The following is a 70,368-nucleotide window of genomic DNA, read 5'->3' on the forward strand; positions in this document are numbered from 1 at the left end:
GCGGGGGGGGGGGGGAGGGGGAAGAAAAAAATGGAAACAGAAGAAATACGACTTTATTGCTATTTATTACTGAAATGTTCTCTGTTTGGCACTCCTGAGATCTCTCTGATCACCCAAACCAGACTTGAAGCCTTTAGGAGAATGATGCCCAGAGCCTTGGCTTGTAAGGGCATTTTGCATGTTAATGAGCCCTCTGGTGACAAGTTCCTGAATTGCAGATACTGCAAGACACAACAAACCTCTAATGAAGTGAAAGGCAGAAGCAAAGCCCAAGTTTTTGAGGGTGTTTGGGAGCCCACGAAGGACCATCACTGAGCAGCTGTGAAGGAACCAACCAGTTGAGGTGCCTGTCCCTGGAGGCTGGTGAAACACAAACTTGGAGACACTGGTTGCAGGTGGTAAAGGCAAGGTGGAGGTGGCTCTGATGCCATGTAAGCCCTTGGGGTTTGTTTACCAGCAGAATGGCCTAGCCCTCATCCCCAGGGCCTGGGAAAGAAGATTCGTTCTCTCAAATGGTTCTCGAGGCTTTTGGGCGGTGGCTTTGGCGCCAAGTGCTGATGCTTTAACCACAAGGCTATGGCTTTCTGAGGATGTGGCAATGTCTGTGAGGTCCCTACAACCCCTTCAGCTTCTTTCACAGATCTGATAATGGTCCTCAATCACCTAAGATGTCCCAGTCCCAAACTTGCTTGAATCCTCAATTTGGATCCATCCCCCAGCACTGAAATGCACATGCTCCTTCTTCTGCTGCCCTAAAATAAATAAATAAAAAACCCCTATTCTATTCCACATTAGCATGCTCAGCCCATGCTCTTCAGGTCTTCTTCTTGCCTTTACCACACTGCTATGCATACCCCACTCTCTCCCTGCGCTCCCATGAATTTCACAAACCCTTCACTCTTCTCCTGCAGGAATGGGCCATCACTCCGGGAGGTTCGTGCATCATTTTTGATGCATTTTAACATGATTATCCCCAGAAGGCCCACTGGCTTTATATCTCAAGAAATGGGATGCCAGACGCCAAGGGAAGGATGGTTTGGGCACTGTTGTGGGATCTGGGAAACTGAAGCGTGCTCCCACCTCCCCAGCACCCTGCCCTCCTCAGTGAGGGGTATTAGAAACTGCCAGTGAGGTCTGAACTCACGGTCGTGACGAGTATCTTATGTGTAACTGCAGGCAGTGTTGTCCTGCCAGCTCAGGATTTAAGCTTCCAGCCCTGGAGGTATTTAAAAGCCATGGGGACGTGGTGCTCAGGATATGGTTTAGTGGTGGACTTGGCAGTGTCAGATTTATGGTTGGACTTCATGATCTGAAAGGTCTTTTTCTAGCCTAAATGATTGTATGATTCTATGATTTGAGTCAAAACCATTTCAATTCACACTGCCTCCAGCTTCCCTCTGAGGCTGGCTGTTGTGTGGTCCCTCTCCAGGCAGGCTGGGCAATGGTTTGATGCCTGCATGGGAAGTTTTCCCCTTCCTGGGGTAAAAGACCTTCGATGAGAGAAGGCTGTAGAGATTTGGGTTGCAGAGGTTTGAAGTAGTCCTTTCAAAACCTGAGCAGGCTGACCTTGGGAGCCAAGGGAAAAGAGAAGCTTCAACGATGTTTTTGAATGAGTGGTACCATCACTACTTACAGTAACAGGGAACTCCCTATTCTCGGTGATGATGATGATGAACTAAAGCTCTTTAATTTCATTCCCAACAGTCATTCTTACTTCTCAAAACAGCTACTACATTTCAGGAGTTAGCCTCTTGCATGAAGTTCTTCGTGCTTTTTCTCTCACTTCTACCTTTTTTATCATTTCAAGAGTACACCGCTCAGACAGAATTGCCCCTAAATCATCCCTCTTCCATATCTTTCCTCCCTTTTTTCTGCTGTCAGAGGCAGCTGGAATAGAGGAGTTGTTTCTTTTTTAGCCCAAGGTGGCCAAGGAACAGATCCCCGCTCGGTGAAAAGGCACAAAGGCAGCCAGAAGTTTTATGTGCTGGACACTGACACAACACCGTTACCTGCATTTCCAGTCTCTGGAATCCTAACTGTGTCAAATGAAACTACATTCCCTGGAAACTACATTTTCCTGGGAAACAGCATCCAGTGCTTGACACTCCCCATGATTGAGAAGTTACTCCCTTTATTAAGCATCTTTCCAAGCCCAACAGTCCACCTTGGTTTTTACCCATCTACTTATATACTGATGCAGGCCATAAAATCCTATCCTGGACACAAGAATATTGTGGGGGATGATGCTGAAAGCCTTGATGACTTCCAGGTAAAAGGCCATCTCTGCTCTCCCTGGGTCCAGCAATCCTGTCCTTTCAGCACAGAAAGCAAAGAGGATGGCGAGAGACAAGCTCCCCTGGGTAAACCCAGTCCCCTTCTCGTTCAGACACTCAGAAATTGGATCTGGGGCACAGCCTTTCGTTCCCCCGCTCATCATTTGGGCATATTTGAAAAGCACATGCAAGGTGTGAGTGCTGCCAGTCATCAGGGAGTTCCCCCAGTCTCCATGGACTTTGAAAGATGATGGAGAGTGGCTTCACTGTGCCATTGGCCTGCTCACTCAGCTCCCTGCGATGCTGCCCCTCCTGTCCCATACACTGGGAAGCATTTGCTCAAGTGATCCCTGACTTGATCCCCATCCACTACTGGTTGATCTCCTCCAGAGTCCTGCCCTGAATCACAGAGGCCTGGGAGACCTTACTGGGGAAGTCTGAGGAAAGAGGACACAGAGATTCTCAGATCTATCTACACCTGCTCTTCCTAAATTCAGCAATGGCCACACAGTACCTGCGTTTTTCCTTTAACTGTTCCTGAAGCGGTAAACCCTCCTTATGGTGCCCTTCAATTGCCTTTCAAGTTTAGACTGAGTTTCCATCTGGACCCTTGCTGAGCTTGGAGGATGCCAGGAGGTGCCTGCAGGGTAGAGCTGAGCACACAGAGGGCAAGATCGGGTCTGTGAGCATGAAGTGGGAGGCGACGTGGGGACAGAGAAAGAGGTTGTGGCCAAGAAGAGCTCCAGGCAGCAGAGCCATGGGGGGGAAGGAAGAGAGAACTGCTCCCGGCAATGCTGTGGGAGGAGGGATTCAGGCATCTCCCTGCCATCCCCTGCAGTGCAGGTGCTTTCCCTGGAGTAACCCCCTGGTCTCCTCACTCACACAGCAGAGCCTCTGCCCTTAATGTCATAGGGGGACAGTCATGAGTTCCCTTCCAATCAGTCTGACCACCAGAGAGGACAGAAACTCAAGTGTCCGACTGTGTCTCCCTCTCCTGCCTCCCTTGGAAGGGCTCCTTTGGCACGTTCTCCTCTTCTCCCTGCGTCCCTTCTTACTGTTACACTCACTAGTGGGGGTGGGGGTGGGGTGAGGATTCAAGTGCAGCTCAGACACCAATGCTGCGTATGCTGTCATGCACATATGGCCATGGAGGAAAAGCACCCCACTCGCACCCTATTCACCTGTGGGGCTCTGGGTACTGCAGTGTGTGTGACTGGCAGGGATCTCACCCTCCCTTAAGAATATAACAAATTCAGGACAGTTGACTCACCTTGGGAGGTTCTGCTGGGCTGCAGGCTGCCCTCCTGTACGGCACAGCTCTCCCAGGGCATCTCTGAGTTTTGCAGGAGCCCCATGGAGAAGACACCTCGGTGCTAAGGCCATTGAAATGCTGCTGGGCGACTGCATGTGGGCAGCTGTAATGAGCCCTCTGTGTCCCTGGTTGGGAGGGCAGAGCTGAGATCCTCCTCAGGTGCGATGAGATGGGGTGAGGGGTTTGGAGATCTGCACTTGGAAACTGGATTCCTCTGCTCCCAGCACTGGCCTCTTTCTTTTGGGGCGAACACCCGAGTGCGATAGTCCTCCAGCTGGAAGAGCTGTCAGCACAGGGCAGCTGAGAGCAGGGCTGATGGACAGAGCGGTTGTCCTCACTCTGCACTAAGGGGCAGTCCCTGTGCCCAATCTCAGCACCCACAAGGTTTCTCTTGCAGTTCAGCAGAAATGCCAGGCATTGCTGCATTCAAACCACACCTCAGCTGTGCTGGGGAACTAGAGCAGAAGGCACAACCCAAACTCCCCACAGCTCTGCTCTGCAGTCAGGTGAATTGGGAGCCACAATGCTGAAAAGCTCTTTGATATCAGGATTGGATTTAATCTGAGATCACCCTGAGTTCCCATTTCCCTTTTTCTATAGGGCAGGACTGAGTCCATTGCAGCACGCCAGCTGTGGGAGGTGTCCCGCTGTGCCTCAGAAGTCACAGCTTGTGACAGACCTCGGGGCTCCAGCTCCTCCTGGCTGTTCCCAGTCAGAGGAGAGTGTTGCACATCTGGGCTGCAGCCCCTGAGTTGTGGCTCCAGGCCAAGCTCAGCCTTGTCATGGTGAACAGGGACACCAAGCACCCAAGAGCCCATGTGCACAAAAGCTTTGCTGCATGGCAGAGACATGCTGGAGTGGATGGCAGACGGCATTGTAAGAAAGACTTGAGGTGCCCCAAAAGAGAGCAATGCCTGCTGTCCCCAAGGTCCAAGAGAAACAGGGCTGGGCTGGTCAGCTGTCTGTGCTGTCTGTGGTGTCTCTGCAGCTCCGGAGGGCCTTTGGTGGAGAGAGACACTGATCTCCTGGAAGGACAAGGTGCTGCTGAAAGCGCCCTTGGGTGTGGACATCCTGTGATCTAGGCCCACTCGAAATTCACTGGGCTCTTTGAAGACTGTATCGTCAAGAGGGTGAGTAAAGGATGGGGCAGAGGAGAACTAGAAGAAGCTGAGAACAACATAGGCCCACAAGTGGAGAGCCCAGTGCAATGTGCTTCTTATCATGCGGTGCCCTGCATCTGCTGGAGAGAGATGGGACAGGGCTGGCCTCACTGCAGGGGTGGCAATCAGTCACTTGCACACAAGCACCGAAGGAATCTGAGATGCTGCCTGCGGTGTCTGTCACGCACCCGCTCGGAGGGGACATGGCTTTCCTGCAGGTCCTGTGCTGTCCCTGCCAGCCACACGCAGTTTTGGTGGAGAGCCTTGGCATCTCACAGAGCCCTACAGGCCTGTATTTGGCCATCCAATGAGCAGCTGCCCTGAATTAGGTTAGGCTCCATGGGGCTGTGTGAGACAAATCTTGTTACAGGCAATGGACAGCTAGTCAATCCAGCTAAAGGAGGGGAGAAAGGGAAAGACTTCCCTCTCCCTCTGGCACAGAACTCCATTTGGTCAGCTGGACACCTCTCTAGGCAGCCCTGAACAGCGTGAGTAGGGACAGGGGGTGATGTCCTAAATGTGGGCATCTGCCGTCATTTCAGCTGGCATCCTCACCAGGCTGCAGGATGGTGCCCCCAGATGTTTCCTAGTCTCTCAGTACTGCTCCATTATCGTGGACAACATCTGGCACCTCAGACGTCACCAGGTGTTTGTGTGTGAACTCCTGGTCTCCATCTCCATCAGTGACCATGGGACCACAGAAAAGGACTGCAGGTGCCTATTTTTAGCAGACACCATGACTGAAGCAAGAGGAATCTCACCTCCTGTGGGTTTGTGGCAGGCACGGGAGGGAGCTGAGGTCCCTTCCAGCCCCAGCACTACAAATCCAGCATGAGATGCCTCCATTGCCTCAGCTGATTGCCTTCTCTCAGCATGGGTAAAGGAGATGCCTCCCTGCCAGTGCCCAGGTGTCCTGTCTCATGATGGGCCAAGGAAGGGGGATTCTCAGACCTAACTGTGACTCTGAGAGGAGACCGGGCACTGCTGCAAAGAAACATCTCTGCAGAGGTGAGACAGGCAGCATCGGTGATTCCTTCAGTCTCTTCCCAAGGAGGTTCCTGGAGAGCCCCAGGACACCTGGAGGGAGCGCCAAGTGGGGTGGGGGGCAGAGAAAGTGACGTCTTGGGCAGGTCCCCTCCTCCTGGGCTGAGACAGGCTCCTGGGATGGAGGGAGCTCATGGTAAGCAGGCAGCAGTGCTCCTCTGCCAAGGAGCAACTCCTCTGCCAAGCACAGCAGGGCTCTGGGCAAAGGAGTAGGGCAGAGCGAGATTAAAGGCAGCCTGGAGTGGGAGGAGAGAGGAGAGCTGCAAGGGAAGAAATCTTTCCAGCCCTTGTCACAGTAAGTCTCTTGGGGGAGGGCAATGCAGCTCCCGTTCCTGGAAGGGTCTCCTAAAGCGTTCACAGCCTACAGCCTCCAGGGTCTGTCAGGAGGCCTCCCAGCCCAGGGCCTCATGGTAGACAAGGGTGAAGGGGTGAAGAAAGGGTGTGCATAGAGCTGCCCAGGGCATTTCAGAGGGGACTCTTCCAGAGGAACACCAAGGCAGGGGATCCCTTGAAGTTAAAGAGCTTTCCTGAGTCTGTGCTTTCCATTTCCTGCTGTTTCAGGAAAAAGGGAAAAGGCACTGCTACCTTTGGAGAGGGAGGCTGAGAGTCCTGAGCAGCTACACTGAGAGATCAGTAGGTCTGGTGGGAGGCAAGTCAACTGCTTCCATCCCCTCCTCTACCTCCAGAGAGCACCAGCATCACCTTTGTTGTCCTCATCAGGGTTTGTCTGACCTGCTCCTCACTGCCTGCAAACGGGGAGTACCTCTAGAGAGTGCCTGGAACGGGGAGGTTTCTTCAGGTGACAGCTGAGCAGACAGGAGTTGGTGATGGGGTCTGTGATCCCTGACAGGGAAAACGTGGAGGGAGAAAACAGCTCCCACCAAGGATAGCTCCAGGCTGCAAACACATGGGCAGGGTGTTGTAGGAAACTCCAACCAGCAGTGTCATGGGAGGGAGACTTTGGAAAGCTCCCTGTCATTCCCTCCAATGCAGACACGTTCCTCTGAGCAAGACCCCTGCTCTCATCTCCCACCCAGCACAGCCTCTGCCCTCAAGGCTGTGTGGTCCAGGGCAGGAGGTGCCTCCTCTGCAGCCAGAGCTCTGGCACAGCAGAGGGGCATCTCCCCTGACACGGGGCCGCTTCCCTCTGCAGGGCAAAGGGGCTGAGAGCGACTGCCCTGAGCTTTTGCTAACTGGGAGGTGCTGTGCTCTGCTGGGTGAGGAGAAGGCTTTCCTGAGTGCCCGCTGCCTCTCCTCTCCTTGCTTCCCTTAGGAGGAGAGTCACAGGGTTTTTCTTTGTTTCTCCACCTGCTTGTGCTGCTCTTCTTGCTGCTCTTGGGCTCCCTGGCAGTAACAGTGGTGGTGTGGGGCAAGGCGTGGGGGTGCTGTGTGCCTGCTCTGGCCCTGACCTGGAGGGCGCTGCCCTGGAGGTGTTTGCATGGGACCAAGGTGCCCAGGCCCTCTCTCAGTTTTCCAGGCTCCAGCCACTGCAGTGAGTGGTTGGGCAATGAGACACTGCTTCCCTTAGCAGACATCACCTTCAGACACCTGATCATGCTGGACAGGGAGTCCTGCGGGGCTGTGAGCATCACTCCAGAAGGGCACAGCTCTCCTGTAGGACCTTGGTGATGTCTGAGAGCACTCGATCTGCCCGTGCCAGTCAGCGTCCTTGTCCTGTGCTCTCCATCCTACTCTGCACAGCTGTGCTGGAAAGGAGAGGTGGTTTGAAATCTGCACCTGGAACAGGACCCCTCTGCTCCCAGTACAGTCCAGTTTTTTTTTTTTTTTGGAGTAACCTCTGTGTGCAGTCCTCCTTAAGCTGGGAGTGGTGCAAGCACAGAGCAGCTGGGCACCAGGCTGATGGACAGAGCAGCCCTCCTGGATGGGAGCACTGATGCACGTTTAAACTGAGAGCAATGAGGCAACGGTGGAATTTTACCCTTTCCAGAACATTTCCCAAGTGGGATGGGAGTGTCTGAATACTAAAACACAGTGTAACGAGACACATTTGCTGCACCTCATCTCCCACCTGCCTCTGTGGAAGAAAGCATCCTTCGGAGCTTTCACCCTCCGCTCTAGTGCAGCACAGGGAACTCCTCCCCAGGAACCCTCCCTCCAAACACACTGGGCTGTTGCTGCCTCCACGGGTCATTGCTGTAAAGCAGGGCTGACCCTCCAGGAGCCCCTGGGGAGAGGGCACGGCTCTGCACAGCACACTCAGCCAGCACAAAGCAGAGCTGAAGCCTCGGAGCTGCATAACAGTCCCCCAGGAAAGAAAAGCTGCCTTACGTATTTCACAATGAATGAATCAAATTTTGCTCAGAGAAGCTTCTCTGAATTTTTCTGGTTTGTCTCCTTTGGCAGCTTCCATGCCCAGAGACAGCAGATGTCCAGTGGCAGCTCCATGAACGAGTTCCTTCTCCTGGCGTTCACAGACAGGTGGGAGCTGCGTCTCTTGCACTTCTGGCTCTTCCTGGGCATCTACCTGGCTGCCCTCCCGGGCAACGGCCTCATCATCACTGCCATCGCCTGTGACCATCGCCTCCACACCCCCATGTACTTCTTCCTCCTCAACATCTCTGTTCTTGACCTAGGCTCCATCTCCACCATTCTCCCCAAATCCATGGCCAATTCCCTGTGGGACACCAGGGACATCTCCTACGCAGGATGTGCTGCCCAAACACATTTGTGTTTGTCTTTTTGATATCAGCAGAGTTTTGTCTCCTCACCATCATGGCCTATGACCGCTACGTTGCCATCTGCAAACCCCTGCACTACGGGACCCTCCTGGGCAGCAGAGCTTGTGTCCACATGGCAGCAGCTGCTTGGGGCAGTGCTTTTCTCCATGCTGTGCTGCACACGGCCTATACATTTTCCATACCCCTCTGCCAAGGCAATGCTGTGGGCCAGTTCTTCTGTGAAATCCCCCACATCCTCAAGCTCTCCTCCTCAGATGCCTACCTGAGGGAAGTTGGGCTTCTTATGGTTAGTCTCTTAGTAACATTCAGCTGTTTTGTTTTCATAGTGCTGTCCTATGTGGAGATCTTCAGGGCTGTGCTGAGGATCCCTTCTGAGCAGGGACGCCACAAAGCCTTTTCCACATGCCTCCCTCACCTGGCCGTGGTCTCCCTGTTAGTCAGCACTGCCATATTTACGTACCTGAAGCCCCCCTCCATCTCCTCCTCATCCCTGGATCTGGTGGTGGCAGTTCTGTACTCGGTGGTGCCTCCTGCAAGGAACCCCCTCATCTACAGCATGAGGAACCAGGCGCTGAAGGATGCAGTATGGAAACTGATAACAGGATGTTTTTCTGGAGCAATAAACTGCCCATCATCTTCTTCATAGCAGTTATAATGTAATTCATTACAGGCCCAGCCTGTCTTCTGTATTTTGTGGTGTTGCTCATGGTTTTTTACTTGGGATAAAGTTTTTGTCCCCTTTCTAAATCATTTTCTGCTTTTCTTTTCTGACTGAGTGGTAGTTTAAATGAGGAGCCATGCTCTCTGTGTGTTTCAACAAAATAAAGGGTCCTTCGGTGACTATTTTTTTTTTCCTGAGATCCTTCCTCCAAGGCCTTTTTGGAGCTACAGAGACAGTTCCTTTATGCATGGATGGAGGAGAAAAGAGTCCCAGCATGGCAGCACTGCCAGGCAGCTCCAGCGATTGGTCTTCCAGGGCTGTTCTCTTGCCACTTCCACACTCTCTTTCTGATCCCTTGTGTTGGTGCCAGCCCTGAGAGCTCTGGCAGCTTGGTCACAGTTGTGCTGCATGGTAGTGTTTTGACTGCAGGCAGGGACAGGCAATGGGCACTTTTGTGACAGAGCTGGCCTCCATAACAGCGTTCCTATAAAGAAACGTGATTTCCTCTGACAGTGTGTCCTGGTTTCAGCTGGGATCGAGTTAATTTTCTTCTTAGTAGCTGGTATAGTGCTGTGTTTTGGATTTAGTATGAGAATAATGTTGATAACACACTGATGTTTTAGTTGTTGCTAAGTAGTACTCACACCGGTCAAGGACTTTTCAGCTTCCCATGCTCTGCCCGGTGCACAAGAAGCTGGGTGGGGGCACAGCCAGGACAGCTGACCCAGACTGGCCAAAGGGCTATTCCATACCATATGACATCATGCTCAGTATATAAACTGGGGCGAGCTGGCCGGGGGGGAAGCGATCGCTGTTCAGGAACGGGCTGGGCATCAGTCAGTGGGTGGTGAGCAATTGTGTCGTGTATCACTTGCTTTGTATACTATTATTGTATTATATTATTATTATTATTACTACTATTCTATTTCATTTTACTTCAATTATTAAACTGTTCTTATCTCAACCCACGAGTTTTTCTGACTTTCACCCTACCAATTTTCTCCCCTACCCCACCGGGGCGGGGAGAGTGAGTGAGCGGCTGTGTGGTGCATAGTTGCTGGCTGGGGTTAAACCACGACGCTCGTTAGGGCTTGCTTTATTTTAATGAGCCCCATGGAGTATATTTGTGGTGAGTCCTTGAACTTCAGGTACTGAGACGAGATTGCACAAACCTCTGAAAGAGTCAACCTCAAAAGCAAAACCCGATGTGCCTTGAAGCATGAATGAGTCCCATTACTGACAAAGCCTCCCCAGGGACTCAGAGCAGATAATTGGAGGCCATGATTGCAGGGAGGCAAAGGGAATGTGCAGGCAGCTCAGATGCTGAGGAAATTTTTTTTTTCTTTTTCATTAAGCAGCAAGGCCAAACCCTCACCCCCAGGCAATGGGAGGGCAGATCCTGTCCGTCATGTGTGGGTCAGGACACTTCCTGGGGGGCAGTGGGATGTGAAGGTGAGCAATGCCAAGTCAGGACAACTGTACACCTCCTGGTTTCCCCAAGAAGGGGCAAGGAGCAAACCAAGTCCAGAGCCTCAAAATCAACTTCTGCCTAGTCCAGATGTGGCCGCACCAGTGCTGAGCCGAGGGGGATGATAGCCCCCTTGTCTGGGTGGCCACAGTCCTCCTACTGCAGCCCTGTATGCAGTTGGCCTTACTCACTCTGTCTGGGTAGTGTTTGCTCTAGGAAATGGCATTTGAGACGATACTTCACAGGGTCTGCGTGCCTTTCTTCAGGGGTCATAACAAAAAAGAACCTCCAGGTACAACGGAACACCCAAGTCAGGTGCCTGCTGCTGGCACCTCTCAGGTTCTCAGGCAGAAGTGATGTCATAGTCAACATCCGAGCCGTGTGCCTGCTGATGGGCAATCACCCAAAGAGACTGGAGACTAAAGTGACCGCACACTCACCTTTGTGGCCATGTGCCTCTTCATGGTCTATGAGCTTCTCAGACACAACTGATGTCATAATGACATCCCAACCCATCAGCCCTCTTGTGGCCTATCAACTGACCAGACAAAAGGAACCTCACCAGGTTTTGAGGTCACTTTTTCTGCAGCCTGACTGAATTGCAGCGGGCAGGCAGGTACTGTGACATCATCAAGCCTATCACAAACCCCAGCACGACACAAATGGCTGCTCAGGGAGGGCAGAGGTGGGTAAGACCAACGTGGTTGGGCTGTTGCTGGAAGGTCACCTCATGACAGCAATGTGATTGGCCAGGAGCAGGCAGGCATCATGAGGTCATCAAAAGCACCAGATGGGAAGGCTGCAGGCAGATGACTGAGCTGCTGGTCAGGCCCTGCCCTGGGGTGACGCCACCTGTACCTGAAATGGGAAACTATGGGACACGGCATGAGAAACTCCGGGATGTGACAGAGACCCGTGTAAGAAGGGACTAGCAGTACAGGCAGCACAATGTGTCCCAGCTGGGTCTCACGAGTGGTTGAAGAGCAGAGACGTGAGAAGAGGCCAAACTGCACAGGTCATTGGAGGGGAGCTTTGGGGAGCTTCTGGGCAGTCGAGTCTTGCAAGGCCAGCAGTGCCAGGGGAAGCCATCAGTGGTGCCATTGAAGGCCTGGATGTCCTAGGCAATGGTTTCCCAGCTACCAAATGATGGTAGAAATGGAACAAACCTGAGACCGTTGGGGAAAAAGTAATTGGTGACAGTTGTTACTTGGGGAGGGGACTGGGGCACAGAAAGGGAGGGATCCAGGAGGCCTGGGAGGAAGAAGCCTGTGGATGGGGCAAGGAGAGGGATGCAAGGGGCCAGCTGCAGTTTGGAAGGGGCTGCTCAGGGCTGATCCGTCCAAACCCTGTGCCTGATCTCCATGGTGTGTCCCATCTTCTCATTAAACTCTGCTCCTGGCTATTTGCTGTGTGAACATGCTCAATTGTGTGTGTGTGTGTGTGCGCACATGTGTGCGTGTGGACGTGTGTGTGAATGTGTCTGTTTGACAGAGAGAGAATGTACATACATGCTTTGCTGGCCAACTCCAAGTGGGGCTGGCTGGCAGACAGGGACACCAGAATGTCTAGATACCCAAGGCTGAAGTTGCCAAGTGGGTAATGGCTCCAAGACTGAGTAGGACACCTGGGCAGACCCACAACTCAGGCCCACACTGGCGGGGCCGTGGGGGGTGTGTGCCCGTGGGTAGGTGCTGCAGAGGACCACCAGACCACTCATGACCTTCACAGCAGAGCAGAGAAGGGACCAGGATGGGGACAGTTGTGTTGTCCATGGTTGTGTGTGTTCTGTTGCTGGTGTGGTGGCTGTAATGGTGCTGTTCCCTCTTGGAGTTGGTCTGTGGATGGTTGGGTATGGTCACCTTCCTTTACTTGCGGATATTGGCATTTAGCACTTTCCCTTTGGGTCACTGCTTACCCCAGGCACACGCTGACCCCGTAGAACTCGAAGGCTCTCCAGATCAGCTTTCTGGAGAATTTCCTCTGCACTGTCATATCTGAGAAAGCCCTGGGTATGTACCTCACTGACCAGTCACCATCCCCATGGTCACCACACACCAGTGGGTGAGTCCAAATTCCAACCCTTGCTCTCTAACAGCTACTAATGGGACCATGAGCTTTTCTCTTCCAATCCAAGGAGAAAAAAGGCCCTTTGGGGGTGAAATTCCTTGGGTCTGTTGTTGACATCAGCTTTGAAAGAAGAGTCCCCACCTCAGTCAGTGCACTGGGGTGATCCCATTTTATTGCAGAAATGCTATGAAAGTGTCAGCTCTGCCTGAGAGAAAGACACACTTTTCCAACCACTCCAGGTCAGACAGAGCAGGTTCATTCCTCAAGAGAAGCAAGATGGATTCAGACATTTATCTAGGAGAACAATAACAACTAATAACAATACGGATAATGATAAAAAATGATAAAATAGGAAACAAAGGACAGGCCTGCAATGGGGCACCATGGGAGTCATTCCTGAAGAGTGATGGAAAATTGACCACTATTGAGAACCATCCCTAAAATAACTTTCCTGATGGACTCCTTCAGCTCCTGGTTCCTCATGCTGTAGATGAGGGGGTTGACTGCTGGAGGCACCACTGAGTACAGCACTGCCACCACCAGGTCCAGCGATGGGGAGGAGATGGAGGGGGGCTTCAGGTGGGCAAACATGCCAGTGCCCATAAACAGGGAGACCACGGCCAGGTGAGGGAGGCACGTGGAAAAGGCTTTGTGGCGTCCCTGCTCAGAAGGGATCCTCAGCACGGCCCTGAAGATCTCCACATAGGACAGCACAATGAAAACAAAACACCACCAAAACGCAAAAGCACTAAACATGACAAGCCCAAATTCCCTGTGGTAAGACTGTGAGCAGGAGAGCTTGAGGATGTGGGGGATTTCACAGAAGAACTGGTCCACAGCATTGCCTTGGCAGAGTGGAATGGAAAATGTATTGGCAGTGTGCAGCACAGCATTGAGAAACCCAGCGCCCCAGGCAGCTGCTGCTATGTGGAGACAAGTGCTGCTGCCCAGGAGGGTCCCATAATGCAGGGGTTGGCAGATGGTCACATATCGGTCATAGGCCATGAGTGTGAGAAGAAAAAATTCTGCTGACATCAAAAACAAGAAGAATAAAACCTGGGCAGAACAACCTGAGTAGGAAATGGCCCTGGTGCCCCAGAGGGAAATGGGTATGGATTTGGGGAGAGTGGTTGAGATGAAGCCAAGGTTGAGGAGGGAGAGATTAAGGAAGAAGAAGTACATAGGGGTATGGAGGCGGTGGTCACAGGCTATGGCAGTGATGATGAGGCCGTTGCCCAGGAGGGCAGCCAGGTAGACGGCCAGGAAGAGCCAGAAGTGCAAGAGCTGCAGCTCCCGCTTGTCTGCAAATGCCAGGAGGAGGAAGTGGGTGATGGAGCTGCCGTTGGACATTTGCTCCCTCCCGGTATGAGGACCTGTCCAAGGACGAGAGACTTCTCTGAGGAAGAAAACATGGCATTACTCATAGAAAACTCCCTCCCTGAGCTGAATGAGGAATGAGTCAGCTCAGTCTCCACTACTACCAACTGAATGCTATGATTCGTCACAGCTTAAAATGCAGCTTGGGCACCGAGTTTCCGTGAAGATACCCCTAGGGGAAGGACCCCTACAGTCAGTGTCAGAACAAAAACTGACCCACATCCCCACCCCAATCCCAGAGAGCAAGAGTACCACAGACAGGTGCAGAAACAAGGAAGAACACTCTCTGTGCTCAGGAGCAATGTTCCAGAAAAAAATGAAGTGAGGACAGAAAGGCATATGGGCATGCTGTGAAGCCTCCTTACCCAGCTGTGCTTGCTGCCGCTAAGATAATAACACTGTAGGGCAAGTGCTTTTAGCATCTTTTTTGTGTACCGCGTTCCAAGAAGGTTTCAGCTGGAGGTCCAGCAGCTGAGGTGGTAACTCATGACCTGGACCCATGGCTTTGGGGGCAGAGGCTCTGCTGGGTAGGAGAGGAGACCAAGGGTTGCATTGGGAACTGTGTCTGCACTGCAGGGGCTGGCAGGGAGATGCCTGAATCCCCACTCCCACAGCATTGCTGGCAGCAGCTCCCTCTCACTCCCTGCCCATGTCTCTGAGGCCTAGAGCTGTGCCTTCTGGCAGCAGTTTCTCTGTCCCTGCGTCTCCTCCCTCTCCATGCTCACAGAGCCCATCCCACCTGCTGTGTGCTCAGCTCTGCCCTGCAGGCACCTCCTGGCAGCAGGGCACTGCCCAGGGGCATCTCTGTGTGTGCAGGGGCTAAGGAGCAGCTCAGACAAGTCCTAGCGAGAACTGGGGTCTCATTGCCTTCTCCAGAGCAGAGAAATAAATTCCCATCTCCCACTGCCCACCCAGACAACCAAGAGTGGAAAAACTGAGAGCAAAGAATCCTTCCCTATCAGGGAAATGCTGCTCCAACGTCCTTCAGAAGGACCCTCTGCGAATGTCCTCAGGGTGATCTGGAGCTGTGAGCAGGCCTCATGCACGCAGATCCCTCTCAACAGCGGAAGCACCCTGCCCTGCCCTGCCAGGACTCACTCCTTCTACCCACAGCTTCTCCCCATAGTGCTGTTGGGAGCTCCCCGGGCAGGCTGAGTGCTGACCCTGGCAGGCGGCAGAGTCCCTGCCCCAGCACACAGCCCCCTGCGGTGCAGGGACCCTGCTCCGAAGGACAGCCCTGGGCACCCTTGGCTGCACACCCACCTTCACACCCCTGCAGCCATCCCTGGGAGAAGGCAGCCATCACAGCCAGTCCTCTGAGGGTGTAGTGGGAAATCCCTGCTCTGGAGCACGTCCTCCTCCTCTACACCAGAGAAACTCTGAGAGTCCTCCTGACACATTCCATAAGCTGTGGCATGTGCCAGCTTTAGGAGATCTTTCCAGAAACAGCAGCTGCTCTGCCTTACACCCAGCGACTTACTGTATTTAGGGCTGTGAACATTTCTCCCATAGTGAGCTCTCAGCGCTCCTTCCCCTCCAGATTGCCGTCTCTCTCTTCCCCACTCCTCTCCCCTCGCTGCCTGCAGGCAGTGCCCTCAGCCCTGCTGTGCTTTGCAGAGGAGCTGCTCCTGGGCAGAGCTGTCTCTCTGCAGTGCTGCCTGCTTGCTATGAGTTGCCTCCATCCCAGGAGTCCAGCCCAGCTCAGCAGCAGAGGCCCAGCCCAAGGCACCACTTTCTCTGCCCCCTCCGGACTCCTTTGAGATGTCCCTGGGGCTCCAGGGGCTGACAGCTCCTGCAAGGCAGCTTGGTCCTTCCAGGGGAATGTGTTTTGAAATCAACTCAAGTAATCATGGACAATCCCTCATCAAACCATGGAGAGAGACTGATTCCAGCAGCATGGTTTGTCCTAGCAGAGCGTGGTTGACTGTGAGAGGTGTAAATGTTCCCCTCTGGACACCCCCATTCCTGTACCATAGCAAAAAGACACACAGACAGGGAAAGGGAGGGTTTGTCTTCCCCTGTGCCAGGCAAGGATTCAGCTGAGGCAACACAGCCATCTCATCCCAAGCTGGAAACCCTTGGGCTGAAGTGGCATCCAGCTCCCCCCATGCACCCCACACGCCAAAGGGAATCCTCTAGTCCAGTTCAGGAGTGCATAAAAGAGTGGCCTGCATGTGAGCTCCTGCTCTGAGCCCCTTGGCTTCATTCAGTGGGGACTCAGGTGCTCACACACAGACACTTGGTGATGACTGAGGTGCCAGGGGTGGTCCAAGACGTGGGCAAGTGTTTGCAAGCTCTGATGGAAAATCTCTGAGAACACCCACATTCTTCCTGAGCATGAGCTGAGGGCCCGAGGGGGAACAGGGATATCCTTTGCCACCCACAGTGACACCAGCCACCTACGTGCCTTTGTCAAGTATCTCCCTGGAGCATGCAGAGCTATTGAGGTAACCAAATGGAGGAGTGCCCCAGACAGAGACCCAGGTCTCCCTTCTATCCGCTGTACTCACTGGAGCTCCAGTCACTGCAAAGCTAAGTTGCATCCACATCCCTGCACTGAACACATCAGGGCTCTCATTTTAATGGCATAAAAAAAAGGCTCGAATGCCATGCCCGGTGCCTGGGGTGCCAGACACAACTGCACTCAGCAGTCAAGCACAGCACAGGACCTCCAGAAAAGCTGTGCCCTCTTGGAGCTGCTGTGGGGCAGACAGCCCAGGGCCCCCCAGGTGGGTCTGGTGCTTGTGTGCCACCTGAACACCAACACCACAGCACAGATGCAAGGTCTGTCCCGTCCCAGGGGCACTGCAGGACTGGGAGGAGGATCACACCAGGGTGCCCTCCCCTCTCCCTGTGCTCTCAGCCCTTGACCATTCTCTCTCTCAATCTCTGAGATTCACCTGCCTGATGCTACGAAGAGGGAAGATGACAATCATGTTCACAGAGTGGGTGGATCAAAGTCTGGTACCCCCAGAGACTTTCTCTGAAGCCCCCTGTCCTCCCTGCAGTTTGTTTTGCAAGCCCCACAGCTCTGCAGAGTTCATGCAGAAACACCAAAGCCCTCTCTGGGCCAGGTGTCATTGCTCAGCCCTGCTCCTCTGCCCTTGGAGACATCAGTGTTTGCTCTCTTTGTGGGCACCTCATCTCCTCCTTACCTTGCCATCTGCCAAACATTCTGGCACGTCTGTGCCCTGAAGCAAAGCCTTTCCATACATTGGGTCTTGGGCCCTTGCTCCCATGTTTTCCTGGAACAAGTCCATGCCACAGCCCAAACGTGCGCAGGCAGGAGGAGCAGGGGAACAGATAGGAGAAACTGGACCCTCACAGCCCTGTGAATTTTGTGGATTAAATTAGATGTGGTGGGACAGCTTGCTCACCTGGGGTGCTGCAATGGAGGGAGACAGGCTCTGCCAGAAAGTGTAGCAGGGCGGATGAGGAGGGGAGGACGCCTCCTTTGCGAAGGACCAGGTCAGATGTAAAGACCTCCCCTATGGGACGGACAATGGGTAGGATTAGCTTTGTCACTGAGGATTAGAAGAGCCAGCAAGGGTGTGTGGTGGGCTGACATTGGCTGTCCGCCAGGTGCCCACCAAGCCGCTCTGTCACTCCCCTTCCTCACCAGGACAGGGCAGAAAATATGACAAAATGCTCATGAGTTGAGATAAGGACAAGGAGATCACTCCCTAGTTACTGTCATGGGCACAATAGACTCAATGCGGAGAATTGAAATGAATTGATTGCCAATTAAACAGAACAGAATAATGAGAACTAAGAACAAATCTCAAACCCCCTTACCCCCACCCCTCCCTTCTTCCCAGGCTCAGCCTCACTCCTGACTTTTTTCCCTCCTTCCCCCAAGCAGCACAGGGGGATGGTGAATGCGGGCTGCAATCAGCTGATAATGCTTTGTCTCTGCTGCTCCTTCCTCCTCATGCTCTTCCCCTGCTCCAGCGTGGCGTCCCTCACACGGCATCCAGTGCTTCATGAACCTCTCCGGCATGGGTCCCTCCCATGAGCTGCAGTTCTTCACAAACTGCTCCAGCATGGGTCCTTTCCCCGGGGTGCAGTCCTTCAGGAACAGACTTGCTCCAGCACCGGTCCCCCACAGGGTCACAGGTCTTACCAGAAAACCTGCTTCTGTGTGGGTTCCTCTCCACAGGCTGCAGTTCCTCCCAGGAGCCTGCTCCAGCACGGGCTGTCCGTGGGGTTAAACCCCTCTTCAGGGCACTTCCGCCTGCTCCAGTGTGGGATCTTCCATGGGTTGCAGTGATAATATCTGCTCCACTGGGGACCTCCAGGTACTGCAGGGGCCAACCCATGTTGTTGGAGGACAATTTCCTAAGCCAGGTAATAGACAGCCGTACCAGAGGGGATGCAGTACTGGACCTGGTGGTCACCAATGTAAGTGAGCTCATTGGTGATGTCTGGATTGGAGGCAGCCTCGGCTGCAGTGATTATGCACTGGTTCACAGTCCGGAGACATAAGGGTCAGGTGAAGAGTATAGTCAGGACCCTGAACTTTAGGAAAGCAAACTTCCAGCTCTTCAAGGAGTTAAACAACAGGACCCCTGGGAAATGGCCCTCAGGGGCCTTAGGAGCAGAACAGAGCTGGCAGGTCTTCAAGGATGCTTTCCATAGGGCACAAGAGATCTCAGTCCCCAGGTGCAGGAAATCGGGCAAGGGAGGGAAGAGGCTGGCATGGCTGAGCCATGACCTGTGGGGTCAAACTAAAGGGCAAGAAGATATTGCACAGGCAGTGGAAGAAGGGACTGGTAGCTTGGGAATAGTACAGGGATGCTGCCCGGTTGTGTAAGGATGGGATCTGGAAGGCCAAGGCTCGGCTGGAGCTGAACCTGGTGAGGGATGCGAAGAATAACAACGGCTTCTATAGGTACATTAACCAGAAAAGGAAGGTTAAGGAAAGCGGACCCCCTCTGATGAGCAGAAGTGGCGAGCTGGTAACAACAGACAAGGTGAAGGCTGAGGTACTCAACAACTTCTTTGCCTCAGTCTTCACTGGCAACCTCTCTCCTCACACCTCCCGAGTCGAAGGGTCATTTGATGGGGATTGGGGGGTCAGAGGTCCTCCCACTGTAAGAGAAGATCAGGTTCGTGACCACCTGAGGAACCTGAAGGTAAATAAGTCTATGGGTCCTGATGAGATGCATCCCAGAGTCCTGAGGGAATTGGCTGATGTACTTGCTAAGCCACTCTCCATGATATTTGAAAAGTCATGGCAGTCAGGTGAAGTCCCTGGGGACTGGAAAAAGGGGAATATTGCAGCCATTTTTAAAAAGGGTACAAAGGACCCTGGGAGCTACCGACCTGTCAGCCTCCCCTTTGTGCCTGGGAAGATCACGGAACGGATCACCCTAGAAGCTATGCTAAGGCACATGGAGGACAGGGAGGTGATTCGGGACAGTCAGCACGGCTTCACCAAGGGCAAGTCCTGCCTGACCAACCTAGACGCCTCTATGATGGAGTGACTACATCAGTGGACGAGGGAAGAGCTACGGCTGTCATCTAGCTGGACTTCTGTAAGGCCTTTGACACGGTCCCCCACAATCTCCTTCTCTCTAAATTGGAAGGCTATGGATTTGATGGGTGGACTGTTCGTTGGATAAGGAATTGGCTGGATGGTCACCTCCAGAGGGTAGTGGTCAATGGCTCGATGTCCAGATGGAGATCAGTGACGAGTGGTGTCCCTCAGGGGTCCATACTGGGGCCAATGCTGTTCAATGTCTTCATCAATGACACAGACAGTGGGATCGAGTGCACCCTCAGCAAGTTTGCAGATGACACCAAGCTGAGTGGTGCAGTTGACACGCCTGAGGGATGGGATGCCATCCAGGGACAAGGTGTAATGGTTTTAAACTAAAAGAGGGTAGATTCAGACTAGATATAAGGAAGAAACCTTTTACAATGTGGGTGGTGAAACGCTGGAAGGGGTTGCCCAGAGAGGTGGTAGATGTGCCATCCTTGGAACCATTCAAGGCCAGGCTGGATGGGGCTCTGAGCAACCTGATCTGGTTGTAGATGTCCCTGCCAGTTGCAGGGAGGATGGACTGGATGACCTTTAGAGGTCCCTTCCATCCCAAAGCATTCTAGGGTTCTATGATTCTTCATAGCAGCCGTATGGGGCCATGCTTTGGATTTGTGACCAAAACAATGTTGATCACACAGGGATGTTTTAGCTGTTGCTGAGCAGTGCCTGCACATTGTGAAGGCCTTTTCTGCTTCTCATCCCACCCCACCAGTGAGTAGGCTGGGGGTGCACAAGAATCTGGGAGGGCACAGAGCTGGGACAATTGACCCCAACTGACCAAAGGGATATCCCATACCATGTGATGTCATGTTCAGCAAAAAAAAGCTGGGGGAAGGAAGGGGGAACATTCATGGTAACTTGGGAAGACAAATGTTTCCTAACCTAACCCTGAACTAACCCTTTTACCTTAAACCTTACCCTAACCATTACCCAAAACTAGACCTACCCCAATCATAAACCTCAACTCTAGCCCTAACCCTAACCCTAACCCAACACCATCCACAACCTAACTCTAAACCATGTGTAACCATTACTCTAACTGTAACTCTTAATCTAACCCTAACTCTAACTCTTACCCTAACCCTAACTCTAATTCTAACTCAAACCTGAACCCAAACCCTGACTAACCTAACAGGTATCCTGAAGCATCTTGCAAGGCCAACAGCACCTGTGTAACGACATCTGTAATATCGTCTCAGGCAATGATTACTATGGTAACAGCATTAGAAAGAAAAGATAATTTGGGTAGATGGGATGGACAGACGAGCATCCTTGTATCATCCTGTCAGTGCTAGTTCAAGGCCTGGCGGCATGAGCAGCTCCCCTCTGCTTCCTCATGGCTGTAGGCACCGTGGCTGTGGGCACCACTGTGTGTCACCCAAATCAGACTCAGGTCAGACGAACCATTTTGTATTTCTCATATACCATATCCATTGTTTCTCTGTTGAGCTCTAATCAGAGCTTAGTTACGTAGATAACCAGGCTTTGGGTGGGATATTTCTCGTGCAATGACCTCCTGGAGTAGCTCTACTGACCCCAGTCTCTCTCCATATTTACAATCCTACAGCTCTGACAGGAGGAAAGCACCCTGTAGTGCCTGGATTTGTCCAAGCCACAGCACTTTATAGCCTTCCTGACCATTGGGTCCTTTGGTCCTGGTGGGAGATGATCTTCTTGTCTTAATCCCAACTTTGTTGGGTAACCCGAAAGGACAGACTGGAGGCTGTTGAGTCACATGTCGGGTTTCAGAGCAAGGAATCAGGGACTGCATTTACCTTACACAATGGCAGGAGATCCTTTCCTCTGGAGGGGTTATTTGTGCTATTGGCTATAAAGCCACCAAGTCTACCTAGGTCAGACTCAGTCAACCAGTCTTGAGGCATCGGGGCCAAATTATTCTGTACAGATACAGAGATTTGCAGTGTAGTGCCATGACACGGTCCTTTTTTCCTTCCCATGCAGATGCCCCAAACCCAAGCTTCCTCTCCAGGCTCTTTCTGGATGTGAACCAGCATGCAGACACCACAAGCAGTCAGAGTTCAACCTCTCAGGGCCACCTCCGTCTTGAGGATAACATGGGCCACAGGCACGGGTTGGGACCCAGAGAGGTGGAGGTACAGAGAAGCCTTTTCTGTTGCTGCACGGTGAAGTTAAGCACAGACTGAAAAGGCTTATGTTCTGCTTCCCTGCTTGCCTTTTTTGTATTTTTTGTTTTTCCTCCCACAAGTTTGGCACTTGTCCTTTGAGCAGCTAAACCTCATGTCTCAGTTTTTCTCTTTCTAAAGGCGTATAGTTATGCTGGAAGTTGCTTGTCAGGCTGGCGCCCGTGATTCTGACAGTCTTTCTAAAATAGTTCCTGGTGCCGTGGTTGTCCAGGGAGGAGCAGTGTCAGCACCAGCATCCCTACCTTCTCTCCTGAGGCTGCTTACTAACTGTCTTATAACCAGGTGAGAGTGACAGAGAGGTGTCCAGAGAGCCATAGCCAGGTGGTTTTGAGGAGAATGATGGAGAGAAAAAGAGTTCACCACTGCCCCCTGCAGCACTGTGGACTGAGGAGGGTGTTCCTGCCTTTTGGCTCCTGGCAACGGAAAATCCCTGTAAATCCCTGGTTAAGCAAAAACTTGGAGACACTGCTGGTATCCTGGTAATCCTGCTGGTAAATCCAGCACAGACACCGCCAGAAGCAGCTGCAGGCATCTGTCCAGCTTGGCTGGGCATGGAAATGGGCTTCCTTCAGCTTTGAAAAGTGCCGCCCATGAGATAGTCACCATCTAAGAAGTACTCTGGCAGTTTCCCATGAGCAAAGCTAGCCTGAACCATGCTGCACCCATGATCTTGTGAAGCACTGAGACATCGGAGAGTTAAAAAGAACAGGCTGTATGTTTGAGGACATTTTGAAACAAGCAGGAAATGCTGGTATGTGGGTAACCTGCAGGTAAATGGTTGCTTTGAGTGAAAGCCTTAATTTAAAATAAATGTGGGTATCAGAGAAGTATTTTATTTTTCTGTACATTTATACGAAAAAGTAGGTAGATTAGAAAACAATCATGGTGACTTTTCACTCATGCAAACCCTAATTTTATCTTGGAAATTTTGAATGGCACCTCTATGAGATGGAAAAAACTCACAGGAAAAAGGCAGGAATACCTTGGGAAAAGGATCACACCGTTAGGACTGTGTGTTTTTGTGAATTCGGATTTTTCTCTTGAGAAAACCGCCCTGTGTTTTTCACTTGGCTAGTCTGAATGCTTTTATCACATGTTTTCTGACCTGCTGTTCTCATCTTCAGTACATCCGAGTTTAAGAAGACTCCTTAAAGGGAGGTAGTGATAGACATGGCCAGCATCCTCAGTCCTCTGCCTGGAAGAGGATATTCTTTCCCCATGTCAAGCTGAGATTATAAAACATCATTCAGCTGAGTCTCTTCTGCAGAAGCAGCAACGTGCTCTTGCAGCGCTGCTTGCTTGTAGCTCCCATCCCTCAAGTGTGCCCAGCACGAAGTCTTTATGCTCTGGGAAGGTGGGAAATGCAAAGGGAAGGCTCAGTTCCCCAGGCAGCAAGAGCATCACTCTGCTTCTGCAAGGGCTTGCAGGGGAGTGGGAAGCATTGCAGGGTTGGGGTCAGAGCGAATGGGCCCTTGGCTGGATTTGTAAGCTGTCAGAAATCCAAGCGACAGAGCAGCAAGTTTAGGAATGCTGAATTATTCAGGGCTCATTCAGAAGTTATAAAAGCCTGACCTGCTCTGGAAAATTGGGTATCGTAAGGAGATTGCCGAATTTTAATCACTTTCTTCTCTGTATAACTGAAAAATGCATCAAGCAGTTTGATTGCTTGCATAAAAATGTCTTTTAGCACCCCGAAAACTTGAGATTTATGCATAAACTGCGGCTTATCCGTCTTGTTCAAATGTCCCCTGGATGCATCAGTGTCACTAGATTCATTGGCAGATAGAAGCCTGTTGTACTTCTGATGGGATTCACCCTTTGCCATGTAAAAAGTAATGATTCAGGTCTCAAATAGTCTCCCAGATGTTTGTGTGTGGACACGGCGTCAGGGGATGAGCTCTTACATGTGAGGAGAGCTGGGACGAATCTCTCTCGTCGAGATCTAAGAATCAAGTCAAGCCTTGCCTCGCTTTCTTTTGATTGCCTCTCCTTGCCTGGCCTTGCCTTGCTTTGTCTTCCCCTTTTCATCCCTTTTCTCCTTTTCACCCTATTTCTTCTTTGTGTTCTTACATTCAATGCAGCTCTTACAAGATCTGGACAAGGAACGTAAGCAAGACTGTTCTGAAAGGGGTGAGAATTTATCCTTTTTCTTCCTTTTTTTCTCATCTCTCACCAGGTATTCTGTTTAAGAAAATCAACTCTGAAAAAGAAAGTCAAGTTTCTTTTACCCATATTAAAAATCCCAGTCATTCAGGCTGAAGGATTCTGTTCTTTCCTCTTTTTAACCCTCCCCCTGCAGCAAGCAAACCATGTTAGATTTCCAAACATTCAGGCAGATCTTGGTCCAGCTCGCCTAATCCTGCAATCACATGTACGCTGATGTTCATAGGCTTTCTCTGGGCTTGAAGTGTGTGGGATGGTGGACAAGCCATCAGCATCCTCTAAGAGCCTGTTGTTTGGATTGCTCTGTCTAGGGAAAATGCCCCAAAGAAAAGGCTTGGAGAATCACACCATTGGATCCGGATTCGTTCTTCTGGTATTTTCTGACCACTCTGGCCTGCAGGGCCTGTGCTTCGCAGTATTCCTGGTCATATACCTCATGATCCTCACAGGGAACAGCCTGATTGCACTCATCACGGTGGTGGACTCAAGCCTCCACAGCCCCATGTATTTCTTCCTGAGGAACTTGTCCACCCTGGAGATCTGCTACACATCAGTCGCTCTGCCAAAAATGCTGGTGGGTTTCCTGCGGGCGGATGGCAGGATCTCCTTCCTGGGCTGTGCTGCCCAGCTGTATTGCCTGGTTTTGCTGGGCAGCATTGAATGCCTTCTCCTGGCTGCCATGGCCACTGCATAGCCATATGTGACCCCCTGCACTACACCCTCATCATGAGCAGGGGTCTCTGCATCAGACTGGTGGTGGGGTCCTGCGTGGCTGTCGTACCAGTGCAAGTAGGACAGACCTACCAGCTGTTCACTTTGCCCTTCTGTGCATCCCATGACCTCCATCACTTTTTCTGCGATGTCCCCCCTCTGCTGGAACTGGCCTGTGCAGACACGTTCTGGAACCAAGTGATGCTGTACACCATCATCCTGCTCTTCGTAATCCTTCCCTTCTCCTTCATAGTTACTTCTTACATTCAAATTATTAGGGCAATTCTGAAAATGCCTTCAGGTCTGGGCAGATGCAAAGCCTATTCCACCTGCTCGTCACACCTCGGGGTGGTGAGGCTCTTCTATGGCTCGGCCACAGTCGTCTACTTAAAGCGACGGTCAAGGGATTCGGTAGACACCGACAAATACCTTGCCCTGTTTTACACAATTGTGACCCCCATGTTTAACCCTGTCATCTATAGCCTGAGGAATAAGGAAGTGAGAATTGCCTTGAGGAGACTCCTATGGACAAAGTGATGCTACCGAGGATGTAAAATAGTCCCAAGCAGTACCAAAAGTCCCACTGGGTTATGTGCTTGCCTGAACAAAGCATCCCATATTTGCTCAGACAAAACCATGTGTCCAGCCTGGCTTTCATCCTGCTCAAGAAGGGGAAAGGTGTCCTGAGGCATTCCTGTTACGCCATGCCCCACCATGATATCTTTGTACTCTAGAGCACCTTCAGTGCCCCTCAAGAGTGTGATGCCAAAAGCTACTTCAAGCTGCGTCCGACCAACGTAATGTTCAAGGGAAAGTGTCAAAGCATGGTCAGTAGTCAGTAGGGCCCAGAGGGTGACACAACCAATGAAAGATGACTGCCCTCAGGCTTGAGAAATCACTTATTAGGTGCCACGGACTATCTACAGTGTCTCCATGTGGAATCAGCTTAAAAAAGTTAAAAGACATGAAGGTCATCTTCCCCTGCTATGATGTCTTGTACTGAGCTGTGTAATGCTTGACTAACTTGACATAAAGAATAAAAAGAAAAAAAAAAATCACCAGGGGGCCAGTCCAGCACTGGAATAGGGGCCCAGAGACCTCTGGAGTTTCTGTTTCTCGTGGTTTAACCCCAGCCAGCAACTAAGCACCACACAGTCGCTCGCTCACTACCTCCCTCGGTGGGATGGGGGAGAGAATCAGAAGGGTAAAAGTAGAGAAAACCGAGGGTTGAGATAAAGACAGTTTAATAGGTAAAGCAAAAACCATGTGTGCAAGCAAAGCAAGGAATTCATTCCCTCCTTCCCATCGGCAGGCAGGTGTTCAGCCATCTCCAGGAAAGCAGGGCTCCATCACACGTAACGGTGACTTGAGAAGACAAACGCCATCGTTCCAGACATCCCCCTGTTCCTTTTCTTAATGCAGCTTTTTAAAATCATGAGCACAATTGGGAATGGTTGAAACTGTGGGGGTTAAATGTGTTTGATACGCAGACAATCCAAAAAGGTTGTGAAGGTGAATGGGCAGAAGAAACAGGAAAACTGCCCATCCCATGGAGCTCTGCAGAAAGCGGATGGAGCTGTACCCAGCAGGAGGTGATACCAGTGGGATTAGCATGTAGAAAAGGCTTTTGCAAAGGAATACCCTGACTTCGCCCAGATGAAAAATAGAGACTGGGCAGTGTATTGAAGTGATCGTGAGAAGTGTCCTGGGGTAAAAGACCTTTGATGAGAGAAGACTGGAGACATTTGGGTCACAGAGATTTGAGGTAGTCCTTTGACGATCTGAGTAGGTGGAGCTTTGGAAATGAGAAAAATAAAGCAGCTCTCAAGGCTGTTTAAGGAATGAGCAGTACTATCACTATAATAACAGGAACAGCACAGTGCTGTAAGGGAGTTCCTTCTTATTCGTCATTATGATTAATTAAAGCACTTTAATTTCATTCCAACATTCATTTTTACTTGACAAAATAGCCATAAGTGCTCAGTAGTTAGCTTCTGGCGTGAAGTTCTTAGAACAGTGCTTTTTCTCTCACTGCTAGCTCTCTGTTATCATTTAAGTATTACATTTAAATATTACACTTCTTAGACAGTATTGCCCTTAAATTATCCCTGCTTCCTATATTTTCTCCCTGTTTTGTGGAGGAGGGGGTGAAAGAGGGCAGCTGTTTCTTCTTTAGCCAAAGGCGGCTGAGGGACACATCCCAAATTAGTGCAAAGGCACAAAGGAAGCCAACATTTCCATGTGCTGGACACTGACACAACACTGTTACCTGTATTTCTGGTCTCTGAAGTCCTAACTGGGCAGCAGAGAGCCTGGAAGCTCTGAGCTCCCTTCATCTGCCCTGCATTTCAGCATGAAAAATGAACCTAACCTGGTCAAAAAGATTCTTTTGATTCTCTCCACAGCCTAAAGCACTGCATTTGCCAGGAGACTGGCCAGGACACCAAAGGAGGACTCACGCCTCTCTGCACACAAAGCTTAGGTGTTCCTGGGAATCTCAGGAGGCATGGCATACCCATTCCTGGGTTCAAGGAGCTGGTTAAATGCCTCATCTCCGTTTCAATAATGGTGGCAGACTTTGTACAGGGGTGCTGACATTTATGGAGCAACCTGCTCAGACCTCAGAGCTGGCCCTGCTTGGAGCCAAAGGTAGAACTAGAGACCTCTTGAGTACAAGACCATTCCACCCTGAATTGTCCTATGACAATTGCAGACGACACCAAGTTGGGTGGAAGTGTTGATGTGCTGGAGGGTAGGAAGGCCCTGCAGAGGGACCTGGACAGGCTGGATCCATGGGCCAAGGCCAACTGTATGAGATTCAACAAGGCTCCATGCTGGGTCCTGCACTTGGGTTACAACAACCCCATGCAACGCTACAGGCTGGGGGAGGAGTGGCTGGAGAGCTGTCTGGCGGAAAAGGACCTGGGGGTGTTGGTTGACAGCCACCTGAACATGAGCCAGCGGTGTGCTCAGGTGGCCAAGAGGGCCAATGGCATTCTGGCTTGTGTCAGGAATAGTATGGCCAGCAGGACCAGGGAGGTGATAGTGCCCCTGTACTCAGCAGTGGTGAGGCCACACCTCGAATCCTGTGTTCAGTGTTGGGCCCCTGACTCCAAGAAGGACATCGATGTGCTGGAGCATGTCCAATGTAGAGCAACAAAGCTGGTGAACGGTCTAGAGCACAAGTCCTATGAGGAGCGGCTGAAGGGGCTGGGGTTGTTTAGTTTGGAGAAGAGGAGGCTGAGGGGAGACCTTGTTGCTCTCTACAACTACCTGAAAGGAGGTTGTAATGAGGTGGGGGTTGGTCTCTTTGCCAAGTAACAAGGGATAGGACAAGAGGAAATGGCCTCAAGTTGTGCCAGGGAGCTTTAGATCTGATATTAGGAAAAATTTCTTCACGCAGAGAGTGGTTAGGCACTGGAACAGACTGTCCAGGGAAGTGGTGCAATCACAGCCCCTGGAACTATTCAAAAAATTAGTGGATGTGGTGCTTAGGGACATGGTTTAAAGGTGGACCAGGCTGTTAGGTTAACAGGTTGGACTCAATTATCTCTGAGGTCCTTTTCAACCTTAACAATTCTATGATGCTATGATTCTAAGCTTTTAGGAAGGTGAAACCAGTCTTGTAACTGTATTACTGGGCAGAATAATAATCAGCAATCAATAGATATTGAAATAAGGAAGTTTCTGGCCAGAGATAAGGAAATGAGATATCTGCAGGGCATGGGGTGCTTTAGCCTATAAACTGAATGTAAACAAATCCTCTGACTTGGGATCTCACTCAATGGAATTATTCAGTATTTGTCACGACAAGGTCATGAACACCTGATCCAGCTGGAGCTGTCTGAGAATGGGCTTGGCTGAGAAATCAGCTGTGGCAAGAGCTGTGGTGTTTTGTGTGTAATGGCTGTCAGTAGGAAACTGGTTACCTTTTTATTAATAATGGCAGTGGATTTGGGTATCACTGAGCCCCAGAGGAGGACAGGCGTGACCATGCAGCAAAGGTCCTTCCTCAGGGCTGGGGTGTATGGCCAGAGATGGAAATGGCTGGTGGGTGGGACTGGTCGGGGACAATTTCCTGCAGCAGCTTCCCTGGGGTTTCAGGGCACATGGCACAGACCAGGCCCCTCTCTTCTGCACCTTGGATGCCTTGCTTCCTTCACCATGACACCTGGCTCTGCACTGGGAGTGCTGGCTGCCCCTACCCTGCACACTCACACACCTTAGCTCTGCACTGGTGGTTTTCTCTCCCAGGCTCTTTCCAGCCCAGCCCAGCCCCTCCCCACCTCTTCCCACTTCCCCTGCCCTCTCCCCAGCCCAGCCCAGCCCAGCAGAGAAGCCCAGCCTGGGCTGGCTCCATGGCACTGCCCAGCACAGGCTGCTGCAGAGCTCTGGGCACTCACCCCACAGCCCCAGCCCCTCTGAAGGCCACAGCAGCTTCTGGGGGGCAGAGAGGAGGGTTCAGGCTCCCCATCAGCCCCACGGCTGGTGCTGGCCCCAAGGCCATGAGGAAACAGAGGCTAGGCACTCTCTGGCTCTCCTAAAATCTTATTTTAGTTGATCCCCAACCCCGACTGAATTTTCCCCCTCCTCTGCAGCACCAGTGTCCTGGCCCTGAGGATCCTGATGCAGCTCTGCAGCTCTCCACTCTCCCTTCCCTGTGCCTGCTGAGTCCCCACTGACTCCCATGGCACTGCAGAGTCCTTCTTCGTGTATGTATCATAGTTCTTTACTTTTGGGGAACTTTACATTTGAGGGTATTCCACCTTCTGAGTCTGTATTCATTCCAACCCCAGGGCACGTGGGAAGTCCCCATCCTCTCCTCACCCCCTCCAAATTAATTTCCAGAGAGTCTGGTACATGCCATCAGTCCTGTTGTACATGAAGCCACCTGAGGACATAATGGGGAGCTCAAGGACCATCTCCCCTGCCATTGGACACCAAGAAGAGAGCCTTTAAAACCAGAACTTTTGATCCAATGGAATTCAGTGTTACCAGTTAACGTGAAAACAACTGAGAAGGAAAGAACAGAAACTTTAAAAGACCAATTCCTTGGACATTTTCTTGGAAGCAACAGTGGAGGAAGAGCCCAGCTTTCAGGAACTGCACCCAGGAGATGACCTTTTATTGAAGAGCTGCTGTTGGACAGGCCACATCTGACACAGTGTAGTGCAAGGGTCAGACACGATAAGATCGAACGTCCACAGAAGGAGAATAAACCAGGTAATTTATCTCTAACTAGAATTATCACGAGAGAAACGATCAGACTCATGGCCTAAGATAAACTCTGGGAAATGTGGAGAGGAGGGGAGGTGGGTTATTGTCAGAGAAACAGCACCCATTCGATAACTTTCCACAAGGCACCCTTGATTTCTTTGTTCCTCATGCTGTAGATGAGGGGGTTCACTGATGGAGGCACCACTGAGTACAGCACTGCCACCACCGGATCCAGGGATGCGGAGGAGTTGGAGGGGGGCTTCAGGTAGGCAAACATGACAGTGCTGATAAAGAGGGAGACCACAGCCAGGTGAGGGAGGCACGTGGAAAAGGCTTTGTGGCGTCCCTGCTCAGAAGGGATCCTCAGCACGGCCCTCAAGATCTGCACATAGGACAGCACAATGAAAACAAAACACACAAAGCCCACAAAGACACTGACCAGAAGTAGCCTAACTTCCCTGAAGTAGGAGTGTGAGCAGGAGAGCTTGAGGATGTGGGGGATTTCACGGGAGAACTGGTCCACAGCATTGCCTTGGCAGAAGGGGAGTGAAAATGTGTTAGCCGTGTGCAGGAGAGCACAGCGAAAACCACTGGCCCAGGCAGCTGCTGCCATGTGGACACAAGCTCTGCTGCCCAGGAGGGTCCCGTAGTGCAGGGGTTTGCAGATGGCAACGTAGCGGTCTTAGGCCATCACAGTGAGAAAATACAACTCAGCTGAAATCAAAAAGACAAAGAGAAAGACTTGGGCAGCACACCCAGAGTACAGAATGGCCCTGGTGTTCCAGAGGGAATTGGCCATGGCTTTGGGGACAGTGGTGGAGATGGAGCCCAGGTCAAGAACGGAGAGGCTGAGGAGGAAGAAGTGCATGGGGGTATGGAGGCAGTGGTCGCAGGTTACAGCAGTGATGATGAGGCCGTTGCCCAGGAGGGCAGCCAGGTAGATGCCCAGGAAAAGCCAGAAGTGCAAGAGCTGCAGCTCCTATGTGTCTGCGAATGCCAGGAGGAGGAACTGGGTGATGGAGCTGTCGTTGGAGATTTTGTCCCTCTGGGCATGGGGATCTGTTTAAGGAGGTAAAGGAAGGGAGAAGTTAGGGCTGACTGCTTCGAGAAAATTCTACCCAGGTTATCATAGAAAGCCCCCAAAGAGCCTTTCACTTTTCAGGAAGAGCTTTGGTGAGCTCTGGTTGGTGCTGGCTGAGGGTGCCCCAGGGAGCAGGAGGCTCTGCTGGGGGCTCTGCAGGGGTCAGTCCTGCCCTACACCAGTAGATGAACAGGAACTCAGGGTGATCTCAGATTAAATCCACTCGTTATGTCAAAGAGATTTTCAGCATTGTGGCTCCCAATTCACCTGACTGCAGAGCAGAGCTGTGGGGAGTTTGGGTTGTGCCTTCTGTTCTAGTTGCCCCGGCACAGCTGAGGAGTGGTTTGAATGCAGCAATGCCTGGCATTTCTGCTGCACTGCCAGGGAAACCTTGTGGGTGCTGAGATTGGGCACAGGGACTGTCCCTTAGTGCAGAGTGAGGACAGCCGCTCTGTCCATCAGCCCTGCTCTCAGCTGCCCTGTGCTGGCAGCTCTTCCAGCTGGAGGACTATTGCACTTGGGTGTTCCCCCAAAAGAAAGAGGCCAGTGCTGGGAGCAGAGGAATGCAGTTTCCCAGTGCAGATCTCCAACCCCCTCACCCCATCTCATCGTACCTGAGGAGGATCTCAGCTCTGCCCTCCCAACCAGGGACACAGAGGGCTCATTACAGCTGCCCACATGCAGCCACCCAGCAGCATTTCAATGGCCTTAGCACCGAGGTGTCTTCTTCAGGGGGCTCCTGCAAAACTCAGAGATGCCCTGGGAGAGCTGTGCCCTACGGGAGGGCAGCCTGCAGCCCAGCAGGACCTCCCAAGGAAAAAATCAACTGTCCTGAATTTGTTATGTCCTGAAGGAAGGAGCCCCACAAGTTAACAGGGTGCGAGCTGGATGCTTTTCCTCCATGGCCATATGTGCATGACAGCACACGCAGCGTTGGTGTCTGAGCTGCACTTGAATCCTCACCCCCCACACCAGTGAGTGTAACTGTGAGAACAAGGGCATTAGGGAGAAGAGGAGAACATGCCAAAGGAGCCCTGCCAAGGGAGGCAGGAGAGGGACACTCTGTCACACACTTGAGTTTTTCTCCTCTTTGATGGTCAGGCTGCTGGGTAGGGCAACTCATGGCTAAGTCTCCATGACATTAAGGGCAGAGGCTCTGCTGTGTGAGTGAGGAGACCAGGGGGTTGCTCCAGGGAAAGCATCTGAACTGCAGGGGATGGCAGGGCGATGCCTGAATCCCTCCTCCCACAGCATTTCTGGCAGCAGTTCTCCCTTAATTCCTGCCCATGTCTCTGCTGCCTGGCCACGACCCCTTTCCCTGTCACCACATCTCCTCCCTCTCCATGCTCACAGACTCCATCCCACCTGCTGTGTGCTCAGCTCTGCCCTGCAGGCTCCTCCTGGCAGCAGGGCACTGAGGAGAAAACCCAAAGCACAGACTCCTTCCCCTTCAGTTGATCTCCTACTTTGGCATCCATCTTTAAAATGACCCTCTGCAAATGTCCTCTGGGTGATGTAGAAGTCTGAACAGCCCTGACCCATGCTGCACCATTTCAACAGCAGAAGGACCCCGCCTTGCTGAGGGTCACTCTTTCCACCCACAGCTTCTCCCTGCAGAACCACCGGGAGCTCCCCGGGCAGGCTGAGTTCTGACCCTGGCAGGCAGCAGAGTCCCTGCCCTGGCACACAGTCCCCTGGGGTGCAGGGACCCTGCTCAGGAGGAGAGCCCTGGGCACCCCGGATGCACACCTGGAATAATATCCCTGCTGCCAGGAGAAGGCAGCCGTCATGTCCTGTCTGAGCAACCCTGACCCATGCAGCACCCTGCCCTGCCCTGCTGGGGCTTGCTCCTTCCACCCAGAGCTTCCCACAGTCCCGGGGGGAGCTCCCCGGGCAGGCTGGGCACTGACCCTGGCAGGCAGCAGAGTCCCTGCCCTGGCACACAGCCCCCTGGGGCACAAAGGACATGGATCAGAACAACAGCCCTGGACACCCTGCCTGCATGCCTGCCTTCACACCCCTGCAGCCATCTCCAGGAGAGTCGTGATGCCCTGTGCCTCTGATGGTGCAGCAGGAAAGGCCTGCTCTGGAGCATGACCTCCTCCTCCAAACCAGAAAAACCAGGAGAGCCGTCCTGACAGGTCCTATCCGCTGTGGCATGTGCCAGGTCTCGGAGAGACTTCCAGGAACCCATCTGCATTGCCCTGCAGCCAGGGACTTACTGCATCAAGGGTTGTGAGGATCTCTTCCACAGTGAGCTCTCACCTGTCCTCCCATGCCAGATTGCCTTTAACCTCTCTGTTACTTATCTCCTCACCCCTCAGTGCCTGCAGGCAGTGCCCTCAGCCCTGCTGCCCTTTGCAGAGGAGCTGCTCCTGGGCAGAGCTGTCTCTCAGCAGCACTGCCTGGTTGCCATGATTTCCCTCCATCCCAGGAGCCCAGCCCAGCTCAGCAGCAGAGGCCCAGCCCAAGGCACCACTTTCTCTGCCCCTCTGGGCTCCCTCCAGGTGTCCCTGGGGCTCCAGGGAAACCTGCTGTGAAAGAGACTGAAGTAATAACTTGTGGTCCCTCTCCCACCTCTGGAGAGATACTTCTTTCCAGCAATTTCTCCTATCAGAGAGAGAACTGGACATGAGAATCACCATTCCTTACTTCTGGTATGGGACAGGAAACCTGGACAGTGACAGATCTCCTTTACCCCTGCTGAGGGAAGGGATTCAGCTGAGTGAATTGAGGCTTCTCATTCTTTGATTGTAGTCCTGGGGCTGGAATGGCACTCAGCTCTCACCTATGGCTGCACAAACCCACAGGAGGTGGGATTCCTCTTGCTTCCGGTCAGGTGGACACAAAATAGGAACCTGGTGCCTGGGAGCCTCTTGTCTCAGCTCCCATGGTAATTGCTGGGGATGGAGGGAAGGAGTGAGCTGTTCAGACTCAAACACCTGGTGAACATCTGAGGTGTCAGAGGTGGTCCAAGGTATGTGCAGGTAACTGCAAGCTGTAATGCAGCAGTTCAGAGAGAAGGCAGTATCTGGAGGCATCATCTTTGAGCTTAGAGGGGACCTCCTTTGGCCAACAGCAGATGCCCACGTTTAGGACATCTGAACTTTTCCCTACTCCTGATGTTCAGGGCAGCCTATTGAGGTAGTCTGTGGGGCAGATGTAGCCATTGCCATAGCCATCAGCCATCTTCTCCATCAGCTGCATATACTAGATCACCATGGACTGTAACAGCACAACGCCCATGGACACCCCTACCTTGCCTAACCTAATTCAGGGCAGCTACTCAACGGCCAAATACAGGCCTGTAGTGCTATGCGAGATGCCAGGGCTCTCCAGCACAACTGCGTGTTTGACACCATTTGACTCTGTTTCCCACAGCATTCTTCTGGAGAAACTGTCTGCTCACGGCTTGGACACGCTTACTCTCTGCTGGGTAAAAAACTGTCTGGATGGCCAGGCCCAAAGAGTGGTGGTGAATAGAGTTCAATCCAGTTGGGGGCTGGTCACAAGTGGTGTTCCCCAGGGCTCAGTACTGAGGACAGTTCTGTTTAACACTTTTATCAATGATCTGGATGAGGGGATCGAGTGCACCCTCAGTCAGTTGGCAGGCAACACCAAGTTGGGAAGAAGTTCTGTTCTGTTGGAGGGTAGGAAGGCCCTACAGAGGGACCTGGACAGACTGGATCGATGGGCTGAGGCCAACTGTATGAAGTTCAAAAGGCTCAGTCCCGGGTCCTGTACTTAGGTCACAACAACCCCATGCAACGCTACAGGCTGGGGGAGGAGTGGCTGGAGAGCTGTCTGGCGGAAAAGGACCTGGGGGTGTTGGTCAACAGCCAGCTGAATGTGAGCCGGCCGAGTGCCCAGGTGGCCAAAAAGGCCAATAGCATCCTGGCTTGTATCAGGAATAGCGTGGCCAGCAGGACCAGGGAAGTGCTCATCCCCCTGTACTTGGCGCTGGTGAGTCTGCACCTCAAATCCTGTGTTCAGTTTTGGACGCCTCACTACAATCAAGACATTGAGGTGCTGGGGCATGTCCAGAGTAGGGCAACAAGGCTGGTGAAGGGTCTAGAGAACAGGTCTTACGGCTGAGGGAACTGGGGTTTTTTAGCCTGGAGAAAAGGAGGCTGAGGGGAGACCTTCTCGCTCTCTACAGCTACCTGGAAGGAGGTTGTAGCCAGGTGGGTGTCAGTCTCTTCTCCCAAGTAACAAGCAATAGGACAAGAGGAAAAGGCCTCAGGGTTCACCTTGGGAGGTTTAGACTGGAGCAAAGGAAAAATTAGTTCTCTGAATTGGTAGTCAGGCACTGGAACAGGCTGCCCAGGGAAGTGGTTGAGTCCCCATCCCTGGAGGTACTTAAAAGACAGGTAGACGTGGTGCTTAGGGACATGGTTTAGTGGTAGACTTGGCAGCGCTAGGTTAACGGTTGGACTCAATGACCTAAAGGGTCTTTTCCAACTTCAGTGATTCTATGATTCTGTGATAATTTGGGAAATATCTCTTCTACCGATCTGCAGAGCCACTGCAATGGCCTCCTTCCAATTTCCCTTTAAACCTTCTCTTGACTATCATGCCTACAGCAAAATAAATTGTATATATGAAATGGAGGGAGAGTGGGTTCTATCAGCCCCTGCTCTACACCTCCTGCCTGCACTGGGAAATGAAGAAATGGGTTGAAAGGAGAAGTGATCTGGGGCCCAGCTTAGACAAGTGCAAGGTCATCCAGTCCACTGTGAAGTCGGGAGATCAGGAAGAAATCCATGGGCAGAGGCTTGTGCTCTGCCAGACAGTGCCAGAGGATGGGGCTGGCCTGCCTACACGGAGTGCAAAGGAGGTCCTATTTTCATGAGCCCTGTGGAGAAAGGGGGACTAAGAGGCTATCTGTACTCAGGGAGAAGGAAAGTCTTCTTCCATGTCATCAGGGAGGAGACTCCCAAAGCCTTGAAGAATGAGATTCCTCTCTCTCAGCTTTAGAGGAACAATTCCACCCAAAGAGAGATACCTTGTCCTATTTCAGATGCACTAAGATGGGCAGAGAGGCCTTCACAGTGTTGCCAGTTTTAGCACCAAACCCTCAGGACATCAGCTCCCTTCTGGACTCGAAGGAGACAGTCAGGTGGCCCCTAGACAGCAATGAATGATCTCTGCAAATCTCCCAGAGGTCTGCAATGAAGAGGCCAGGTGTCAATTGGTCAGTCAGGGCTCCCCTTGCAAGTGCAGAAGAGGAATCAACTCCTCTCCTCTACCTTTAGAAAACCATTTTGCAATGAAAATGTTGAATTGTGTCCTGAACTTCATTGACAAACCCCAGGAAAACTAAGAAGATTACTCTGACACTAAAAACCACCTATCCTGTCCAAAAAGACAAGGCAGGTAGCATGGAAGTCACTCCACAGAAGCTGCTTTCATGGTTTACGTCTCTTGACAGCACCTTTTAAGATTTGGTGCTTCTCCCTCACAGAATGGATCTCGACTTCTGCAGGGATTAGGTCACCTAGCTGCCAGCTATCATTGTCATTAATCTCCCCTCACCCTCTCAGAGCTGCTCTGCTGTGGAACCCTTTAGCACCCAAGGCCATGACTTCTCAGGGAACATACCAAAGGCCTTAGAAATGTTCTCCACAAAAGGAGAAGAAAAATTGGAGACTCCTTCAGTCTCGAGGAAGTGCCTCAGCACAAATGGCATTCCCAGCTGACCCACAAAGGCTTTACAAGAGCCTTGAAAGGAGCCCTGACAGACTGTTCTTTAGGGGTTGTGGGAGGAAAGGAGATGGTGCTTCACACAAATTCTGCTGGGCTTCTCTTTCCCCCGGCTAATGCTCCCAGCACATCCTACATTCATGTCAGTGGTTTGTCACATTTCACCCCAATTTTCATTGATTTGGCTGTTTTTTAATTCCTGGCCTGCCTGCCTTCTTACCTGCTACCCTCCTTTGATATTCCTCCTTTCCCTGTGATATTTCTGGGGAAGCGAGACCTGTGTCAGGATCTCCACCCCTTCCTTTGATATGGGCTTGTTGGCCCATCTCAGCTAAGCTGCACAGAGCCCGATGGGTCTAAGGTTTTCAGGCTTGTGTAGGTTTTGTGAGCAAAAAGAGCAGGACAGGAAGGAGATGGCCCGCATAGGGGAAGGCTGTTTGGAAAGAAGCGCTGCATCAGGAATTCGAACTTTCCAAGCCCTCAGATAATATATTCTTGACTTGGTAAGGATGAACTCCTTACCAAACCGAGCTTCATTCCACAGGAAAGAAAAGAAAAACAGAAAAAGAAACAAAACCCCAAACACCACAGGAGAGAGAAGGCTCAATTTCCTATTAGTTTATTTAGTTTCTTTATTTGTTTACTTTACAAGGTAATTTTTATCCCCCAACTGAATGAATTTCCCTTCTCCGCCTCCCTCCCCCCCATCTTTTTCAATCTTGTTATGCTCTTAGGTTTTTCCTTTGTTTGTTCCCCTCTTCTCTGCTGCTTTTCAAATCTTCTTTTCTTTTTCCCTCCGACAGCCAGAAAGGTTTATCAAAACTGTTCTTCAGCAAGAAAGTTGTCAGTGACAGAGGAGGAATCTGTTTATAAAGCTTTCTGTGGTACCCGACAAAGTTCAAGCGTGGATGGAAAGACAGTCCTGAAAATGGACTAGTTTTAAACACGGGATGTTTGTCTTCTCCCTTTTTGGCTCTGGTTTTCCCTGAAAACCAAACCTTTCCCAGGGAATAAAACTTTCCTCTTCTCTCACTCGCCTTCTTACCTTTACTTCCCACACGCCCCATCATTTCTCACCATCTTCATGCCGCCTTCTCTCTCTTTCTGTCCTAACCAAAAGGTTAAAGGCACTTGGCTGCGCTGTTTTGTCTTGCACTAGAATGCATTGTAGCTCATCCTAAAAGATACCTTTAAATAGATTAGAATAAAAACGGTTGAGAAACATCTATTTTTTCCCCACTGCCTGTAAAGGGACTGTTGGGTAAAGAGCTCAAATACAATAACTTGCATCGTGTTTATAGTGGATTCCTGCTCTAACCCCCACTCTAAGTTTGCTCCTAGTGCGTAAAATGGGTCCTTCTTGCTCTAGGTTGATTCTTCTCTCCTCTCTTCTGTTTTCCTTCCAGCCTTTGCATGAATGTCTCCATGAACGCCTTTTCTCGTCCTTCTACATTCTTTCGCTCTGTCTCATCTCCTTGTAACCTCCTCAAGCATTGTTTCCTCCACTGACCATCTGCCCTTGCTCACTGCAGCTCCGATGCAGAAATGGTGAACCACACGACTGTCACAGAGTTCCTTCTCTTGGGCTTCCCCTCCCGCCACCATCAGCAGCGCCTAATGGCAATCCCTCTCCTGGCTTCGTACCTGGTGATCTTAGTGGGAAACTTGCTCATCATTGCCCTCGTTCTGCCTGGAAGAGACCTCTGCAGGCCCATGTACTTTTTCGTCTGTAACCTCTCCTGCTTGGACATCTTTATCGCTACATCCATCGTACCCAAAGCCATAGGAAACTTGCTGATGGGCAGCAAAGCCATTTCCTTCCCAGGCTGCTTAACTCAGGGCTACTTCTACTCCCTTCTGGGCTACATCGAGTTTGTCCTTCTGGCTCTCATGTCCTAAGACTGCTATGTGCCCATATGCCACCCTCTGCAGTACCCCATGCTCATGAACGGTCAGCTTTGCCTTCAGCTACTCTTGGGCTCGTGGGCTGCAGGCTTCCTGGCCACCATTGTCTCCACTGTCCTGGTTGCCAGGATGCCCTTCTGCAATGCCAATCGTATTGACCACTTCTTCTGCGACGGCGTGCTTTTGATCAAGTTGTCCTGGGCACAAACACAGATTGTTGAGCTGATCACCTTCATGGCCTCATCCATCATCCTACTTGGCTACTTGGGCATGACAGCAGTGTCCTACCTTTACATCATTAACAACATACTGAGGTTGCCCTCAGCTTCCTCACGGCACAAGGCATTCTCTACATGCTCCTCTCACTTCACCTTTGTCATCTTGGGCTGCGGCAGCTGCATATTCATGTATGTCCAGCCTTCAAGTCACCACATATCCTACAACAAGGCAGTGGCCCTTCTCAGTGCAGTGGTAACTCCTTTGATGAGTCCCTTTCTTTTCAGCCTGAGGAACCAGATGATGAAAGATGCCCTCAAGGCATGCTTGAAGAGAAAGGTGATCATCTTCAGGCAACACTTTTCCATCTCAGAAAAGTTTTTGTAGGTGGATTTTGAAAGGGGAGAGGGGTGGGGAGGGCAAACACATGATGATGAAATATTTGCAGGTATGAGGCCTTTCTTTCTTAGCAGTGTAAAGATTCCTGAAATGAATATCACACCAGGTGCTCTCCTGCAAGAGATCACCATAAGAAGGCCTTACCTAGCAATGCCTTTGAAATGACCTACAAGCACTTTACAAACCCTGCTGAATACCACAATGGCATTTTCTACGTGTGGAAACCGAGACAGAAAGCAACAAGCAGAGGGCTTCATCCCTCCATTTCCTCCAATTCTCAACAAGCTTCACCCTCCGCCAGTTCTGATGCAACTTCTCCTTGCTTCTAAATCTGGTTTCCTGATTATTTTGGTGGCAGATCTTTGCTGAACTCCTTAATCTTTAGGTAATGACAGAAAATAGGTGGAACAGAATCGAAAGAACAATAATGGCTTTATTTCTCTACCAAGTGGCGCTTACATCTCCATTAACCTCCTGGTTAGAACAAAAACATGCCTGAAATCAAGTCCAGTTTAACTGCCTCGGATTACCTCTCTTCCGCTTTGGTGCAAAATCTTGAATATTGGTCAGAAATGTAGTTTTGAGTAACAAGGCAGCTGTCTCCAGATCAGGTCTGCTGAAGTAAATGTCCAGTCCCTGACGCAATGCTCTCGGAGCCAATACTTCAGCTGATCTAGCAAATTCAGGGGGATTAACTTATTCCGACATAGACTTTTATGACTGTAATGTCTAAAAAGATGAGGTCACTGCCTGGTCTCCTTTGACAGCGGGGAGGAAGGAGCAGTACAGAGGATGGTGTCATCTCCTCCTATAGTGGTCTATAGCACTTCAGGGGAACTGTACTTAGCCCAGGCTCGGCAGCTTAACTTTTCAATACCTAACGCCAGGTGCACTGACCCATGTGCTGGGCAACGTCTGGTGATTTACACAAGTGAGGGACTCTTGCTCAGCGGGGGCCATCCTTTGAAGACACGAGGGTTACAACTGTACCTTAAGGTCTCTCCAAAAGTAAACAGAAACATCTCCTCTAATCCCTGCCACAGTGTTGCCATTTTGTAATTTTCCTGGATTACTTTTCACTCATGCTTGGCAAGAAAAATGTTCTCTTTTGGAAAGAGGATCAAAACCATGATTTGCTCATTCATTTACACAAAAATATGGGATTGTCATGCAATGTGAGAGATTTTTTGCATTTGATCTGAGAGAGTTTTCTTGCATTGTATAAATAACTTCCCTGCCAAGCCACGGAAACACTGAAATACATAAACGGTTCCATCAAGCTGGCACACATGTTACTAATACAGAAAAATAAGACGGATGAGTGTAGGCTTACATGCCTAAGTTCATGGGATGAATCCCATCCCATCCAAGCTGGCAATGAATGCCACCAACGTTTCTTCAGTGAAGAGATTTTGAAATTACAGGTGATGATTTAGCTTAGCTGTTTCAGGCATGTTATTGTGATAAATCCTACCCAAAGTCACTTGTGCATCAATGGCTCTGGTATTTTGGGGTAGATAGCTTAGGTTTGACTGAATCCCCACTGGTACCTCTAGGCAGCAAATATCTGTGGCCCGTGTCTTGCTCTAACGGCATGTCCTCCAGACTGATCACCTTATTCACCTCCTTCACACCAGGGAAAAGGCTGGGTGCAGCTGTGGGCATCGTTCCTTCAGGAAAATGCTCCTTAGAGTTAAGGCACAGCTCCCCCCAAGAGCTCTTTCTTACAAGGCGTAGGAACAAGGCTGTGCCAGGTGCTGCTTCCTCTAGTCTGCGCAGACACCAAACTGTATTTCACGCCACACGTGCATGCAGAACCTCCTTACTGGCAGCCTACAAAACAAAACAAAGCACACCATACAGACCTCACGTGATTTCATGTACTCAGGGTGGATGAAACACAGAAGTATAGGACTATGTGTCTGGGCTGCAGGGAATTCTCATGGGGCCAGATGAGACCCAGGAGATGTGGAAGTGGTGCACTATGAGCAGCATGGCCTGAGGACCAGCGTCTCCTCCCTGTAATGGATGTGGACAGCAAATACCACACTTCCTTAAGTGGACAGAAGTCCCCTAAATAACTGTCCACCTCCCTGGCACTTGAGCAAGATGAACAATGGAATTTTTATTTTTAGTGACTAAATTGAAAATGCACATAAATAAAGACTAGAAGCATCCCAGTTCACTTTGAGGACTTTATTAAAGGAACAAAGAACTCTTCTGCTGCACTCAAACCATTTCTTTCTTTTGTATAGCCAGGAGGTTAGTACGTGTTCTGTGGGTTGCCAGTGACCTGAAGACAAAACCAGTCTTAGCTCAGACAAATTTTACCTTGAAAGTGCCTCTTTCTTTTGATTGATGAGACTGACTCATTGCAAATGGCTTCTGTGGAGACATTTACAGCTGTCTGCGATGAATCCCTCCTAAATCACCTCCTCTTGGTTCCTCCTGCTACCCATGGGAAGAGAAATATTTCCCATTCACGATTCATCAGGTCCTAAGGTGGGTGACTGTATGCTCACCACTTAACAGATCTCTCTCCACTGGCCACAGAAAGGGGCCTCAGATCAGAGGCTTGGGAGTGGCAGGGAGGATGAGGGTGGAGGATGCCCCCTGTGTGAAGGAGCAGCTCAGATATATGGAGCTCCTCTATGAGATGGGCAACAGGTTGAGTTAGCTTGTGTGAGTGAGGATGAGAGGAGGAGTCATAGAATCATAGAATCGTTAAGGTTGGAAAAGACCCTTTAGGTCATCGAGTCCAACCGTTAACCTAGCACTGCCAAGTCCCGCACTAAACCATGTCCTCAAGCACCATGTCTACCCTTCTTTTAAATACCTGCAGGGATGGAGATTCAACCACTTCCCTGGGCAGCCTGTGCCAGTGCCTGACTACCCTTTCGGTGAAGAAGTTTTTTCTAATATCCAACCTAAATCTGCCCTGGTGCAGCTTGAGGCCGTTTCCTCTCGTCCTATCACTTGTTACTAGAGAGAAGAGACCAACCTCCACCTCGCTACAACCTCCTTTCAAGTAGTTGTAGAGAGCAATAAGGTCTCCCCTCAGCCTCCTCTTCTCCAGACCAAACAACCCCAGCTCCCTCAGCCGCTCCTCATAAGACTTGTTCTCTAGACTCTCAGTAAGGGTGCCAGTAAGGGTGACAGTGTCTTGGCAGTTACCAACTACTTGATCAGGCAGAGTAGGCAGAAAAAGTCTTCTGACAGCAACCCAAAGAAGTCTCCAGGTTAATGAGCAGGTTTCTATGGGGAGCTGTAAGTGCCCTGGCATTCAGTGGCCAGGCAATGCAAGAGGGTGTCAATATTCTCAAGGATCATGGGACGACTTCTTAGCATAGCTGCCACGTGGACCAAAAAGGATGTTGCTCACCTGGATCTGGTCCTGGCCAACAAGGAAGAGCTGGTCAGGGATGTGATCATCAGTGTCTGCCTCGGCTGTTGTGACCAGGAAATAGTGGGGTCCCAGATGTCAGAGAAAGACCAACAGCAGAGCACGGGCTGGTGGACTCCACAGAAGACTTTGAGTTGCTTGGGGGACTGATGCAAGTGGTGCCATGGGAAGCAGCTCTGAAGGGTGAAGGAGCTCAGGAAATCTGATAGGCCTTACAGGACTGCCTCTTCCCAGGACAAGAAAGATCTCTCCGAGTTCCCATGAAAAAAGACATTCATCTTGTGAGGCTGCTTGTCTGAACTGATGGAGCTCCAGGGCAAAAAGTGAGCACACAGGAGCTGGAAGCAGGGGAAGCTGCAAAGGAGGAATTGAGAAACTTGGCCCCAGGACGAAGGGAGGACGCCAAATCCAAAGCTCCCATAAGCTTGAGACTTGCAGGGATGGGTAGCAAAAGCAAAATGAGCTGCCAGAGGCTTAGAGGGCCATGCAGAATGAGTCACACTCTGCCTGGAGGCCTGGAACAAGTGAGCACTGCAGAGGTTTGCATCTTGAATGCATGCCACAGCCTAGGAGATGGAGATTCCCCCTGCTGGGGGTGGCTGTGCCGGTCCATCCCCATAGGTCTCAATGGTGCAGACTCCACTTGAAGACATTCCTGCAACCCAAATAGGATGGGATTCATGCAGAATCGGCTTTTCAAAATCAAGCATTTGATTCACTTTGCCTCTTTGCTTTGACATCTTTTCACCTTGAATACACTCCTGAAATCTCTCTAATAAGCCACAGAAGAATTGAAGCCTCAAGGAAAGTTATGCCCATGCTTGGCTCCTTGTGGTGCTTTGTGTGGCAATGAGCCCTCTGGTGCCGAGTTCCTGAACTGCAGCTCCTGAAAGACTGAGCAAGCCTCCAGAGCAGTAAAAGCAGCACAGCTGAAGGTTTTGGAGGGTGTTAGCAGGCCCTGCTGAAGGCCATCACTGAAGACAGCATGCAGGGAATGAGCAGAGAAGGTTCCTGTCCCTGGGGGATGGTGAAGCAGGGAGTCGGAGGCCCTTGGCACAGGAGGACATTTCAATGTGAGATGTTTTCAGACTGTGAAAGCCCTTGATGTGCTTCACCAAACAGGATGGCCAAGCCCTGACCCCCCCCATCCCCTGCAGAGGGGGCTCCTTTCCCTCTTGTGATGCTCTGGGGTCTGCCTGGGGGCATTGTGATGTGGGAGTGTGTGATGGCAGGCGCAGGTCTGTGGTAGGACACCTCCCAGGCTCTATGGAGGGTGGGTGAGGAGGAGGCAAGGAGGCGCTGGAGCTGTAAGGACCTCATGTCCTCTTGTGGGTCTCAGTGGAAGAGACAGAAGCCATAGCTGAGTGGACAAGGGTCCCAGTTCTGTTGGGGTGTCAAAGCCCCACCAAGGCCTTTGGCCATCCCCACCACAGCTACACTGACCTGTGCCTGTGCCTGCTTCCTTGCTTCCAGCACCAAGCTCTGTGTTTCTGAGCATTTGCCAATGCCTCTGAGTTCCCCACAACCCATCCCGTTTCTTCCAAAGCCTTGCTAGTGCTGCTTTATAACCCAAGAGTTCCAAGCCCCAGACACGCTAGAATCCTTTGTTTAGCTCCCCATCCCAGCACTCAGCTGCCCATCCTCCTTCTGCTGCCTCCAAATCAAGACTCAACCTATTTCACTTCAGCATGACAGCCCCCGACATGTCAAGTCTTCTTCCTGCCTTCAATGCACTCACTGCTGCACCTGCACTGCTCTCCCCCTGCATGCCCCTGTGTCTCACCAACCCTCCCTCTTCCCCTGCAGTGGTGGGACCTCACCCCAGGAGGGCTGTGCATCCTCCAGGCTCAGGGAGGTTTCCTGACACCCACCCAAGTGTGAGGAGTGGAGGAGGGGAGGAGAGCCAGGTCAGCTCATGGGGCATGAGTGAGCACAGACACCCCAAGCAGTGGGCGTTCCCCATCTGTCAGGCTGAGCCATGCACATGCGATGGAAATGCCTGTATCATCCCTGATTTGCACAGGAGGGGTCTTCCTTCCTGCCATCTTCCCAGGACAATCTTCTTTTTCTTCCTCCACCCACAGACGTCCACTGCTTTCCATTGCTGTGCTCAGATGTGGTTATAAGTATTTGCTAATGCCATCAGCCACCCCCTTCTTTCTCGCTGACATCCCCCGACCTCTCTCCCAGACCTACACATGGCCAATCACTGCTGCTCAGGGCCACTGACTCTTCGGAAGAGGCCTTCAGCTTTTTGGATCTTCCTGGTGCTTCTTATAACCTTCCTAAGTTTTGTTGGTTTTGCATTTGTTTTGGGTTTTGTTTTTGGTTTTGTTTTTTTTTTTTTTTTAAATAGATACTGCTGCTTTTAAGGAAATCACAGAAACACCTGAAGGATTATTGATGCATTATCAGCAGAAGACTCACCAGCTTTGCATCTCAGGAAATGGGATGCCAGAGGCCAAGGGAAGGATGGTTTGGGTACTCTTGTGGCATTTGTGAAACTGAAGTGTACTCTCTTCTCCCTCTCTCCTGAACAGCTATAGAGGACTCACACTTCTGTGCACTTAAATTTTAGATGTTCCTGGGAATCTCAGAAGGCATGGCATACCAATTCCTGGATTCAAGGAGCTGGAAAAATCCCTCTTCTCTGTTTCTGCAATGATGGCTTCATAATGCCAGGCTCATATTTAGACTCTGTATGTGGATGCTGACATTCCTTCAGCAACCTGCTCTGAAAGGATTAACACTGTAGGCTGTTATTCTTGGAGGGTATAAGGATAGGAAAAGAGAAGAAGTTGGCTTCGGGCAAAGGAAAAGGGAAGCAAAGGATGTGGTCAGGGCTGTTTGGGGACACCTGTGAAGCAGCCCTGAACCTGATGTGAATGACTCCTGGGGTCAGGGAGAACCTGAGAGCTCTCCCAAATTGGAAAACATGAAGGGGAAGGAAGGACAGCATCATTCGGGAGGTGTCTGGACCAACCTCCTGCTCAAGGCAGGGTCAGACGGACTACTCAGGGCTTTATCCAAACACATCTTGGTCACATTCCAGGATCCCAGTGCACGCTCCCTGGGAAACAGCTTCCAGCACTTGACTATCCTTATGCTGAGAAAGTTTCTCCTTCTCTCTAGCCTGACCCTCTCTTGTTTCAGCCCATTGCCTCTTGTCCTTGTGTCATGGACATGAGCCTGACTCCATCTTCCTGGGAACTGTGCGATGCTGCTACGTTTCCCATAAGATCTTCTCTACTCCTGTCTGAACAAGCCCAGCTCTCTAAGCCTCTTCTCACAGTACAAGTTCTCCCACCCCACTGACCTTGGTGGCCCTCCATTGACCTGGCTCCACTATCTCGAGGTCTCCCCGGCATTGTGGGATGTCAAAACCTAGGAAAATATTCTGGCTATGGTGTGAAAACTGCTCAGCAGACTGGCTGTGCTCCGGCTCCTACAGCCCAGGATGCTGCTGGCCTTCTTTCCTGACTGCTCCTCTTTTGCCTAATGGAACCCAAGGACCAACAAAGCCTTTCCACAGAGCTGCTGTCCACCTGGGCAGTCCCTGCCCTATGTTGTGTCATGGGCTTAGTCCACCTCAAGGGCACGAGTTATTGGCTATCCTGAGGTTCCTATTGGCCCATCACTCCAGCTTGTCTTTGTTCTTTGGGATGGCCACCCTGCCCTCCAGTGCAGTGTCTGCTCTCCTCAGCGTGGTGTCTTCTACAAATGTTATGAAAAAGCACTCTCCTATCTCCTCTCGGTCATTAAAAATACGTTAAACACGGCCAGTGGCAGGACAGACCCCTGCAGGACCCTACTAGCTAGATGCCTCCAGGCAGAGTACCACGCAATGACCACGTCCCTCTGAGCCTGACCATCCATCTGGTTATTTACCTATCAACTTATCCACTCAGGCAGACCACAATATCCTAACTTGGGCACAAGAATATTGGTGGTGGTGGGGGTGTGGTGTTGAAAACCTCACTGACTTCCAGGTCAAAAGACAACCACTGCTCTCCCTGGGTCCCGCAATCCTGTCCTTTCAGTGCAGAAAGCAGAGGGGATGGCAAGAGACAAGCTCCCCTGGGTAAATCCAGTCCCCTTCTCTTTCAGACACCCAGAAATGGGATCCGAGTGGACACATTCTGGGGCACAGCCTTTCGCTCATCTGCACATCCTTTGGGCATTTTTGAAAGGTGCCTGCAACGCTTGCATTTTCCCCATTGTCAGGGAGTTCCCACAGACTCCCTGACCTTTGAAAGATGATGGAGAGTGGCCTCGCTGTGCCATTGGCCTGCTTACTCAGCTCCCTGGGATGCTGCCCTGTGTTGCCTCGGCTGAATCCCTGCCTGGCACAGGGGAAGACAACCCCTCCCTTTCCCTGTCTGTGTGTCTTTTTGCTATGGTACAGGAATGGGGGTGTCCAGAGGGGAACATTTACACCTCTCACAGTCAACCACGCTCTGCTAGGACAAACCATGCTGCTGGAATCAGTCTCTCTCCATGGTTTGATGAGGGATTGTCCATGATTACTTGAGTTGATTTCAAAACACATTCCCCTGGAAGGACCAAGCTGCCTTGCAGGAGCTGTCAGCCCCTGGAGCCCCAGGGACATCTCAAAGGAGTCCGGAGGGGGCAGAGAAAGTGGTGCCTTGGGCTGGGCCTCTGCTGCTGAGCTGGGCTGGACTCCTGGGATGGAGGCAACTCATAGCAAGCAGGCAGCACTGCAGAGAGACAGCTCTGCCCAGGAGCAGCTCCTCTGCAAAGCACAGCAGGGCTGAGGGCACTGCCTGCAGGCAGCGAGGGGAGAGGAGTGGGGAAGAGAGAGACGGCAATCTGGAGGGGAAGGAGCGCTGAGAGCTCACTATGGGAGAAATGTTCACAGCCCTAAATACAGTAAGTCGCTGGGTGTAAGGCAGAGCAGCTGTGGTTCCTGGAACGATCTCCTAAAGCTGGCACATGCCACAGCTTATGGAATGTGTCAGGAGGACTCTCAGTGTTTCTCTAGTGTAGAGGAGGAGGACGTGCTCCAGAGCAGGGATTCCCCACTGCACCCTCAGAGGACTGGCTGTGATGGCTGCCTTCTCCCAGGGATGGCTGCAGGGGTGTGAAGGTGGGTGTGCAGCCAAGGGTGCCCAGGGCTGTCCTTCGGAGCAGGGTCCCTGCCCCCCAGGGGGCTGTGTGCTGGGGCAGGGACTCTGCCGCCTGCCAGGGTCAGCACTCAGCCTGCCCGGGGAGCTCCCAACAGCACTATGGGGAGAAGCTGTGGGTAGAAGGAGTGAGTCCTGGCAGGGCAGGGCAGGGTGCTTCCGCTGTTGAGAGGGACCTGTTTGGGTGAGGGATGCCCACAGCCCCAGATCACCCTGAGGACATTCGCAGAGGGTCCTTCTGAAGGACATTGGAGCAGCATTTCCCTGATAGGGAAGGATTCTTTGCTCTCAGTTTTTCCACTCTTAGTTGTCTGGGTGGGCAGTGGGAGATGGGAATTTATTTCTCTGCTCTGGAGAAGGCAATGAGACCCCAGTTCTCGCTAGGACTTGTCTGAGCTGCTCCTTAGCCCCTGCACACACAGAGATGCCCCTGGGCAGTGCCCTGCTGCCAGGAGGTGCCTGCAGGGCAGAGCTGAGCACACAGCAGGTGGGATGGGCTCTGTGAGCATGGAGAGGGAGGAGACGCAGGGACAGAGAAACTGCTGCCAGAAGGGACAACTGTAGGCCTCAGAGACATGGGCAGGGAGTGAGAGGGAGCTGCTGCCAGCAATGCTGTGGGAGTGGGGATTCAGGCATCTCCCTGCCAGCCCCTGCAAGGCAGACACAGTTCCCAATACAACCCTTGGTCTCCTCTCCTACCCATCAGAGCCTCTGCCCCCAAAGCCATGGGGTCCAGGTCATGAGTCACCACCTCGGCAGCTGGACCTCCAGCTGAAGGCTTCTTGGAATGTGATACACAAAAAAGATGCTAAAAGCACTTGCCCTACAGTGTCATCAGCTGAGCAGCAGTGAGCACAGCTGGGTAAGGAGAAGGCTTCACAGCATGTCCGTATGCCTTTCTGTCCTCGCTTCATTCTTTCTGGAGCATTGCAGTGTTCTTGCCTGTTTCTCCACCTGTCCATGGTACTCTTGCTCTCTGGGGCTCGGGTGGGGATGTGGGTCAGTGTTTGTTCTGACATGGACTCTGGGGGTCCTGCCCAGGGGTATCTTTTCAGGGGTATCTATTCAGCTCAGGGAGGGAGTTTTCTATGAATAATGCCATGTTTTTTTCCTCAGAGAAATCTCCTCTAAACTGTCAGTGTCTTTTCCTCCTTGGACAGGTCCTCATGCCCAGAGGGACAAAATGTCCAACGGCAGCTCCATCACCCAGTTCCTCCTCCTGGCATTCGCAGACACACGGGAGCTGCAGCTCTTGCACTTCTGGCTCTTCCTGGGCATCTACCTGGCTGCCCTCCTGGGCAACGGCCTCATCATCACTGCCGTTGCCTGCGACCACCACCTCCACACACCCATGTACTTCTTCCTCCTTAATCTCTCCAGTCTTGACCTTGGATCCATCTCCACCACTGTCCCCAAAGCCATGGCCATTTCCCTCTTGGACACCAGGGCCATCTCCTACTTGGGATGTTCTGCCCAGGTATTTTTCTTTTTGTTTTTGATGTCAGCAGAATTTTTTCTTCTCACACTCATGTCCTGTGACCGCTATGTTGCCATCTGCAAACCCCTGCACTATGGGACCCTCCTGGGCAGCACAGCTTGTGCTAAAATAAAGGCAGCTGCCTTGCGCACTGGGTTCCTCTATGCTCTCCTGCACATAGCCAATATGTTTTCACTCCCCCTCTGCCAAGACAATGCTGTGGAGCAGTTCTTCTGTGAAGTCCCCCGGATCCTCAGGCTTGCCTGCTCACACTCTTACTACAGGGAAGTTGGGCTTGTCATGTTTAGTGGTTTTGTATTTTGGTGGTGTTTTGTTTTCATTGTGCTGTCTGAGCAGGGACGCCACAAAGCCTTTTCCACGTGCCTCCCTCACCTGGCTGTGGTCTCCCTCTTTATCAGCACTGGCGTGTTTGCCCACCTGAAACACCCTTCCATCTCCTCCCCATCGCTGGACCTGGTGGTGGCAGTGCTGTACTCAGTGGTGCCTCCAGCAGTCAACCCCCTCATCTACAGCATGAGGAACCAGGAGCTGAAGGAGTCCATCAGGAAAGTTATTTTAGGGATGGTTCTCAATAGTGGTCAATTTTCCATCACTCTTCAGGAATGACTCCCACGGTGCCCCATTGCAGGCCTGTCCATCGTTTGCTGTTTTATCATTTTTTTATCATTATCCGTATTGTTATTGTTCTCCTAGATAAATGTCTGAATCCATCTTGCTTCTCTTGAGGAATGAACCTGCTCTGTCTAAGCTGGATCTGATTGATAGAAAAGTGTGTCTTTCTCTCAGGCAGAGCTGACACTTTCATAGCATTTCTGAAATAAAATGGAATCACCCCAGTGCACTGACTGAGGTGGGGACACTTTTGGGGCTCAGTCATACCCAACTCCACTGCCACTATTAATAAAAAGGGAACCAGTTTCCTACTGACACTCATTAAATACCAAATCCCACAGCTCTTGCCACAGCTGGTCTCTCACCCAAGCCCGTTCTCAGACAGCTCCAGCTGGATCAGGTGCTCGTGGCCTGGTCATGACAAATATTGAATATTTCTATTGAGTGAGATCCCAAGTCAGAGGATTTGTTTACATCCTCTTTACAGCCTAAAGCACCCCATGGTCTGCAGATATCTCATTGCCTTATCTCTGGCCAGAAACTTCCTCATTTCAAAATCTGACCATTGCCTATTATTCTCCTGCCAAGCAACACAGTTTTACAAGACTGGTTTCACCTTCTTAAAAACTTAGAATCATAGAACCATAGAATCCTTTAGGTTGGAAAAGACCTCAGAGATCATTGAGTCCAACCTGTTAACCTAACTGCCTTGTCCGCCTCTAAACCATGTCCCTAAGCACCACATCCACACTTTTTGTGATTACACCACTTCCCTGGGCAGTCTGTTCCAATGCCTAACCACTCTCTTTCACTCAGAGAGCGCTGACACTTTCATAGCGTTTCTGAAACAAAATGGGATCACCCCAGTGCACTGACTGAGGTGGGGACTCTTCTCCTGATGTCAGCAACAGGCCCAAGGAATTTCACCCCCAAAGGGCCTTTTTTCTCCTTGGAATTGGAAGCTCGTGGTCCCATTAGTAGCTGTTAGAGAGCAAGGGCTGGAATTTGGACTCACCCACTGGTGTGTGGTGACCATGGGGATGGTGACTGGTCAGTGAGGTACATACCCAGGGCTTTCTCAGATATGACAGTGCAGAGGAAATTCTCCAGAAAGCTGATCTGGAGAGCCTTCGAGTTCTACGGGGTCAGCGTGTGCCTGGGGTAAGCAGTGACCCAAAGGGAAAGTGCTAAATGCCAATATCCGCAAGTAAAGGAAGGTGACCATACCCAACCATCCACAGACCAACTCCAAGAGGGAACAGCACCATTACAGCCACCACACCAGCAACAGAACACACACAACCATGGACAACACAACTGTCCCCATCCTGGTCCCTTCTCTGCTCTGCTGTGAAGGTCATGAGTGGTCTGGTGGTCCTCTGCAGCACCTACCCACGGGCACACACCCCCCACGGCCCCGCCAGTGTGGGCCTGAGTTGTGGGTCTGCCCAGGTGTCCTACTCAGTCTTGGAGCCATTACCCACTTGGCAACTTCAGCCTTGGGTATCTAGACATTCTGGTGTCCCTGTCTGCCAGCCAGCCCCACTTGGAGTTGGCCAGCAAAGCATGTATGTACATTCTCTCTCTGTCAAACAGACACATTCACACACACATGTCCACACGCACACATGTGCGCACACACACACACACACACAATTGAGCATGTTCACACAGCAAATAGCCAGGAGCAGAGTTTAATAAGAAGATGGGACACACCATGGAGATCAGGCACAGGGTTTGGACGGATCAGCCCTGAGCAGCCCCTTCCAAACTGCAGCTGGCCCCTTGCATCCCTCGCCTCTCCCCATCCACAGGCTTCTTCCTCCAGGCCTCCTGGATCCCTCCCTTTCTGTGCCCCAGTCCCCTCCCCAAGTAACAACTGTCACCAATTACTTTTTCCCCAACGGTCTCAGGTTTGTTCCATTTCTACCATCATTTGGTAGCTGGGAAACCATTGCCTAGGACATCCAGGCCTTCAATGGCACCACTGATGGCTTCCCCTGGCACTGCTGGCCTTGCAAGACTTGACTGCCCAGAAGCTCCCCAAAGCTCCCCTCCAATGACCTGTGCAGTTTGGCCTCTTCTCACGTCTCTGCTCTTCAACCACTCGTGAGACCCAGCTGGGACACATTGTGCTGCCTGTACTGCTAGTCCCTTCTTACACGGGTCTCTGTCACATCCCGGAGTTTCTCATGCCGTGTCCCATAGTTTCCCATTTCAGGTACAGGTGGCGTCACCCCAGGGCAGGGCCTGACCAGCAGCTCAGTCATCTGCCTGCAGCCTTCCCATCTGGTGCTTTTGATGACCTCATGATGCCTGCCTGCTCCTGGCCAATCACATTGCTGTCATGAGGTGACCTTCCAGCAACAGCCCAACCACGTTGGTCTTGCCCGCCTCTGCCCTCCCTGAGCAGCCATTTGTGTCATGTTGGGGTTTGTGATAGGCTTGATGATGTCACAGTACCTGCCTGCCCGCTGCAATTCAGTCAGGCTGCAGAAGAAGTGACCTCAAAATCAGCCTCCCAGCTCCGATGCCTCTCCTGGCATCTCTCTCTTCCTGCGACAGAAGGAACCTCCCAGCCAACCTCCCACGCACTTCCACTTTGCCGACATCTCCCCTCCCCAGCAATGTCATTTCTGCTGGGCATGCAGAAATACGCTCGCCCGTAGGGACTGCAGAGCCCTGGTGGGACAGCTGGGTAATGGGAGGGCAGCCATGGAGGGCAAGGTGTGCCGGTTTTGGCTGGGGTAGAGTCAATTTTCTTCACAGTAGCTAGTATGGGGCTCTGATTTGGATTTGTGCTGAAAACAGTGTTGATGACACAGGGATGGTTTCGTTCTTTCTGAGCAGGGCTTGCGCAGAGTCAAGGCCTTTTCTGCTTCTCACCCCACCCCACCAGCGAGTAGGCTGGCGGTGCACAAGAATCTGGGAGGGCACAGAGCTGGGACAGTTGACCCCAACTGACCAAAGGGGTATCCCATACCGTATGACGTCATGCTCAGCAATAAAAGCTGGGGAAAGAAGAAGGAGAGGAGGGACACGCAGAGTGATGGCATTTGTCTTCGCATTGGTGGATGGCATTACTTCAATAAGTAACCGTTATGCATGATGAAGCCTTACTTCCCTGGGAGAAGCTGAAAAGCCAGCAGCAGGCACGTGGCTTGGAAGATGACGGTGAGGTTCCTTTTGTCTGGTCAGTTGATAGGCCACAAGAGGGCTGATGGGTTGGGATGGCATTATGACATCAGTTGTGTCTGAGAAGCTCATAGACCATGAGGAGGCGCATGGCCACAAAGGTGAGTGTGCGGTCACTTTAGTCTCCAGTCTCTTTGGGTGATTGCCCATCAGCAGGCACACGGCTCGGATGTTGACTATGACATCACTTCTGCCTGAGAACCTGAGAGGTGCCAGCAGCAGGCACCTGACTTGGGTGTTCCGTTGTACCTGGAGGTTCTGATTTGTTATGTCCCCATGAAGAAAGGCACGCAGACCCTGTGAAGTATCGTCTCAAATGCCATTTCCTAGAGCAAACACTACCCAGAAAGAGCGAGTAAGGCCAACTGCATACAGGGCTGCAGTAGGAGGACTGTGGCCACCCAGACAAGGGGGCTATCATCCCCCTCGGCTCAGCACTGGTGCGGCCATATCTGGACTAGGCAAAACTTGACTTTGAGGCTCTGGACTTGGTTTGCTCCTTGCCTCTTCTTAGGTAACCAGGAGGTGCACAGTTGTCCTGTACTTGGCATTGCTCACCTTCACATCCCACTGCCCCCCAGGAAGTGTCCTGACCCACACATGAGGGACAGGATCTGCCCTCCCATTGCCTGGGGGTGAGGGTTTGGCCTTGCTGCTTCATTTAAAACAAACAAACAAAAAAATTTTCCTCAGCATCTGAGCTGCCTGCACATTCCCTTTGCCTACCTGCAATCATGGCCTCCAATTATCTGCTCTAACGAGTCCCTGGGGAGGCTTTGCCAGTAATGGGACTCATTAATACTTCAAGGTACTTTGGGTATTGCTTTTGGCATTCACTCATTCAGTGGTTTGTGCAATCTCTTCTCAGTACCTGAAGTTCAAGGACTCCGCACCAAATACACTATGGGGCTCGTTAAAATACAAAAAGCCCTAATGATCTATTTCTCTTCCTGTAATTTTCTTCAAGTCTTCAAGACTTGTACAAATTATTAGAGTTCTTTCCTAGTGTATTTGTGGAGAAAGATTTCAAAGAGCTTCTAATAAAAATGAGGTTTTATTTCCAAGGATGTAGTTTATTACTTTTCAGTTTAGAGAAGAGGTGACAGCAGCATTCTCCAATAGATATTGCTGCAGGGTGTCTCCTCAGGAGGTCTGGACTGGTAGGAGAAGCTGTCCCTTGAGCTCTGGCAACCTCCCACCTCACCTCCCCAGCCCCACCGTTTCTCTCCTTGCCCACCTGGGACTTTTCCTTACAGCAGACTTCTCCACTGAACTCTGCAGCTGGATGGTACAGCTCCTTTGCACCATCTCCCCCCTGCTCTCCTTAGAGACCTGGCTGCACACAGGCACAGAAGGGTTTTTCCTATTTGCAAGCAAAGGAAAAGTCAAGCATGGTCAAGTTCCATAAAGAAAACCGACTCTGCAATCATATGCTAAGTGCAAGCTGCCTCTAATGAGGTTGCCTTTTACAGGGGATAATCTTAGGAGAACTATTTCAGGTAGGCAGATCCAAAGAAGAGAGACATAAACATAATTAAAGAGTTGGCTAAGGAGACAATTAGATGATTGAAAGGCAGGCAAACTTTTAAGTCCCTGATGTCAAAGCAGCAACTGGATGGGTGAGAGGAATCTGAATGACCAAAGAGTAAGGGGAGGAGAAAACTGAAGAATAAGGGAAAGGGCCTGTGTCTAGGCAGTCTGCATCTGAAAAGATCTTTCAAGAGAGCTGAAAACATGTGAAAGATAAAAATTAAATTAATAAAAATAATTTCAATTTATTTTAATAAATTAAATTTAAATTAAATTTAAATTTAAATTCAATACATGGTATAACAGGCAGAATAGTGGTAATGAAGTTACACTGGAAGACTGATATTTCTTTGGAATATCCCTTTTGAAAGGTCATGGGATTGGTAGAGGTCTCTTGGGAGTGAGGACAAGCCAATGTTGCACCCATTGTTGAAAGAGGCCAAAAGTGCAACCCCGGGAACCCCAGGCTGTACAAGCTCACTTGGGGGAGGAGTGAGCCTTCCCATGAGTGCTCCTGGGGGACATTGCTGGGCACCTCAAAGAGCAGAAGGTGTCCAAATGCAGTCAGCATGGATTAGCCAAGGGTAAATCCTGCCTCACCAACCTGATGGCCTTCCTGATGAAGGAACTGCTTTTATGCAAGAGGGGAGAACAGTGGATGTCGTTTACCTCCACTCCAGGAAGACTTTTGGCATGGTCTCCCTCGATAGCCTGGTACCCACGTTAGGCCATTACAGTCTGGACGGGTTCACAAACAGATGGGTGAAACCCCAGTTGGAGGATGAGGCTGAGAGAGCAGTGGAGAAGGGGTCATACCCTACCTGGAGGCCAGTGGGCCATACTGGGGCATTGTGGGGCAGCACAGGGGACTCTCCTGAGCCCTGTGCAGTTTAACACCTGTATCCATGACGCAGAGGAGGCAACTGTCACGATGTTTGTGGATGGCACTAAATTGGGAGGACCAATCCTGTGCCCTAGGGATGCCATTCAGGGCAAACCTGACAGGCAGAAGGACTGTCCCATCAGGAACCTCATGAGACAGAAGATGGACCATATCCTACGCCTGGGGTAGCCTAACAGCCTGCAGTTGCAGGGGCTGGGGACTGCCTGACTGGGGAGCAACTCTGTGGAAAAGGCCCTGGTGGTGGTGGGGGACAGAAGGCAAAACACAATCCAGCAGTGAGACCTGGTAGCAAAGGCAGCCAGCAGGGTCCTGGAGTCCTTTAAAACCAGAACTTGGATTCCAATGGAACTTTGGAACAATGGATTCCAATGGAACTTGGATTCCAGTGGAACCCAGTGTTACCTTGAGCTTAACCCCAAAACCACTGAGAACAAAAGGAGAACAGAAAATATAAAAGACCAATTCCTTAGACAATTTCTTGGAAGCAACTCTGGTGGAAGAGCCCAGCTTTCAGGCACTGCACCCAGGAGATCCCCTTTTATTGAATAGTTGCAATCGGACAGGCCACATCTGACACAGTATTGTGCAAGGGTCAGACTCAGCAGGATCAAATCTCCACACAGAAGGAATATAAACCCAGAAAAATATCTCAAAGTAGACTTATGAAAAGAGAAGAAAGCAGACTCATGGCATAAAATAAACTCTGTGAAATGTGGAGAGGAGGGGAGGCAGGTTATTGTCAGTGAAACAGCACCGATTGGATCAGTTGCCATACTGCATCCTTGATTTCCTTGTTCCTCATGCTGTAGATGAGGGGGTTCATTGTAGGGGGCACAACCGAGTACAGCACTGCCACCACCAGGTCTAGAAATGGTGAGGAGATGGAGGGGGGCTTCAGGTAGGCAAAAAATGAGGTGCTGATAAACAGGGAGACCACAGCCAGGTGAGGGAGGCACGTGGAAAAGGCTTTGTGCCGTCCCTGCTCAGAGGGGATCCTCAACACAGCCCTGAAGATCTCCACATAGGACAGCACAATGAAAACAAAACATCCCAAAAAAAGAAAACCACTAACCACAAGAAGTCCAACCTCCCTGAGGTAGGAGTGTGAGCAGGAAAGCTTGAGGATCTGGGGGATTTCACAGAAGAACTGGTCCACAGCATTGCCTTGGCAGAGGGGTATGGAAAATGTATTGGCAGTGTGCAGCACAGCATAGAGGAACCCGGTGCCCCAGGCAGCTGCTGCCATGTGGACACAAGCTCTGCTGCCCAGGACGGTCCCATAGTGCAGGGGTTTGCAGATGGCAACATAGCGGTCGTAGGCCATGATGGTGAGAATAAAATACTCTGCTGAAATCAAAACTACCAACAGGAAAACTTGGGCAGCACATCCTGCATAGGAGATGGCCCTGGTGTTCCAGAGGGAATTGGCCATGGATTTGGGGAGAGTGGTGGAGATAGAGCCCAGGTCAAGAACAGAGAGGTTGAGGAGGAAGAAGTACATGGGGATGTGGAGGCGGTGGTTGCAGGTTACAGCTGTGATGATGAGGCCATTGCCCAGGAGGGCAGCCAGGTAGATGCCCAGGAAGAGCCAGAAGTGCAAGAGCTGCAGCTCCCGTGTGTCTGCGAATGCCAGGAGGAGGAACTGGGTGATGGAGCTGTTTTTGGACATCTGCTGCCTCAGGGCATTGGGACCTGTTCAAGGAGGTAAAAGTAGGGAGAAGTTAGGACAGACTGCTTTGAGAAAAATCTACTGACTTTCTTATAGAAAGCCCCCAAACTGCCTTTCACTTTTCAGGAAGAGCTTTGGTGAGCTCTGGTTGGTGCTGGCTGAGGGTGCCCCAGGGAGCAGGAGGCTCTGCTGGGGGCTCTGCAGGGGTCAGTCCTGCCCTACACCAGTAGGTGAACAGGAACTCAGGGTGATCTCAGATTAAATCCACTCGTGAGATTTTCAGCATTGTGGCTCCCAATTCACCTGACTGCAGAGCAGAGCTGTGGGGATTTTTTTGTCTTCTGCTCTGGTTGCCCCAGCACAGCTGAGGAGTGGTTTGAATGCAGCAATGCCTGGCATTTCTGCTGCACTGCAAGGGAAACCTTGTGGGTGCTGAGATTGGGCACAGGGACTGTCCCTTAGTGCGGAGTGAGGACAGCCGCTCTGTCCATCAGCCCTGCTCTCAGCTGCCCTGTGCTGGCAGCTCTTCCAGCTGGAGGACTATCGCACTCAGGTGTTCCCCCCAAAAGAAAGAGGCCAGTGCTGGGAGCAGAGGAATGCAGTTTCCCAGTGCAGATCTCCAACCCCCTCACCCCATCTCATCGTACCTGAGGAGGATCTGAGCTCTGCCCTCCCAACCAGGGACACAGAGGGCTCATTACAGCTGCCTGTATGCAGCCACCCACCAGCATTTCAATGGCCTTAGCACCAAGGTGTCTTCTCCGTGGGGCTCAAAGGTTAACAGGGTGCAAGCTGGATGCTTTTCCTCCATGGCCATATGTGCATGACAGCACACGCAGCATTGGTGTCTGAGCTGCATTTCAATCCTCTCCCCCGACACCAGTGAGTGTAACAGTAAGAACAAGGGTGGCAGGGAGAAGAGGAGAACATGCCAAAGGAGCCCTGCCAAGGGAGGCTGGAGAGGGACAAACAGTCAGACCCTTGAGTTTTTCCCCTCTTTGGTGGTCGGGCTGCTGGAAGGGAAACTCATGGCCATATCTTCATGCAGTTAAGGGCAGAGGCTCTGCTGTGTGAGTGAGGAGACCAGGGGATTGCTCCAGGGAAAGCACCTGCACTGCGGGGGATGGAAGGGAGATGCCTGAATTCCCACAGCATTTCTGGGAGCAGTTCTCTCTTCCTTCCTGCCCATGGCTCTGCTGCCGGGAGATCTTCTTGGCCAGCACCTCTTTCTCTGTCCCCACATCTCCTCCCTCTTCATGCTCACAGAGCCCATCCCACCTGCTGTGTGCTCAGCTCTGCCCTGCAGGCACCTCCTGGCAGCAGGGCACTGCCCAGGGGCATCTCTGTGTGTGCAGGGGCTAAGGAGCAGCTCAGAGAACTCCTAATGAGAACTGGGGTCTCATTGCCTATTCCAGAGCAGAGAAATAAATTCCTATCTCCCACTGCCCGCCCAGCCAACTAAGAGGAGAAAACTCAAAGCACAGCCATCTTCCCTTTCAGGCAATCCCCTACCTTGACATCCCTCTTTAGAATGACTCTCTGCAAATGTCATCCGCAAATATCCTCCATGTGATGTAGAAGCCTGAGCCCCCCCAGCTCACGCTGCACCCTCTGGACAGCAGAAGGACGCTTCCCTGCAAGGGGGTCACTGCTTCCACCCACAACTGTCTGCAACTCTGTGGGAAGCTCCCTTGGCAGGCTTAATGCTGACCCTGGCAGGCAGCAGAGTCCCTGCCGCGGCACACAGCCCCCTGCGACTCCAGGAGAAGGCAGCCGTCATGTCCTGTCCTCTGACAGTGTGGCAGGGTATCCCTGTTTTGGAGCATGTCCTTCTCCACAGTAAAGAAACCCTGAGAGCCATCCTGCTCATTCCTATCTGCAGCATGATGTGCCATCTCTAGGAGACCCCTCCAAGACACTCATGTGCATTGCCCTGCTTCCAGACACTTACTGTGTTAAGGGCTGTGAAGATTTATCCTGCAGTGAGTTCTCAGCATCATCCCACCTCATGCAGCCTGTAACATCCCTCTTACTTCTCCCATCTCCCCTCGGTGCCTGCAGGCAGTGCCCTCAGCCCTGCTGCCCTTTGCAGAGGAGCTGCTCCTGGGCAGAGTTGTCTCTCTGCAGCGCTGCCCACTTGCCATCAGCTCCCTCCATCCCAGGAGCCCAGCCCAGCTCAGCAGCAGAGGCCCAGCCCAAGGCACCACTTTCTCTGCCCCTCTGGGCTCCCTCCAGGTGTCCCTGGGGATCCAGGGGAACCTGCAGTGAAACAGGCTGATGTCATGACTGATGTTCCCTCCCTCAGCTGGGGAGAGACACGTAATTCTATCGTGAAAAGACTTGGAAATCAGAATCACTTTTTTTTGTCCCATCATTAGAGAGTACACTCAGGAAGGTGACAAGGAAATGCCTAATTTCTCCAAGCTGGGGGGATATCCTCAGCTGAGTGAAACAGGCATTTCATTCTGGGTTTGTAGTCCTAGGGCTAGAAAGACAGGCAGTTCTCTTTTCTCCATTGCGTATCTCTGCTCTGTCTGGAGGGCCAACCTGCCATCCCAAAGGACAAAGACAAGCCAGAGGGATGGGCAAGAAGGAACATCATGATGTCCAGTAAAGACAAATTTCAACTCCTGCCTTGAGGTGCACTAATCCCATGCAATGACAGAGGCCAGGGCCTGTGTGGCTTGGTAGCAGCTCTGCGGGAAAGGCTCTGGTGGTCCTTAGATTTCATTAGGCAAAACAGGAGCCATCAGCAAAGGCGGCCAACAGCATCCTTTGCTTCTCTTTTCATTCCTTGTAATTACAAGTGCTTCTCTTTTACTATCCTAATACGCCCTAAATAACACAGCCTACCCTATTAAACCCTTCACCACGCATTGGCCATGCATTTCTTGTTTCATGCCCTCTTTTTGCATTTGTGAGATGGTTGCTGTGGTAATTTTCAACCTTGCGTAGCAACTCCATTAAGTACGTCATTCTCTTTCTGTAGTGTCCTGCAATTCCCCATAGTGTTACCTTGTTTGAGACACTGGCCCACAAACCTCAAATGCTGATGTGTGAGAGTTTCAGTCCAGAGGGTCCTAGACACACGTAGGGACTTGGCCAACAGAAACCTCCTGAAGCTTTACAACTCAAAGAGGGCAAGGTCTGCACTGGGGGCAGAATAACCTCGTGCATCAGGACAGGCTGGGACCTGACTGGCTGAGGATTGTTCTGAGGAGTAGGGCATGGGAGTCATGATGGACGCCATACGAGCCCATGGTTTTCCATTTTGAAAAGAGCATGGAGAAACTGGAGAAGGTCAGATGGTATGGCAGAGACCACAGCCAAAAGCTTCTTGCCGGGGGCTTCAGACTGGGCCTGAGGAAAAACTGACTAGGAGGGTGATGCTGCACTGCAGCAGGACACCCAGAGCCTCTCTGTGATCTCCATCTTTGGAGGTTTTCAGCTTTCAGCTCTACAAAGTCACAGCCAACCTGACCCGCATTTGGTCGTTCCCAACCCTTTGGTGGGAGCCTGGACCGGACGCCCCCAGTAGTCCCTTTTCCCACCATCTGTTCCACGCACTTGCGCCTTGCAGTGTGCCCCAGGAGAAAGGATTCAGCTGGAAGTGAGGGTCTCTCCAGCACTGGCTCCTGGGACAATTCAGGGTGGAATTGTTCTGTACGCAGGAGGTCTCTAGTCCTACCTTTGGTTCCAAGCAGGGCCAGCTCTGAGGTCCAAGCAGGTTGCTCAGTGAATGTCAGCATCCCTGTACACAGTCTGCACATGAGCCAGGCATCGATGCCACCATTGCAGCAATGGAGATGAGGCATTGGACCAGCTCCCTGAACTCAGGAATCGGTGTGCCATGCCTCCCGAGATTCCTGGGAACACCTCAGCATTTTGTCCAGAGAAGTGTGCCTTCTCTTTCGATGTCCTGTGAGAGAGGTACAAATAGGTGAAGCTGTATTGCCTGAACTCACAAATTCTCTGTCAGTAAAGAGAAAGTCCCACAGCCTGTGGGATGTTCTCATGATTTGGTCCTATGGGAAGCTCAGTTTCATGGCTTGAGCCTGCTGCATTCACGTTTCCAGCAAGGGGAAATGTTCGAGTTTGGGCATCAAACTTTTGCCCATTCTGCCTGGAGAGCCAGGACAGTTGTGTCACACAGCAGCCAGTGTCAGAGGGAAGATGGAGGTCATGTGAACTGAAATGGTTTCAACTCAAACGGAAGCTTGAATCCTGAGCTGGCAGGACAACATTGGCTGCAGTTAGACAGAAGTTACCCACACAACTCTAAGATCAGACATAGTTGGCAGAGTTTCTCACACAGCTCACTGAGGAGAGCAGCGTGTTGGGGAGAGGGGAGATGTTTCAGTTTCCCAAATCCCAGGACAGTGCCCAAACCATCCTTCCCTTGGCCTGAGATGCAAATCTGGTATGGCCTCTGTCAAGAATCCTTCAATAATCCTTCAGGTGTTTGTGTGATTTCTCTAAGAATTTCAGTATCTAGAAAAAGAAAAAAAAGAAAGCCTTAATCTGACTAAACGTAAATTTCTGCAATGTAGCAGCCTGCTTCTGTAGCAGCAATTCTGGGCAATGCCAACTGAATCAGTGTTTGCAATACAAGGCATGAAACCCCATCTGTTAGTACACATCTGAAGTAGTTCAGATGAAGGGTGGTTTTGCAAAGGTCACCCTTTCTGTGCCCAGGTGGCATGGACACTGCTGGTTTCCCTCTGCAGAGAGTGGCAGAGGCTGGACCCCCTTCTCAGGACAGACGCCTTGCCAGGAAGACACAGCCATGGGGGTTGCTCATTAGGTTCTTACTGGCACTTCACTCAGCATCTCTTTGGATGTAGCTGGTGCTTTTCTCTGACTACAGAAAAAAACACCCGTTTCAGAAGAGGTGGTCATAAAAGCCCTGTTATGAACAAGAAAGCTCACCATGAGCTCTGGAGGAAACCAGGAAGATTGTAACAAGCGCCAGGAAGATCCAGGAAGCTCAAGGATTCTTCTGAAGTGTGAGTGGCCCTGAGCAGCAGTGATTGGCCGTGTGTAGGTCTAGGTCGGGGATGTCAGGGAGAAAGAAGGTGATGGCTGATGGATTTAGCGAATCCTTAAACCATGTCTGAGCCCAGAAATGGAAAGCAGTTGATGTCAGTTGGCAGAGGAGGAGAGGAGAATGTTTGTCCCAGGAAGATGGCAGGAAGGAAGGCCCCTGCTGTGCAAATCAGGGATGATACAGATGTTTGCACCCATGGCTCAGCTTAGGAGATGGGGAATGCCTGCTGCTGGGAGTGGCTGTGCTCTGTCATGCCCCAGGAGCTGACCTTGCGCTCCTTCCCTCCTTCCCTCCCCATACTTTTCTGGACCTCAGGAAACATCCATGAGCCTGGAGGATGGAAAAACCTCCATGGCTGAGTTGAAACAGGTTGAGTTTTGACTCTGAGGCAGAAGGAGGAAGATGTGCAGTTCAGTGCTGGGATATGGAGATAAAGAGAGGATTCAAGTGAGTGTCAGGGCTGGGACACCTTGGGTGACTGAGGAGCATTAGCAGGCCTTTGGAAGAAGCTGCACAAGTTATGGGGAACTCAGATCCATTGGCAAACCTCAGAAAACTACAGCTTTGTGCTTGAAGACATGGTCAGTGAGGGCAGAAAGACACCAGTAAAGCCTGGGACATCATGGGTCAGAGTGAGGTGGGGAAGCAGGGCTGGTGGTTAAAATCTGCAGGGAAAGAGGCCAGTGTAGGACAGCCTGTGGTGGGGATGGCCCCTTTGTGGGGGGTCAGACCCCACAACAGAACTGAAATCCTTGTCCTTTTGACTATGGCTGCTGTCTTTTCCACTGCAGTTCCTGAGAAGACACCAGCTCCTTACAGCCCCAGAGCTTTGGTGCCTCCTCACCCACCCTCCCTAGAGCCTGGGAGGAGTCCTACCACTGTCCTGCACTCGGCATCACACGCCCCCTCATCTCACTGTTCCCAGGAACAGCCCTGAGCATCCCGTGAGGGAAAGGATCCCCATTCCTAGGGTATGGGGCTCAGCGCTTGGACATCCTTCTTGATGAGACACAGCAAAGGCTTTCACAGCAACCTCCACTTTTGATTTTCATATTTCATTTCAGCCCCAAGGGACTGCAGCTTTGTCTGCTCATTCCTTCCATGGTCTCTTCAGTGATGGCCCTCAGTGGGGCCCACTAGCACCCTACATCCACTGGATAGAGAAGGGACAGGCCTTGCCACACTGCAGAGCTGGCAATCAGTTCCTTGCACCAAGGCACCAAATCTGCCTGCGATGCTGCCACGTGTCTGACACACACTCACTCTGAATGGGGATGGCTTTCCTGTACAGGACCATCGCTGTCCCTGCCAAATGCCTGTGGCTGCGTGTGAGAGCCTTGGCACCTCACATGACATTACGGGCCTGGAATTACACGGAATAACTGCCCTGAATTTGACCAGGCAATGTGAGAATGTTCTTGACGCCACCATCATTAGAGTCAATGGAGATCTAGTAAACCTGGCTGATGAAAGACAGAGGGGAACTTAGCTCTGCCTATGGTACATGACTCCATTTCAGCAGATGAATCCCTGCATAGGCTGCCCAGAACGTAACAAATAGAGACAGGTTCTATCGTCCTGAAAGGGGGCATCTGATGTCATTTCATTTGGCCAAAGATTCCCCACCAGCCTCCAAGAAGATGTCCCCAGATGCTGCCCTGTCTCTCAGCATTGCTCCACGAGGGCTTGCAGCTGGCTCCATCTACCTTGGAGCACCTCTGGAACTTCAGGGGTCACCAGGTCTTTGCATCTGAACACCTCAGTCCTGGCCTCCATCTCCATTAATGAGCATGGGAGCTGAGCCAAGGAGCTCACATGCAGGTGTGTATTGTGTGCGCACCTGAACTGAGGCAAGAGGAATCCACCTCCTGTGGGTTTGTGCTGTGCATGGGGGAAGCTGAGGACTACAGACATGGAATGGGGGCTGAATCCCTTCCCTCAGCAATGGTAAATGAGATCATTCCCTGTCCTTGCCTGGGTGTCCTGCCTAAAGATGGGACAATGATAAGGTGATTCTTGGACCTAACTCTTCTTCAGATGGGAGAAATGACACTGGTGGAAAGCAGCGTCACTCGCCAGCTGAGGCAGGGAACATCAGTGATGCCGTGAGCCTGTTTCACAGCAGGTTCCCCTGGAGCCCCAGGGACACCTGGAGGGAGCCCAGAGGGAGAAAAGAAAGTGATGCCTTGGGCTGGGCCTCTGCTGCTGAGCTGGGCTGGGCTCCTGGGATGGAGGGAGCTGATGGCAAGTGGGCACGAGAGACAGCTGTGCCCAGGAGCAGGGCTGAGGGCACTGCCTGCAGGCACCGAAAGGAGGCACTGAAATTGCAACTCTTTTACTCTTCGAAGTGAATAAACCAGGCAGTATCAGAAGTCAACATACCGTGGCTTACAGACAGCATCAGTATCACTTTTCCAGCCTCATCAGGCTTGCTCTGAGGTTCCCATCAGAGCCTGCACACACAGAGATGCCCCTGGGCAGTGCCCTGCTGCTGGGAGGTGCCTGCAGGGCAGAGCTGAGCACACAGTGGGTGGGATGGGCTCTGTGAGCACTGACAGGGAGGAGGCTTGGGGCCAGAGAAACAGCTCCTGGCAGGGAGAGCTCCAGGCAGCAGAGACAGGGGCAAGGGGTGGGGGGAAACTGCAAACAAGCAGTGGGGGAAGGTGCTCTCTGGCAGCTCTCTTGTTGTCTTTCACTGTAGATGTCTTCTGGGCATTGTCTGCTGGGCAGTGCTTGGGCTCTCTCTTTGGAACATGTCATCTTCGGGACCCCTGACTCCCTGCTTTGCCTGTCCTGCTGGGCTTGCGAGCTGCCCCCAGAAAGGCACAGCTCTCCTGTAGGATCCTAGGGAGTGCTGAGCCTTTCCTTGGGGGTTGGCACTCTCCTCTCAGGGTCCTTTGCTTCGCTCTGTGAGGGGTCCTGTCCTGCTCTCTTCATCGCAACTCCATCTCTGGGCTGGGACAGAGATTGCAGATCTGCCCGTTGAACCAGTGCTCCCCTGCTGCCATACGAGTTCAGTTGTTTGGGGTTTTTAAAGAGAAATTTGTGTGTGAAGTCATCTTCAAGGCAGCACAAGCGAAAAGGCAGCACAGATGGGAAAAAGACTGGTGGGCAGAGAGAGCTCAGAGCTCAGGGAGATTTGGCTGGGACTCAGGAATAAAAGGAGAGTTATGATCTGTGGAAGAAGGGGCAGGCAAATCAGGAGGACTACAAGGATGTCATGAGATTATGCAGGGAGAAAATTAGAAGGGCCAAAGCCCAGCTAGAACTTAATTTGGCTACTGCCGTAAAAGGCAGTAAAAAAAAGTTCCTATAAATACATTAGCAACAAAAGGAGGGCTAAGGAGAATCTCCATCCTTTACTGGATAGTGACAAAGGATGAGGAAAAGGCTGAGGTACTTAATGCCTTCTTTGCCTCTGTCTTTAATAGTCAGACCAGTTGTTCTTGGGGTACCCAGCCCCCCGAGCTGGAAGACAGGGACCGGGAGCAGAATGAAGCCTCCATAATGGAAGGGGAAATGGTCAGCGACCTGCTACACCATGTAGACACACACAAAGTCTATGGGGCCAGATGGGATCCACCCGAGGGTGCTGAGGGTGCTGGCAGAAGTGCTCACAAAGCCACTTCCAATCATTTATGAGCAGTCCTGGCTAAGTGGGGAGGTGCCAGTCGACTGGAGGTTAGCAAATATGACGCCCATCTACGAGAAGGGCCAGAAGGAGGATCTGGGGAACTACAGGCCTGTCAGCCTGACTATGATGCCAGGAAAGGTTATGGACCAGATCATCCTGAGTGCCATCATGCGGCACGTACAGGACAACCAGGGGATCGGGCCCAGTCAGCAGGGGTTTATGAAAGGCAGGTCCTGCTTGACCAACCTGATCTCCTTCTATGACAAGATGACCTGCCTAGTGGATGAGGGAAAGGCTGTGGATGTTGTCTACTTGGACTTCAGTAAAGCCTTTGACACCTTTTCCCACAGCATTCTCCTGGAGGAACTGGCTGCTCATGGCTTGGGCCCACGTACTCTTTGCTGCGTAAAAAACTGGCTGGATGATGAGGCCCAAAGAGTGGTGGTGAACAGAGTTCAATCCAGTTGGTGGCCGGCCACAAGCGGTGTTCCCCAGGGCTCAGTATTGGGCCTACTTCTGCTTAATATCTTTATCAATGATCTGGATGAGGGGATCGAGTGCACCCTCAGTAAGTTTGCAGAGGACAACAAGTTGGGTGGAAGTGTTGATCTGCTGGAGGGCAGGAAGGCTCTACAGAGGGATCTGGACAGGCTGGATCGATGGGCCCAGACCAATTGTGTGAGATTCAACAAGGCTAAGTCTCAGGTCCTGCACTTGTGTCACAACAACCCCATGCAACGCTACAGGCTGGGGGAGGAGTGGCTGGAGAGCTGCCTGGCTGAAAAAAACCTGGGGGTGTTGGTTGACAGCCGCCTGAACATGAGCCAGCAGTGTGCTCACATGGCCAAGAGGGCCAATGGCATCCTGGCCTGTATCAAGAATAGTGTGGCCACTAGGACCAGGGAGGTGATAGTGCCCCTGTACTCGGCACTGGTGAGGCCGCACCTCAAATCCTGTGTTCAGTTTTGGGCCCCTGACTCCAAGAAGGACATTGAGGTGCTGGAGCGTGTCCAAAGAAGGGCAACGAAGCTGGTGAAGGGTCTGGAGCACAAGTCTTATGAGGAGCGGCTGAGGGAGGTGGGGATGTTTAGTTTGGAGAAAAGGAGGCTGAGGGGAGACCTTATTGCTCTCTACAACTACCTGAAAGGAGTTTGTAGCGAGGTGGGGGTCGGTCTCTTCTCCCTAGTAACAAGTGATAGGACAAGAGGAAATGGCCTCAAGTTGCGCCAGGGGAGGTTTAGATTGGATATTAGGAAAAATGTCTTCCCCGAAAGGGTAGTCAGGCAGTGGAACAGGCTGCCCAGGGAAGTGGTTAAGTCCCCATCCTTGGCAGTACTTAAAGACATGTAGATGTAATGCTTAGGGACATGGTTTAGTGGTGGACTTGGCAGTGCTACATTAACGGTTGGACTCGATGATCTTAAAGATCTTTTGCAACTTAAATGATTCTATGATTCCATGATTCTGTAACACTGCAGCTCTCCTGACTCTGCACTAAGCTACAAATATCTGAGCCCTTTTGTATGTCCTGTCTCAAGACTCTTACATTTTCAGTCAGGATTTCTATCCCTAAATAGGATACCCACTTGTTGTGATGGTGGAAAATAAAAACCACAAACAAAATTATTATAAAGACTTGCTAAGCCTCTTTTCTGCAGCCCACACTCTTCGGAGTCATGAGCACAGATATTGAACTTTTCCGTTACAGGTGGATTACGTCTGACATCCCTTGAGAGCAATGGAGCTGTCACAAACCAGCTCCCATGTAGCCACTGCAGCAGAGCAAAGCTGACTCCTCAGCAGCACATGAGCAGAGGTCCTGCTCGGTACAGCACACTCAGCCAGAGCAGACCAGAGAAAGGAAATGCACTTCACTTGGAGGGTATTGCGATGAAAAATGGAGGGGTTTCACTCAGAGGAGTCTGTTGATTTTAACCTGATGATTTTAACCCCATGGGCTGGATCCAGTGCAGCCATCCCCTGCCCTGTGTGCCATTAGAGACACCCCATGGTCCTGCCCAGCCCTGTCCTTGGCTCCTGAGCAATCAGGGATGATGGAAAAGGGCTCAGCAGCAGTGATCCTGCTCCAGCTGGGTCTGCTTCTGACCCTGACCAGCATGGCCAGTGCAGGGTCACCCCATGGCCCCAGGGCACCACAGCCCCCTCCCTCTGCAGAGCAGCAATGCCAGCGTGGGGCCTTGCAGGAACCAGGAATGTCTGGCCAGGCCAGCACAGACATGCTGACCTGGGGAAAGGCTGTCTGGAGAGCAGGGATGACTGTGGAGAAGAGCAAGGGAGCATTTCTGTGCCTGCAGGGAGGAATCCATGAGAAAGAGAAACCTCTTTCTGCAGGCACCCACTCGGGGCAGGCTGCTCTGTCCCCTGGCCAGGACTCCTGTGCTGGTGTGGGGAGAGGGGCTGACAATGATGGGGCATGGTCAGTCTGTGGTGGGCATCTCCTGGACCAGAGACCATGCTTCCTGCAGTTTCCCTAACCTCCCTTTCCTCATGCCATGGTGAGCCTCCAGCCCTGGGGCTGATGGGGAGGCTGAGACTCCTCCCTGCCCAACAGGAGCTGCTGTGCCCTTCAGAGGGGCTGGGGCTGTGGGGTGAGTGCCCAGAGCTCTGCAGCACCCTGTGGCATTGTCATGGTTTAACCCCAGCCAACTAAGCACCACACAGCCGCTCACTCCCTCCCCCCCAGTGGGATGAGGGAGAGAATCAGAAGAGGAAAAGTGAGAAGACTCGTGGGTTGAGAAAAAGACAGTTTAATAGGTGAAGCCAAAGCTGTGCACGCAAGCAAAGCAAAGCAAGGAATTCATTGACTCCTTCCCATGGGCAGGCAGGTGTTCAGCCATTCCCAGGAAACCAGGGCTCCATCATGCGTAACGGTTACTTGGGAAACCGAAACAGTCCAGTCAAGGGGTCGAGTGCATCTGTCACACTCTGCCCCACTGTCAGCCCACAGGCACCACCTCAGTCCCTCTGCGCTGGGTGTTGGGTGTCTCAACGGGCCCTACCCTGAGCCCATGCAGGGACCCCAGTGCATCCCACATCCTGGCCGCATAATCCCAGGGAACCCTGGTGAGGCCCCACTTGGAGCATAGGTTATGATTGTTGTGGTGGGTTGACCTCAGCCAGACCCACCCTGGTTTTCACTCACTGCCCTCTCCTAGAGGATGGAGAGAAAACAGAGGAAGGAGAAAAGTCTCATGGGTCAAGAGAATGAAACCTTCATAAGAAAAGAAAAAGCTATGTGTGCAAGCAAAGCAAAAAGAGGAATTCATGCACCAGTTCCCAGGGGCAGGCAGATGTTTAGGCACTTGCTGGGAGGCAGACCCTCAGCACACATAACACTGGCTTAGGAAGACAAACACCATAACAACGAACAGCACCCCTTCCTCCTGCTTTTGCCAAGGTTTTATCGCTGAGCATGACGTCCTTTGGTGTGGAACAGCCCTTGGGTCAGTTCAAGTCTGCTGTCCTGGCTGTCTTCACCCCATTTTCTTGCCTCCCCACCCCACAAGCCTACTGTCTTCTGTGGGAGGTGTTTGAGAGAGAAAGCCTTGATGCTCTGCGAGCAGTGTTCAGCAATAGCCAGAACCCTGGTGTGGTATCAATGGCAAAGGGTGTATCCAGAGTGAGGAATAGATTCTCTTGCGTGATCTCCATGACCTCAGTCGGTAGAGCATGGGACTCTAAATCCCAGGATCGTGGGTTCGTGCCCCACATTGGGTGCCAAAAAGGACTGTCGTGGTTTAACCCCAGTTAGCAACTAAGCACCACACAGCCGCTCGCTTGCTCCCCCACAATGGGATGGGGGAGAGAATCAGAAGAGAAAAAGTGAGAAAACTCATGGGTTGAGATAAGAACAGTTTAATAATTGAAGTACAATAAAACAGAACAGTTTAATAGGTAAAGCAAAAGCCACGTGCACAAGCAGAGCAAAGCAAGGTATTCATTGACTCCTTCCCATGGGCAGGCAGGTGTTCAGCCATCCTCAGGAAAGCAGGGCTCCATCATGCATAGCGGTTACTTGGTAAGACAAACGCCATCACACAGAACGTCCCCCCCTTCCTTCTTCTTCCCCAGCTTATATACTGAGCATGACGTCATGGGGTATAGAATAGCCCTTTGGCCAGTGTGGGTCAGCTGTCATGGCTGTGCCCCCTCCCAGCTTCTTGCACACCCGGCAGAGCATGGGAAGCTGAAAAGTCCTTGACCAGTGTGAGCACTACCTAGCAACTACTTAGCAATGACTTAGCACTACTTAGCCCGAACCAAAACATCAATGTGTTATTGACATTGTTCTCACCCTAAACCCAAACCACAGCACTATACCAGCTACTAAGAAGAAAATTAACTCTATCCCAGCTGAAACCAGGACAACGTTGCTTTGTACCCTGTCCCCCTTCTGTTCCTCCTACTTGAGACAGCCTCCCCCAGGTCCTGGAACCTACCCAGCCCTATGCGCACCACATGTAAGATTTCGCAGACATCCCTGCTCCGGGATCTGCAGGGTCTGCCAGGGTCTGGATAAGGAGAGAGGTCGAGCAGGGCTGGCCA

At 51.6% G+C, this 70,368-nt stretch overlaps 2 protein-coding genes and 3 pseudogenes across 5 annotated transcripts; 3 read left to right on the forward strand and 2 right to left on the reverse strand.

Moving 5' to 3' along the window:
• The first annotated feature begins 8,193 nt into the window (after positions 1–8,193).
• Positions 8,194–12,217, forward strand: LOC309601299 (olfactory receptor 14C36-like; annotated as a pseudogene). The gene is made up of 2 exons: positions 8,194–9,001; positions 12,109–12,217. The product of its transcript is annotated as an olfactory receptor 14C36-like (transcript).
• Positions 12,218–13,074: 857 nt separating this feature from the next.
• On the reverse strand, positions 13,075–14,034 carry LOC309601300 (olfactory receptor 14J1-like; the record flags this gene model as incomplete). Its single annotated transcript, XM_082334251.1, has 1 exon — positions 13,075–14,034. The coding sequence occupies one exon, from the start codon at positions 14,032–14,034 to the stop codon at positions 13,075–13,077; it is 960 nt and encodes a 319-aa protein (XP_082190377.1).
• A 10,216-nt stretch (positions 14,035–24,250) lies between these two features.
• LOC309601297 (olfactory receptor 10AG1-like) lies at positions 24,251–25,182 on the forward strand (annotated as a pseudogene). Its single transcript has one exon. The product of its transcript is annotated as an olfactory receptor 10AG1-like (transcript).
• A 13,009-nt stretch (positions 25,183–38,191) lies between these two features.
• On the forward strand, positions 38,192–39,154 carry LOC309601302 (olfactory receptor 6M1-like; annotated as a pseudogene). Its single transcript has one exon. The product of its transcript is annotated as an olfactory receptor 6M1-like (transcript).
• Positions 39,155–56,191: 17,037 nt separating this feature from the next.
• Positions 56,192–57,121, reverse strand: LOC309601303 (olfactory receptor 14A16-like; the record flags this gene model as incomplete). The annotated part of the gene is made up of 1 exon (XM_082334253.1): positions 56,192–57,121. The coding sequence occupies one exon, from the start codon at positions 57,119–57,121 to the stop codon at positions 56,192–56,194; it is 930 nt and encodes a 309-aa protein (XP_082190379.1).
• Positions 57,122–70,368: the final 13,247 nt, after the last annotated feature.

Source organism: Platalea leucorodia, assembly GCF_965183815.1.
Source record: "Platalea leucorodia genome assembly, chromosome: 31".
In the NCBI taxonomy this organism is placed as follows: domain Eukaryota; kingdom Metazoa; phylum Chordata; class Aves; order Pelecaniformes; family Threskiornithidae; genus Platalea; species Platalea leucorodia.